Source organism: Papaver somniferum, unplaced genomic scaffold (assembly GCF_003573695.1).
Source record: "Papaver somniferum cultivar HN1 unplaced genomic scaffold, ASM357369v1 unplaced-scaffold_115, whole genome shotgun sequence".
Lineage (NCBI taxonomy): Eukaryota > Viridiplantae > Streptophyta > Magnoliopsida > Ranunculales > Papaveraceae > Papaver > Papaver somniferum.
Genome location: NW_020620492.1, coordinates 1,442,347 through 1,514,435, shown reverse-complemented (window position 1 = coordinate 1,514,435; position 72,089 = coordinate 1,442,347). Strand labels below are relative to the sequence as shown.

The window sequence follows — 72,089 nt, the reverse complement described above, 5'->3', positions numbered from 1 at the left end:
AGAGATTACTTGATAACTTCTGGTATTCATTTATTTGACAAAAAAGTGCCTAGTCATTTATTTTTATGTATATCTACGATAATACTATCGTTTTTGAATTATACTGGATTAACAGTTGTTGGTTGGGTTGCTGTTGGTCTTGGTGTAGTTTCTCTGATGCCATTTATTATCCTGGCTTTTATTGCAATACCTAAAATTAAACCCCATAGATGGGTGAGTCTAGGTATAAACGGCCATGATTTCTGGAAAAATGATTGGAACGTATATTTAAATACCCTGTTTTGGAATTTAAACTTTTGGGATAATGCAAGTACTTTAGCGGGAGAAGTAGACAATCCACAAAAGACTTTCCCAAGAGCTTTGTTTTCTGCTGGATTAATTGCTTGTCTTGGGTACCTGATCCCTTTATTAGCAACAATTGGAGCTTTAGAGTTGAAGCAAGAGGACTGGGAAGATTCGTATTTAACGACCGCTGCAGGAATGATTGGTGGGTCATGGCTGGGGACCTGGGTTGCACTTGGTTCAGTTTTATCAGGTGTTGGATTATTTGAAGCTCAGTTAAGCAGTAGTTCGTTTCAATCTGAAGGAATGGCAAATCTTAGGTTTTTACCGGGCTTTTTTTCATCGCGATCTAAGCATTTTAATACACCATGGGTCGGAATCTTGTTATCAAGTGCAATTACATTGGGTGTTACATTCTTGCATTTCAAAAACATTATAGCGGCAGCCAACTTCTTATATAGCCTGGGTATGCTATTAGAATTTTCTGCTTTTATTTGGTTAAGAATTAAATTGCCAAATTTGAATAGACCTTATAGAGTTCCCGCGAATGTTCCTGTCCTCTGCATTATGTGTTTGATACCTGCAGCATTTGTGGTGGTCGTTATGAGGTTTTCTAAACTTATTCCTATCTGCATCAGCGCTGGTCTTACTTTTCTTGCAATTTGCAATTATTTTCTGATGAATTACTTCAAATCCAAGGGGTGCATCAAGTTCAGTGCTAAAGATAATGACGAAAACGTGGGGGAGGCTGAATCAAGAGAACAACAATGAGGGGTATTTTCATATTCTCTGGCTTAGTTATGAGTTTCTAATGGCTTTTTTCTTAGTGTTTTTTGTTTATCTATGCATTGTTTAAGGTTAATGCATGATTGTAAAGTTTAAGATTTCTAGTTAGCATTATTATGCTTATTGTTTAGATGCTTTATAAATAATTTAATTGAGGATTTGTTTTGGTTGTTCTAAGCATTCTTGTTTATATATAATTCCTCTTGGGTATTTATTCATGTAACCGACTAGTAACTAATAATATGTTATAGATTTCTGTGTGCTCGTGTGCATGCAAGTATTTTTCTGCACAACTACGTTGAAACCAGACGTTGCCTTTTGAATGCTTGAGCTGGTTATCTGAACAGTTTTATGTGAATGATGCCAAGTCTTGTCTCAACTGCTATGGCAATCTGGATTTCAAGACAGTTTTTTTTGTTGTTGTTCATATCTTTCTCGTCTCCGATTGTCTGATCTCACCATTACTATATATATATATATATATATATATCTTGTTCCAATCATCCTTATTTTGTAAACGGATTTCTTGCTTTACAATTTTGTTGGTTGAAAAAAAGCAGCCTAGCCTAGCCTAGCCAGGGGAACCACTTCTCTGGAGATTAACCAACAATTGGAAGAAAAAGTAAAGTTCAGCCTTGTGACCCGACAATTGTATTACTAAGAAACAACCTAGTATATATTCCTGCAAATTCATTGCCGTATTTTCACTAGTTGCAGCTTGTCAGATTAAATTTTGTATAGTCTTCCAGGATTCTCCAAAGTATGTAGGATTTATAGGAACTTATTCCGTTCCGTCATGATTAAGTCGTAGTTGTTAGTGTTGATAGTCAATGTTATTAAGAATGCAGGAAAACTACAGGAGTGATCCACTAGAGAGGTTGGAATAAAAAAACTCTTCGCAATGCCACTAGTGACAGGACAGTGAATTAGAATAATTTGTGCATCATCGCCAAAAAAAATAAAAAATAAATAAACAATTGGTGCATCATTCCATAGAGTTTTTATTTTTTATTTTTTCAAGCTTATGAGGAAAATCAACTGGTTTGATGTTCTTGGATTCCTTATAGTGCAGCATCATTGTGATCCCCAGGTACAGGATCATTGAGCCAAGCTGTTCCTGGCTTTTATTATCTCTGGCCATGGCTCTTTGGGTCTTAGCCACGCCACACTACGTACTAGGCTAGCTACAATATGTAACACACCCCACCACACATGGCTCTTTTGGTCTTGGCTAAGACGAAACCGAAAAATTCAATCTCTAGTTGTTATCCAACCGTCTTTTAGCCCCCACTTGGGTTACAAGCTAACGGTGCTTACCTCGGCGTTAAAATTTGCTTGTATTTGTTAAAAAAGGTTACATTCTTGTTTCTGTTTCATTGATGTGCTACTTATGTTTCGAACATAATCTATAAGGTCGGCTTTGCCTTTCTGGTATGACCGTAAAGACGATTTTTATAAAATAAACTGAGTTTTAGGTTGAAATTTAAAACTTTCTCATCTTTGAATTGCACGAAATAAATTTATCCCGGAGGACATTCATAACATTCTCATCGTCCGTTAGAAATATAAGAAAAGGGGAAGACACTGCATTATTATTTTTTTTATATAAAGATACTGCTTAACCAAATATTTGCCTCTCCATCCATTCCGTTGATTTTTTTAGAGAAATTAGGTCAATTTCCCAAATATTTTTAAAACATGGGACGAGTAAAAGTTAGTATGGGTGAAATGGACACCAAAAAAATAGTCAGAATGAATCTGGATTCATCTTGGCTTAAACTTAAAAAACAGGGAGGGCGAAACTGGATGCATCCTGATGTAAATTAAAAATAAGAAAAAAAGTATTTGAAAATGGGTAGGATGAAACCGTTTACATGTTGGCTATTTTTGCATTCTCGTCCATATAAACAGTATCAAATTTTACATGTCTTTTTCACCCAGGAATTGTCCTTACTGGGTTAATTGACCAATTTTGTGTAAATACAACTTTCAAAAATAAATAAAAGGAGACCGAAATTTAAATCGATCACCTAAAGAAAAGAACAAATAACAAAATACAGAAATCCAAGCAAGAATAATAAGAAAATAACCACCAAATATCTTATATCCAACTCAAAACGATTGATAGAAATACAAGTACCATAAAGCTATCACCATATTAGCCGTCAACCCCAATATTTCATAATAGTGTCCATGTTATAGAACAATAATGGTGTCCATGTTATAGCATAATAATGATACTCTATCTTGTTGTTCCCATTCTACCCCGAATTACTATTATTATCATCTGTCACTCTAAAAAACACGGGAGATTTAAGTTAGCCATTGACTAGCAGTAGTACCCGGCCAGCTGCATTCAATTAAATTTTTAAGGAAATCATTTCTGAAGATTTTCTCCCGATTGTCCTTAATTTTAGGGAAGTTTTAGTTTGTGGAAGTGAGTTATGCATTAATTTTAGAAGCATATGTTTTCCAGGTGTTGGAGGGTGAAAATGGTTTCTGCTGATTTAGGTAAATTCGGGTGTGTGGGTGAGAAACGAATTTAAACCTTAAACAATCTACTGCAAGGGAGAACTTTAGATTCGAGAGATCAATCTGTACAAATCCGTCCTAAACCAAGAAATGGCCGTTCCAGACTTGCTTCGGTCACAAAGTGAAGGAGAATGATTGATTTTGGGGAGGGAAGCGAAGAAAGTGTTGAGACCAAAATAGTTAATTCTGGAAGAGTATTTGTTTCACGACTTGTATCAGAAAGTGGGAAGCAAACAGAGGGAAAGCTAGCAAATTTTTTCTGAGTGTTGTATCCTCTTGACATGAACTTGTTGTTCGGTGGAAATAGGTAATGCCTATTTATACAAGTCGAAGTGAAACGTACTCTGGTCTCATTAAGAAATGGAAAACAGATGAGTAAATGGGAGGAGGTGGTAACCGGTAACGCTTGGAATTGATGTTCCATAAAAAAAAAGCGTTTCACCATTACTCCTTGTATTTACTAACCGCCTCATCCTTATGACACTTGCTTATAACGAGCATAGTGTACGCCGCGCGCTGTAAACCGCCAAACCAATACCCAATGAGCATCCCCCAGTTTGTGACATGTGTTGATATCTCGAGTGTTTTCAAGGAAAACATGTAGCATGTTGTTATTGTCTGGCAAGTTGATATTGGGAGACTTACCGGCTCGGTGGTGACCTTCAACGGGTGAGATTTTGCATCTTATGAGGAAGGTAGCCATTGATTATTGCAACCTTTCGTTTGGTAGCCAGTGACATGAAAGTATGATCAGTATGGCATTAATATGGCCAAGTTTAGGCGCATCCAAAAGTTAGGGTTATGGATTAATTTAGGTGCGACAAAACTAGGGCCAAAGGTTGCCATGTGTTAGCTGGTACCTTGGACGGTTAAGATCTGTATCTTAGATGAAAAAGTGGCTGTTGATTGTTACAGGACTTTATTTTGGTAGCCGCATAGGGAAGGCCGGCATGGTATGGCTCGGCAAGGTGGTTGGCATGCCATTGGCACATGTGGCATGGCATGCCTTGGCGTGGCCAAAACCCAAAGGTTACCATGCATATTTTGGAGACCTTGGACGACTAGGATTTGCATATAGGATGGAAGGGTGGTCGTTGATCATCGCACGCCTTCGTTTTGGTAGCCGCACGGGGAAGGCCGGCATGGTATGGCGCGTCAAGGTGGTTGGCATGCCATTGGAACATGTGGCATGGCATGCCTTGGCGCGGTTTGGCATGGCCAAAACTAGGATTTTGGGCCAAAGGTTACCAAGGCGTTGTTTGGAGACCTTGGACGGCTAGGATGGAACGGTGGCCGTTGATCGTCGCACGCTTTCGTTTTGCTAGCCGCATGGGGAAGGCCGGCATGGTATGGCGCGGCAAGGTGGTTGGCAAGCCATTGGCACATGTGGCATGGCATACCTTGGCGCGGTTTGGCGTGGCCAAAACTAGGGTTTTGGGCCAAAGGTTACCATGCGTTGTTTGGCGACCTTGGACGGCTAGGATTTGCATCTAGGATGGAAAGGTGGCCGTTGATCGTTACACTCCTTCGTTTTGGTAGCCGCATGGGGAAGGCCGGCATGGTATGGCACGGAAAGGTGGTTGGCATGCCATTGGCACATGTGGCATGGCATACCTTGGCGCGGTTTGGCGTGGCCAAAACTAGGGTTTTGGGCCTAAGGTTACCATGCGTTTTTTGGCGACCTTGGACGGCTAGGATTTGCATCTAGGATGGAAGGGTGGCCGTTGATTGTCGCACGCCTTCTTTTTGGTAGCCGCATAGGGAAGGCCGACATGGTGGGGCCAGGGCCAATGGCGTGGATGGCTTGGCATAGTGGGGCCAAGGATTTGGTACAGACGACTTGGCATGGTGGGGCCAAGGCAAGGTGCGGTTGGCTTGGCATGGTGGGTCCAAGGGTTTGGCATCCATTGGCGCATGGTGCGGCTAGCATGGTTGGGGACAAGGCAAGGTGCGGTTTGCTTGGCATGGTGGGGCCAAGGGTTTGGCATGCCATTGGCGCATGGTGCGGCTAGCATGGTTGGCATGCCTTGGCGCGGTAGACGTGGCTGACATAGTTTTTCCATTGGCATAGTGGTGCAGCTGGCATGGTTGGCATGCCTTGGCGCGGAGATGTGGCTGGCATGGTTGGCATGCCTTAGCGCGGTAGCATGAGAATTAAGGTTTGGCATAGATGATGTCGGTCAATGTTAAGGGTGCTGCCGTGGAAAATGACACATAAAAAAAGTACCTTGGTAATTCTTATGTAGGCATGCTGATCGATTCAATAAATGTGCTAATGGTCATAGTGACGTCAAGTCATTTGTACGGTTTTGCGATTTTAACCCTAAGCTAAAAACCACCATCAACATTAAGTCCCCTGCTTAGCTCGGAACAGAAGCATTGTTGCGATGTAAGCATAAGATGGTGACGATCATCGAAACGACAAGTCGTGGAAAGATGGTCAGGAAGGTCTGATTAACCTTTTCGAGAGGTAAGAAGAGTCCATGATCCTCGTGTTTGGCGGCTTTGCGTAGATTCTATTCATGGTGTAGACCGTGAAGTGGTGAGATGAAGATCTTCGGCTTAGTCTGGATATGCATCACCTTGGCTGGTTTAGGGAACATCATGACGCTGGCTTGGCGAGTTGTCGGTGTTGGTGTCGCAAGTCATGGCGCGGACGACTTGGCATGGTGGGGCCAAGGAAATGACGCAGTTTGGTGAGGCAAAGCATGCGCAGACGACTTGGCATGTGGGGCCAAGGCATGGCGCGGTCTTGGCGAGGCAAGCATTGCGGACGGATTGGCGTGGTGGGGCCAAGGAAATGGCGCGGACGGTCTTGGCATGGTGATTGGTCTTCGCGGGCCCGATTGCCTCTTTTCCTTACTTGACTCAAATAGGAAGTCCTTTCCTTATTCAAACTCCCAAGTATCACGCCTATAAAAGGAGGGCCGCCCTCTCCTTTTACTTCACACCTATATTTTTTTTATTCTGGACGTGTGGTAGCAGTAAAGCGGACGAGCGAATCCCAGGTATGTCTTCCAACACTTCCTCTTTAACTTGTTTTTTTTTTTTTTTTTTTTGTGTTAGTGCAAACCCTAGATGTAGGCGTACCTTTTCATGAACTTGTAGAAATGTTGTCCTTCGGCGTTGGTATGAATCCTAGCCGTAGGTATGCTTTGCACGAACTTGTAGTAACATTTAGGCATGAATACCATAGTGGTGTTGGCCGCCTCAATTACCGTGCAAAGTAGGAATGCATGAGCTGGTAATTGTCATTCCCTTCCCACGAAAATCTAGATTCTAGGGTTTAATCCTTTTTCCTGGTGTGACCATGTGTATGGTTCCCGTGGTGGGGCGCGCCTCCTCGGCCGGTCAGGGTATGGTCTTGGCATGAGGTGGTGATGCAAGGTCTGTCAGTCCCCATTTATTTTCCTATGCGCATTATGACTTTGAAACAAATTGGCTTGCGTCCAGGATGGATCTCCTTTATCTGATAAAATAATTTCCATGCACTTTCCGTAATAATTTCTCTTCGTATTGTTCCATTGTAGTTATTTTGAAGGTGGAAGTAGCGTGAGAGAATTTTCGTTAGGATGTCAGTTGAGAAAAGTTCTGTCGTACCGAAAGATGTTGGCAATTCCAAGAAAAACATAGATGATGAGTTCTTTACAACATCCGCCACGATTAGGAGAAATCATCCCAAGTATGTGTCGATTCTTCTGACTGGTCCGGAAAGTGAAGGAGAGGCCCGGTCGGTTCGGCCAGGAGGTGTAATAAGGTTTCGTCTTCAGATGAAAGAGTATCATGCTTCTCCTATTGACTTTAAAATATCTGTGAGTCCGTTGCGTCCCTTTGATAAATGGATGCGATTCATGATGAGCCAGGAATGTGTAAAAGCCAGTTTGACCAAGGCGCAGATCATTGATGCTGTCGCGGCTTCCGTGGTGCTTCAAATTAGGAAAGATATTCCAGGCTTGGTTGATTTTATTTACAGATGGTGTCCAGACACTCACACATCCATATGCAGATGGGGTGAAATGACTATCTCCTTAGAGAGCGTGGCCGTGTTGCTGAACCTTCCTGTAATAGGAAACCTCGATGTTAAATTGTCTGCAGATAAATAAGAAATGCGCGCCGCTCTGGTTGCAAAATCAAAAGGATTCGTTCGGAAAGAAAACGAGACGAGGTGCTTCTATAGCTGGTGGGTGTCTCAGTGGTTTCCCGATGAGTTGGAGCCGAATCAGAAGAATAGTACGCTTCATATTGCGGCGTTCTTGGCTATTTGGTTATCCAGACTCCAGAGATATTTTCGATGACGGCTCGGGTAAGAAAGAGATAAGACAGGAACTTATCAAGTTTGCCATAAAATTGGAAAAAGTTGTTGTTCTCCCTATTGGCGGCTTGTTTTTTGGTTCTTTGTACACACACTTGGATCAGCTGGTCGCGGACATGTGCGCTTCAAATGGTTGCATGAAAGTGGATTCGTATATTCATGCCGCCTTTCCCCAAGCATGGCTGTGGGAGCACTTCGAAAGGTATGCTCCAAAACCGTTGGCCGTACTTACCGAGTCTTAGGGTGGCTCTAGGATACTGCGCTGGTCGAATAGGCGCCCAAAGATTGGTTCGACCCTGGTTGGATTTATTGACAACTCGCACACGGTCAATTTTCGTCCATGGGCTCCGGTGCATGCGTCCGTAACTCATATCAGTACCTTTGCTCCTGCTCCGAGCATGTCTTTGTCTTATGATAAGGAGGATATGAGTGTTGGAGAGATGGTGTTCATGCGAAGCTGCACGCCCGGTTATGTGTCGTCTTTCTTTCGAGGATATTGCAAAGCAGTCAATGGAGAGTACTCCAGTGGCCGCAGGTGCAATTGTCGTTAGGAATCCCTTTCCGGTTGCTGATGTAGATGCGGGCGCCACTTTCAACCCTCCATACATGTTTCCTTATCCGGATCACGTGTTGATCGGGGGATTTAGCGTGCCAGCCAAACATGGCGCTATACACCAAGATATGGGAAAGCTACGGACATATCGCCACGACCAAGAAGGTTACTAGTCGATTTGTGTTGGTTAAGCATGTGGAGGAAGCTTTGTCTTCGATTGACGACATGTGCAACATGACCGGTAATACTGTTTTTCTGAGGATGTAATCTCGAGCTGGAGGTTCCATCGTGACATGTGTGTAAACTTCGAGTTCAATTTTCCTTGGTTCATTGAAGGTTTCTCTGAGGTTGAAAAGTTGCTGGTCGAAACAACTGAAGGTCCTTCTGCGGATATGGTAAAGAAGCAGGAAGCGGAAGTCGAAAAATTGTCCAGGAAGCTGAAGTTAAAGAGGGCGGCTCTCCAAAGCACGAAGGAAGCTCTTTCTAAGAAGAGCAAGGCATTGTTGAAAAACTTTCCTTGAATGTATTTCTGTCTTCTGAACTTCTTATTTTTAAGTTTTTTTTTTGAAAGGAAAATGAAACGCCTAGTTTATGGTTTTGATTTCCTGGATTTTTGGGTTGATAGACAAATGTTACCTTGAGGGTTTTGGATTATTCTTTTGGAATGAATTTTTTTGGGAATGATGTTGTCTTGGTTACGATTACAAGTGACGCAAACATCCCAGGAACGTGAGCGTTGCGTTTCGGTAGATGACATGGGGTGAAACATAACATGGCCATCGGTTTCATCATTCCCGTGAAAATTTGAAATAGCAAACCATGTATTTTGTCTAGGTTAGACTTACTCGGTTTTTCAGGTCTCCTGATGAGTGTAAGACCGAGTTTTACGGGAGGCACCGCCGTGATTGTGGAAAGTCCCCAGTCGTCTCATCTGATAATCGAGTCGTCGATCCCTGGTTGGATCGTTCACTTTTAACCTCTAGGCAGTCCCCAGGCATCCCTCACCGTGTCAAGACTGATAATCAGGTCGTCTGGTAACTGAGTCGTCGATCCCTGAGCGGGTCGCCTTCTTCTACCTCCTTGATGTTTGGGTCGAAACATGAGGTTGATAGTCGAAAATTGCATTGTAATCCAAAGATCAATCTTCCACTGTGATCTCCAATTGTTTGAGGGTGAAAACAGTTTCTGCTGATTTTGGTAATTTCGGGTGTGTGAGTGAGAAACGAATTTAAACCCTAAACAATATACTGCAAGGGAGTACTTTAGATTCGAGAGATCAATATGTACAAATCCGGCCTAAACCAAGAAATGGCTGTTCCAGACTTTCTTCGGTCACAAAGTGAAGGAGAAGGGTTGGTTTTGGGGAGGGAAGCGAAGAAAGTGTTGAGACCAGAATAGTTAATTCTGGAAGAGTAGTTGTTTCACGACTTGTATCAGAAAGTGGGAAGCTAACAGATGGAAAGCTAGCAAATGTTTTCTGAGTGTTGTATCCTCCTGACCTGAACTTGTTGTTCGGTGGAAATAGGTAATGCCTATTTATACAAGTCGAAGTGAAACGTGCTCTGGTCTCATTAAGAAATGGAAAACGGATGAGTAAATGGGAGGAGGTGGTAACCGGTAACGCTTGGAATTGATGTTCCATAAAAAAAAGCGTTTCACCATTACTCCTTGTATTTACTAACCGCCTCATCCTTATGACACTTGCTTATAACGAGCGTAGTGTACGCCGCGCGCTGTAAACCGCCAAACCAATACCCAATGAGCATCCCCCAGTTTGTGACATGTGTTGATGTCTCGAGTGTTTTCTTAGAAAACATGTAGCATGTTGTTGTTGTCTGGCAAGTTGAGCTTGGGACACTTGCCGGCTCGGTGGTGACCTTCAACGGTCGAGATTTTGCATCTTAAGAGGAAGGTAGCCGTTGATTATTGCAACTTTTCGTTTGGTAGCCAGTGGCATGAAAGTATGATCAGTATGGATTTAATATGGCTCAGTTTAGGCACGGTCAAAGTTAGGGTTTTGGCTTTGTTTAGGCGCGACCAAACTAGGGCCAAAGGTTTCCATGTGTTAGCTGGTAACCTTGGACGGCTAAGATCTACATCTTAGATAAAAAAGTGGTCGTTGATTGTTGCAGGCCTTTGTTTTGGTAGCCACATAGGGAAGGCCGACATGGTATGGCACCGCAAGGTGGTTGGCATGCAATTGGCACATGTGGCATGACATGCCTTGGCGCGGTTGGGCCAAAGGTTACCATGCGTTGTTTGGCGACCTTCGACGGCTAGGATTTGCATCTAGGATGGAAGGGTGGTCGTTGATCGTCGCACGCCTTCGTTTTGGTAGCCGCATGGGGAAGGCCGGCATGGTGGTTAGGATGCCATTGGTACATGTGGCATGGCATACCTTGGCGCGGTTTGGCGTGGCCAAAACTAGGGTTTTGGGCCAAAGGTTACCATGCGTTGTTTGGCGACCTTGGACAGCTAGGATTTGCATCTAGGATGGAAGAGTGGTCGTTGATCGCCGCACGCCTTCATTTTGGTAGCCGCATGGGGATAGCAGGCATGGTATGGCGCGACAAGGTGGTTGGCATGCCATTGGCACATGTGGCATGGCATACCTTGGCGCGGTTTGGGCCAAAGGTTACCATGCGTTGTTTGGTGACCTTAGACGGCTAGGATTTGTATCTAGGATGGAAGGGTGGCCGTTGATCGTCGCACGCCTTCGTTTTGGCAGCCGCATGGGGAAGTCCGGCATGGTGGGGCCAAGTCCAATGGCGTGGATGGCTTGGCATAGTGGGGCCAAGGGTTTGGTACAGACGACTTGGCATGGTGGGGCCAAGGCAAGGTGCGGTTGGCTTGGCATGGTGGGGCCAAGGGTTTGGCATGCCATTGGCGCATGGTGCGGCTAGCATGATTGGCATGCCTTGGCACGGTAGACGTGGCTGGCATGGTTTGCTATTGGCACAGTGGTGCGGCTGGCATGGTTGGCATGCCTTGGCACGGAGACGTGGCTGGCATGGTTTTCCATTGTCACAGTGGTGCGGCTGGCATGGTTGGCATGCCTTGTCGCGGAGATGTGGCTAGGCATGGTTTGCTACTGGCACAGTGGTGCGGCTGGCATGGTTGGCATGCCTTGGCGCAGAGATGTGGCTGGCATGGTTTGCCATTTGCACAGTGGTGCGGCTGGCATGCCTTGGCGCGGTAGCATGAGAATTAGGGTTTGGCATAGATGATGTCGGTCAACGTTAAGGGTTCTGCCGTGGAACATGACACATAAAAAAAAGGTACCCTGGTAATTCTTACATAAGCTTGCTGATCGATTCAATAAATGTGCTAATGGTCATAGTGAAGTCATGTCAGTTGTACGGTTTTACGATTTTAACCCTAAGCTAAAAACCACCATCAACACCAGGTTTTGGCGATCTATCTACGTCCAACCATCCGTCCACCGCTGATGGATGTCAACCGAAAGTTGATGAACTCGACGCGGATAAATTTTTTAGCACTCTGAATATAGATAAAAGGGACGTGGGTGGTATCAAATCCAAGGATTTCGGAATATTTAGCACGCTCCCTTTAGATAAAGGGTACGTGGGTGTATCAAATCCAAGGATTTCAAACATTCCCCTCCCCTAATTTTAGGGCGTACAAAAAAAATTGTGTAATGGGTCGTGATAGAGTAACCTTTTCTGGTGACCTTCATGCATATCATTTAATATTTTTCTTTTTCGATAAATCACACAATTTTATTACTAAAGACCAAAAACATTCACTACGGGAAAAATAGTAATCTACAACAGTAAATTGACAACTCGTAATTTTAAAGTTGTAAAAGGTAACATGTTTTACAACTTTTTCCAATGAAAAAGTTGTCAAAGTAAAAACAGTCCAACTCTTAGGACAAAGAGGTCCAAAGAGTATTGACGAAAATTAAAAACCACAACTTTTTATGTGAAAAGGATTGCTGAGAGAAGTGACTACCTTTAGACTTTACAACTCATATCTTAAAGGTAGTGAATAACTGTATAACAACACGAACAAGGGTTGTTATTCGTGTCAACAACCCTATCTGAAAAGGTAGTGAATAACTGTATAACAACACGAATAAGGGTTGTTGAAGATAAAAAAAAAATTATTTTTAAAAATGTTCTTTGAGAGATTCGAACCGTGGCCTACCGGCTTCTCAATATTGGTATATTTGTGCTTTTTTTTCTGATCAATATTCACAACCTTTACAAGGGTTGTAAAATGAAAAATCGACTTTGAAAAGAAAAAGGAGTTTGCGGTGAATCGAACATGAACCTCCTCGGCCTAAGACTAGGATTCCAAACCACCCTTCCATATTTACATGTCTGGATTATATTTTACATTTACTTTTATAAAAAAGTGATAAGGAAAAAAAATGTTAAAGAAAAAAAATAAATGGACGGTTATGATGTAAATGGATGGTTATGATGGGAGATGGAAAGATAAGAAGAAAAGGATAAATAGACCTTCTACAACCCCCTTAAGAGTCGTCGTAGAGTTATAAACACTTCTGCTATATTTTTCTCACTTGTGCTAAATTTATTCACTTATGCAAAAAATTCACTTGTGCTAAATTTTATTCACTTCTGCAAAAAACTTCTCACTTCTGCTAAATTTTTTTGTCATCACTATTAACAACTTTTATAAGAGTTGTCGTAGAGGTATAAACACTTCTGCTAAAATTTTCTCACTTCTGCTAAATTTCATTCACTTCTGCTAAAAAAATTCTCACTTCTGCTAAAAAATTTCTCGTTTCTACTAAAATTTTCTCACTTCTGCAAAAAAAAATTGTCATCACTATTCACAACCTTTATAAGAGTTGTCGTATAGGTATAAACACTTATGCTAAATTTTTCTCACTACTGCTAAATTTTATTCACTTCTGCAAAAAATTCCCCCTTGAAAAGGGTTTGTTTAAGGTTTCAGAGAATATTCTGATGAAATCTTACCCATGAACGGTTGGGTTCATCGTTCTCACGAAGTTTCCAACTTGTAGTAGTCAACTCGCTGCCGGGTTTTAGGCTCGGAGCCACTTTCTTTCTCGAAGTCGTCAGTAAAGGGTTTGTTTAAGGTTTCTGAGAATATTCTAATAGAATCTTACCTATGAATGGTTGGATTCATCGTTTTTACGAAGTTTCTAACTTATAGTAGTCAACTCGCGACCAGGTTTTAAGCTGTGAGGGTTTGTTTAAGGTTTGAGATAATATTCCAAAAGAATCTTACCTGTAAATGGATGAATTCATCGTTCTAACCAAGTTTCCGACTTATAGTCACTAAACCAAAACCAGGATTTTGTAACAGTGCAACCTGTCACAGTTTATTTTTCAGTCACAGATACACCTGTGATAAGTCCTGCAACAGTTATAACTGTTATTAAATTTTGTATTCGTGATAATAATTAGGAATTTTAAATTCTTTTATTAGTCACAATTATATTTGTTGACAATTTTACAGACAATCACAATTATAATTCAAAGTGATGATTCCACCCAAATATTTCACCACATCTAAAATAACCCCAAAATTATAACACTTTGAATTTTACTTGTCACTAATTTTCCAAAATTTGTACAAACTAACAATTATATTTCATTTCTATAAATCAAAATACATTTTTCTTTTTCTTTTTAATTTTCTTAATATTAGAAAACATGATCAAGACCAAGTCAACAAGTCATGACTTTATAGAAATTTGACTTTGACATATCTGCTTCTTCCGAAGACGGTGAAAATTACCAGACTACCCTTATCGGAATAAGTGCGATAAAAATTCCGAAGATTGTGAAAATGACCAAACTACCCTTATCGGAAATACGTAAAGTAAATATTACAGACTGTTAAAATGACCATATTACCCTTAATGGAAAAACGTGCAACAAAATATTATGCAGATTGTGAAAATGACCAGATTACCCTTATCAGAAATAAGTGAAGTAAATATTACAAACTGTGAAAATGACCATATTACACTTAATGGAAATTAGTGCAATAAATATTATAGAAACCGTGAAAATGACCAGACTACCCTTATCGGAAATAAGTAAAATAAATATTACAGACTGTGAAAATAACCATACAACCCTTATCAAAAATAAGTAAAGAAAATATTACAGACTGTGAAAATAACCATTTTACCCTTATTAGAAATAAGTGCAACAAATATTATGGAGACTGTGAGAATGACCAGACTACCCTTATCAGAAATAAGTAAAGGAAATATTACAAATTTTGAAAACGACCATAATACCATTACTGTGAAAATGACCATATTAACCTTACTAGAAACAAGTGCAATAAATATCATGGAGACTATGTGAATGACTATATTACCCTTACTAGAAATAAGTGCAATAAATATCGTGGAGACTATGAAAATGACAAAACTACTCTTATCAGAAATAAGTAAAGTAAATATTACATACTATGAAAATGACTATTTCACCCTTACTGGAAATAAGTATAATAAGTATTCTGGAGACTATGAAAATGACCAGACTATCCTTATCAGAAATAAGTAAAGTAAATATTACAGACTGTCAAAATGACCATGTTACCCTTACTGGAAATAAATGCAAGAAATATCATGGAGACTATGAAAATGACCAAACTACCCTTCTCAAAAATAAGTAAAGTAAATATGACAGACTGAAAATGACCATATTACCCTTACTGGAAATAAGTGCAATAAATATCATGGAAACTATGAAAATTACCAAACTACCCTTATCAAAAATAAGTAAAGTAAATATTATAGACTATGAAAATGACCACTTTACCCTTATCGGAAACATATGAAATAAATATTTTGGAGACTGTGAAAATGACCAGACCACCCTTATTGGAAATAAGTAAAGTAAATATTACAAACTACGAAAATGACCATATTACTCTTAATGGAAATTAGTGCAATAAATATTATGGAGGCTGTGAAAATGACCAGACTATCCTTATCGGAAATAAGTAAACTAAATATTCCAAACTGTGAAGATGACCATATTACCCTTAATGTAAATTAGTGCAATACTGTGAAAATGAACAAACTCCCTTATTGAAAATGACCATATTACCCTTACTAGAAATTATTGCAACAAATATCATGGAGACTATGAAAATGACTGAACTGCCCTTATCAAAAATAAGTAAAGTAAATATTATAGTCTATGAAAATCACCATTTTATCTTAGTGGAAATAAGTACAATAAATGTTATGGAGACCGTGAAAATGACCAGACTACCCTTATCGGAAATAAGTAAAGTAAATATTGCAAACTTTGAAAATGACCATATTACCCTGAATGGAAATTAGTGCAGTAAATATTATGGAGACTGTGAAAATGACTAGACTATCCTTACCGTAAATAAGTAAAGTAAATATTACAGATTGTGAAAATGACCATATTACCCTTTGGAAATAAGTGCAGTAAATATTATGGAGACTGTGAAAACGACCATTTTAACCTTACGGCCGTAAGGGTAAAATGGTCATTTTCCGGTTAGGGTAAAACTGTCATTTTCACAGTATATAATATTTACTTAACTTATTGCATTAATTTCTAGTAAGGGTAATTTGGTCATTTTCACTGTCAGTGATATTTATTTTACTTATTTCCGATAAGTGTAGTCTGGTCAATTTGACATTCTCCATAACATTTATTGCACTTATTTCCCCTAAGGGTAAAATGGTCAATTTAGCAGACTGTAATATTTACTTAACTCATATCCGATAAGGGTGGTCTGGTCATTTTCACAGTCTCCATAATATTTATTGCACTTATTCGCAGTAAGGGTAGTATGGTCATTTTTATTGTCTGTAATATTCACTTTACTTATTTCCGATAAGGATAGTCTGGTCATTTTGACAGTCTCATAATATTTATTGCACTTATTTCCAATAAGGGTAAAATAGTCATTTTCACACTCTGTAATATTTACTTTACTTATTTTTGATAAGGGTAGTCTGGTCATTTTCACAGTTTGTGTGATATTTATTGCACTTATTTTCAATAAGGGTAGTTTGGTCATTTTGAAAGTCTCCATAACATTTGTTGCACTTATTTCCCCTAAGGGTGAAATGGTCATTTTAGCAGACTGTAATATTTACTTTACTCATATCCAATAAGGGTGGTCTGGTCATTTTCACAGTCTCCATCATATTTATTGCACTTATTTCCAGCAAGAGTAGTATGGTCATTTTCAGTGTCTGTAATATTCACATTACTTATTTCCGATAAGGATAGTCTGGTCATTTTAACAGTCTCCATAATATTTATTGCACTTATTTCCAATAAGGGTAAAATAGTCACTTTCACAGTCTGTAATATTTACTTTACTTATTTTTGATAAGGTAGTCTGGTCATTTTCACAGTCTCCATAATATTTATTTCACTAATATCCAGTAAGGGTAATATAGTCATTTTCACAGTCTGTGTGATATTTATTGCACTTATTTCTAATAAGGGTTGTTTGGTCATTTTAACAGTTTCCACAATATTTATTGCACTTACTTCCCGTAAGGGTAAAATAGTCATTTTCACAGTCTATAATATTTACTTTACTTATTTTTGATAAGGGCAGTTTGGTCATTTTCATTGTCTCTGTGATATTTATTGACGTATTTCTAGTAAGGGTAATATGGTCATTTTCACAATCTGTAATATTTACTTTAGTTATTGCCGATAAGGGTAGTATGGTCATTTTAACTGTCTCCATGATATTTATTGCACTAATTCCTAGTAAGGGTAATATGGTCATTTCACTGTCTGTGTGATATTTATTGCACTTATTTCTAGTAAGGGTAATATGGTCATTTTCACAATATGTATTATTTATTTCACTTATTTCCAATAAGGGTAGTGTGGTCATTTTCACCATCTCCAAGATATTTATTGAACTAATTTCTAGTATGGGAAATATGGTCATTTTCACTGTTTGTACTTTTTACTTTATTTATTTCCGATAAGGGTAATATGGTCATTTGCTTAATCTATAATATTTACATTACTTATTTCCGATAAGGGTAGTCTGGTCATTTTCACTCTAACAATCTTTGAACCTATGATGTTCGAATCTGATATATTTCGCCTTCAGTTCATCCGAACGAGAAACTCAGGACTAACTCTACAATCTTTGAACCTGTGATGTTCGAATCTGATAAATTTCGTCGTTAGTTCATCCGAACGATAAACTCAGGTCAAACTCTAGCAATCTTTGAACATGTGATGTTCGAATCTGATATATTTCGTCTTCAGTTCATCCGAACGAGAAACTCAGGTCTAACTCTATCAATCTTTGAACCTGTGATGCTCGAATCTGATATATTTCATCTTCAGTTCATCCGAACGAGAAACTCAGGTCTAACTCTAGCAATCTTTGAACCTGTGATGTTCGAATCTGATATATTTCGTCTTCAGTTCATCCGAACGAGAAACTCAGGTCTAACTCTAGTAATCTTTGAACCTGTGATGTTAAATTCTTATATATTTCGTCTCCAGTTCATCCGAACGAGAAACTCAGGGCTAACTCTAGTAATCTTTGAATCTGTGATGTTCAATTCTGACATAATTCGTCTGCAGTTCATCCGAACGAGAAACTCGGGTCTAACTCTAGTAATCTTTGAATCTGTGATGTTCAATTCTGATATATTTTGTTTCCAGTTCATCCGGACGAGAAACTCGGGTCTAACTCTAGTAATCTTTGAACCGGTGATGTTCAGTTTTGATATATTATGTCTCCAGTTCATCCGAACGAGAAACTCAGGTAAAACTCTAGTAATCTTTGAACCTGTGATGTTCAATTCTGATATATATCGTCTCCAGTTCATCCAAACGAGAAACTCGGGTCTAACTCTAGTAATCTTTGAACCTGTGATGTTCAATTTTGATATATTTCATCTTCAGTTCATCCGAACGAGAAACTCAGGTCTAACTCTAGTAATCTTTGAATCTGTGATGTTCAATTCTGATATATTTCGTCTCCAGTTCATCCGAACGAGAAACTCAGGTATAACTCTAGTAATCTTTGGACCTGTGATGTTAAATTCTGATATATTTTGTATCCAGTTCATCCGAACGAGAAACTCAGGTCTAACTCTAGTAATCTTTGAATCTGGGATATTCAAATCTGATAAATTTCTTCTCCAGTTCATCGAACGAGAGAGTCAGGTCTAACTCTTGTAATCTTTGAACCTGGGATGTTCCATTCTGATAAATTTCATCTTCAGTTCACCAGAATGAGAAACTCATGTCCAACTCTAGTAATCATTGAACCTGGGATGTTCAAATTTGATAAATCTCATCTTCAGTTCACCCGAATGAATCTAATTGTGTTTCAAACTTTGCATTAAGCCACGGTTTGCAAACTTTGCATTCCTTAGATCATAAATGTTTCAGTTCATGAGTATGAGAATCAGTCCATCCGAATGAGAGACTCAGGTCTAACTCTAGTAATATTTGAACCCGAGATGATAACAGCAGATATAATCCATCATCGGTTCATCCAAATGAGAGACTCGGGTCTAACTCTAGTAATATCTGAACCCGAGATGGTATGATCAGATAAAATCCATCTTCAGTTCATTCGAATGAGAGACTCAGGTCTGAGTCTAGTAATATTTGAATCTGGGATATTCAAATCTGATATATTTCCTCTCCAGTTCATCCGAATGAGAGACTCAAGTCTAAGTCTAGTAATCTTTGAACCTGGGATGTTCAAATATGATATATTTTTCTCTTTAGTTCATCCGAATGAGAGACTCGGGTCTAAGTCTAGTAATCTTTGAACCCGGGATGTTCAAATCTGATATATTTCCTCTCCAGTTCATCCGAATGAGAGACTCAGGTCTAAGTCTAGTAATCTTTGAACCTGGGATGTTCAAATCTAAAATATTTTCTCTATAGTTCATCCGAATGAGAGACTCAGGTCTAAGTCTAGTAATCTTTGAACCTGGGATGTTCAAATCTAAAATATTTTCTCTATAGTTCATCCGAATGAGAGACTCAGGTCTAAGTCTAGTAATATTTGAACCTGTGATGTTCAATTTTGATATATTTCATCTTCAGTTCATCCGAACGAGAAACTCAGGTCTAACTCTAGTAATCTTTGAATCTATGATGTTCAATTCTGATATATTTCGTCTCCAGTTCATCCGAACGAGAAACTCAGGTATAACTCTAGTAATCTTTGGACCTGTGATGTTAAATTCTGATATATTTCGTATCCAGTTCATCCTAACGAGAAACTCAGGTCTAACTCTAGTAATCTTTGAATCTGGGATGTTCAAAACTGAAAAATTTCTTCTCCAGTTCATCGAACGAGAGACTCAGGTCTAACTCTTGTAATCTTTGAACCTGGGATGTTCCATTCTGATAAATTTCATCTTCAGTTCACCAGAATGAGAAACTCATGTCCAACTCTAGTAATCATTGAACCTGGGATGTTCAAATTTGATAAATCTCATCTTCAGTTCACCCGAATGAGAAACTCGGGTCCAACTCTAGTAATATTTGAACCTGGGATGTTCAAGTCTGATAAATTTCATCCTTAGTTCACCCGAATGAGAAACTCGGTTCCAACTCCAGTAATCTTTGAACCTGGGATGTTCCAACCCCATACCTTAAACAAACCCTTTTTTCGTCAACTTCGAGGCATGAACCTGGCTCCAAATTCGAAACCTGGCGGTAAGTGGACTACTATAAGTCGGAAACTTCGTAAGAACGATGAATCCAATCATATAAAGGAAAGATTCCTTTGGAATATTCCCCCAAACCTTAAACAGACCCCTTTTCGTCAACTTCGAGGCATGAACCTGGCTCCGAGATCAAAACCTAGCGGTAAGTGGACTACTATAAGTCAGAAACTTCGTAAGAATGATGAATCCAACCATATAATTAACCGAATTTAGCCACATGAATATTTTTAAATTAACCATATTTATCTAACACTTCTAGATCAAATATGATGATCAGTCAATCATGAAAGATAATCAAATGAATCTAATTGTGTTTCAAACTTTGCATTAAGCCACGGTTTGCAAACTTTGCATTCCTTAGATCTTAAATGTTTCAGTTCATGAGTATGAGAATCAGTCCATCCGAATGAGAGATTCAGGTCTAACTCTAGTAATATTTGAACCCGAGATGATAACAGCAGATATAATCCATCATCAGTTCATCCAAATGAGAGACTCGGGTCTAACTCTAGTAATATCTGAACCCGAGATGGTATGATCGGATAAAATCCATCTTCAGTTCATTCGAATGAGAGACTCAGGTCTGAGTCTAGTAATATTTGAATCTGGGATATTCAAATCTGATATATTTCCTCTCCAGTTCATCCGAATGAGAGACTCAAGTCTAAGTCTAGTAATCTTTGAACCTGGGATGTTCAAATCTGATATATTTTTCTCTTTAGTTCATCTGAATGAGAGACTCGGGTCTAAGTCTAGTAATCTTTGAACCCGGGATGTTCAAATCTGATATATTTCCTCTCTAGTTCATCCGAATGAGAGACTCAGGTCTAAGTCTAGTAATCTTTGAACCTGGGATGTTCAAATCTAAAATATTTTCTCTATAGTTCATCCGAATGAGAGACTCAGGTCTAAGTCTAGTAATCTTTGAACCTGAGATGTTCAAACCTGATATATTTCCTCTATTGTTCTTTCGAATAAGAGACTTAGGTCTAATTCTAGTAACCTTTGAACCTGAGATGTTCAAATCTGATATATTTCCTTTCCAGTTCATCCGAAAGAGAGACTCAGGTCTAAGTATAGTAATCTTTGAGCCAGGGATTTTCAAATCTGATATCTTTCCTCTCCAGTTCATCCGAATGAGGAACTCAGGTCTAATTCTAGAAACTCGGGCATATCTATATGTTGATGGTGGTTTTTAGCTTAGGGTTAAAATCGTAAAACCTTAGTCAGACAGTGACGTCACACTTGAGTAATAATGTCGCCACTAGCACATTTATTAAGGCATGCCAACCATGGCAGCCGCACCACCGTGCCAATGGCATGCCATGCCAGCCGCACCACCGTGCCAATGGCATGCCATGCCAGCCACATCTCTACACCAAAGGCATGCCAACAATGCCGGCCGCATCACCATGCCAATGGCATGCCATGCCAGCCACATCTCCGCGCCAAAGGCATGCCAACCATGCCGGGCGCACCACCATGTCAATGGCATGCCATACCAGCCACATCTCCGCGTCAAAGGAATGCCAACTATGCCAGCCGCACCACCATGCCAATGGCATGCCATGCCAGCCAAATCTTCGCGCCAAAGGCATGCCAACCATGCCGGCCGCACCACGGTGCCAATGGCATGACATGCCAGCCACATCTCCGTGCCAAAGGCATGCCAACCATGCCCGCCGCACCACCGTGCCAATGGCATGCCATGCCAGCCACATCTCCGCGCCAAAGGCATGCCAACCATGTCGGCCGCACCACGGTGCCAATGGCATGCCATGCCAGCCACATCTCCGCGCCAAAGGCATTCCAACCATGCCGGCCGCACCATCGTGCCAATGGCATGCCATGCCAGCCACATCTCCGTGCCAAAGTCATTCCAACCATGTCGGCGGCACCACCGTGCCAATGGCATGCCATGCCAGCCACATCTTCGCGCCAAAGGAAAGCCAACCATGCCGGCCGCACCACCGTGCCAATGGCATGCCATGCCAGCCACATCTCCGTGCCAAAGGCATGCCAACCATGCCCGCCGCACCACCGTGCCAATGGCATGCCATTTTATCCACATCTCCGTGCCAAAGGAATTCCAACCATGTCGGCCGCACCACCGTGACAATGGCATGTCATGCCAGCCACATCTCCGCGCCAACGACATGCCGACCATGCCAGCCGCACCAATGTGCCAATGTCATGCCATGCCAGCCACATCCCCGCGCCAAAGGCATACCAACCATGCCAGCCGCACCATAGTGCCAATGACATGCCATGCCAGCCACACCGACGCACCAAAGACATGCCGGTCATGCCTCCATTCCGCTGGCTACCAAGCGAAGGGTTGCAACAATCAACGACCACCCTTCCTTCTGAGATGCAAATCTCAGCCGTCCAAGTTCGCCACCAAACGCGTGGCAAATTTTGGCACAATGCCAAGACCTACTTTTGGCCGCGCCTAAACTATGCCAAAACCATAAATGTTGGTCGCGCCTAAAACTGTGCCAAAATCCTAGCTTGGACGGGCCTAAACCATGCGAAAGCCATGCCGTCCATGTCTCCATGCCACTGGCTACCAAACGAAGGGTTGCAACAATCAACGTCCACCCTTCCTTCTGAGATGCAAATCTCAGCCGTACAAGTTCGCCACCAAGCACGTGGCAACTTTTGTCCCAATGCCAAGCCCTAATTTTGGCCGCGCCTAAACTATGCCAAAACCCTAAATTTTGGTCGCGCCTAAAACTATGCCAAAATCCTAGCTTAGACGCGCCTAAACCATGCCAAAGCCATGCCGACCATGTCTCCATGTCGCTGGCTGCCAAACGAAGGGTTGCAATAATCAATGACCAACTTTCCTTCTGAGAGGAAAATCTCAGCCGTCCAAGTTCGCCACCAAACGCGTGGCAAATTTCAGCCCAATGCCAAGCCCTAATTTTGGCCGCGCCTAAACTATGCCAAAACCCTAATTTTGGCCGCCTAAAACTATGCCAAAATCCTAGCTTGGACGCACCTAAAACATGCCAAAGCCATACCGGCCATGCAACCATGCCGTTGGCTGCCTAACGGAAGGTCGCAACAATCGACGACTATCCTTCCTCCTGAGATGTAGATCTCAACCGTACAAACTTTCCACCAAACGAATTGTGGCAATCTCTTGGCTACGGTGCCAAAACCCTAATTTTTCCACGGTGCCAAAGCCCTAATTTTGCCACGCCAAAGCCATGCAATCCATGCCTCCATGCCGTTGGCTGCCAAACGGAAGGTTGCAACAATCAACGGCTATCCTTCCCCCTGAGATACATATCTCAGCCGTACAAACTTGCCACCAATCGACTTGTGGCAACCTTTGGCTGCACTGCCAACTCTTTGGCAATGACACACGCTTAGCCATGCCAATTATTTGGTCATGACACCAAACCCTAATTATCCACGCCAAGAGCATGCACAATCCATGCCAGCACCGTGGACACGCCACTGGCTACCAACGGAAGGTAACCACAATCAACGGCTAACCTTCCTCTCAAGATGCAAAATCTCGGCCGTCGAAAGTCACCACCGAACCGGCAAGCCTCTCAATCTTAACTTGCCAAACAATATCAACATGCTACACGTTTTCCACGAAAACACTCGAAACATCAAAACATGTCACAAACTGGGGGATGCTCATCAGGGTATTGGTCTGGCGGTTTACAGCGTGCGGCGTAACTACGCCCGTTACAAGAAAGTGTCATAAGAGTGAGGCGATTAGTAAATACAAGGAGTAATGGTGAAACGTTTCCTTCATTATGGAAACATCAATTCCAGGCGTTACCCATTTCCGCTTTCTTCCATTTACTCAACCGTTTCCACTTTTTACGAGACCATGGTACGTTTCTTGCGACATTTATAAATAGGTCTCACCTATTTCCACCAAACACAAGTTTTGGTCAGGAGCATATGGTGGACCCGGGAAAGCGTATAAAATTGAAGTGAAATGAAACGGGCCTACAGTAATACCGCAAGTGCACGGTCGTCAGTTGTAGCTCGTGCAAGTACGGGTCGATCCACAGAGACTGGGGGTGTTTTGTAGTGTTTAGCTATTTTGGGCTCTAATTTGCTATTGGGCTTTGGTAACTTCTAGGCACAGTGGGCTTGGCTTTGGTTTTGAAGTGCACTGGGCTCTTGATTGAGTTTGTGCTTTGGCCTTATTCTATAAGAATGAACTGGGCTTTGGGCCTTTGGACTACAGATGGACTGAACTGAGCCTTGGGCACCTTAACAGTGATATGGGATTTTGCTTCACCCTAGCAATGAGCTGGGATTTTGGCCTTAACCTAACAGTCTACAATGACAAAAAAAACAGAGAACAAACCAGGAAGGACAAAAAAAAAACAATGGCAAAGAAAGAACAGTGAAGGTAAAGAAACAGTAGTGAAGAGTAACAAAGATATAGTGTATCAAAGAGTGACAGTGAAATGAAAACAGAAAAGAAACAGAGAAAGAAAACAGATGAAGTGAATAAGAAAACAGTGAGACAAAAAAACTAAAGTGGCAGTGGTAAAGACAATGAAACAATGGAATCATATACAATGGAAGTGAAATGGTGATTGTTAACAGTGGCAAAGTGCCAACGAAGCAAAGTAAGTTACAAAAGAAAGTGGTAAAAGAAAGGTGGCAGTGAAGATGATGTGAAGCAATGGTATTGAAGTAAACCAAGGCTATGAGCCAAGGGCAGTGGAGATGGTGAAGGTGAGCAAGAACAAAAAAAATGAAAGGCAAAGTTGGGAGCCTAGGCATACAACTAGAGTGGGAAGAGAACCAGTTTGCTCACAGTCACTAGTGTGCACTAGTTTCTCCCCACTGCTCAATCAATCCAATGCTTCAAAGGCTTTAGCCTAACATTCACACAAAACAGTAAACATCACAGAGATAACATAGTAACATACACAAATCAGGAGCATTTACAGTGAAATTAAACAGTGCAACATTCTAATTAAACTATCCTAACATAGATTAAACAATGAAACATTAACAAAATTTACAAAATAAAATTAACAGTAACACAGACAATTAACAGCAAACACTAAGAATAAAATTGAAAATTGAAATTAACTGAATTTGAATTAAAACTAACCTAAACATGGAATTAAACAATAAAGTATGGAATTGAAATTTGGACAGTGGCAGCAAATGAAGAACCCTAAATTAACAGAACCCTAACTGTTTATGAAATTGAAATTAGAATTTTACAAACTAAAATTAAACCTAATTGGTAACTTGGCTAGTCCAAGAACACCCTTCTCTCTACACATCAGTTGCCTTTTATAGTTTTACAAAAAAATACAAACCCTAATTCGAAACCCTAAAATTTTGGGGAAAATCAAATTCTCTCACCAATTTTCTGAATTGAGCTCGACCCATGCTTTGGGTATGTCCCCTCTGCTCTTCTGAAGCTTTTCCTGCCCTCAATTTTGTACTGCAACCCTAGCTCGAGTTGTTTCATCAACTCCACACCAAGGTCAGAGAGATGTGGGTTTGAAAAAGCAACTAGGCTAGAGGGTTGGAGAAAGTGATGTTGTCGGGTGGTTGTGGTGGTGGTGTGGTTCGAGAAGAAGGTGTAGCTGGTGGAGGTGATGGAGTTGCAGAGCAGCTCTCTGTTGTTTGGGAAGAAGAGAGGAAGAACCCGATGGAGAAGAAGGGTCCGTTTGGTTGGGTAATAAGGTTCGGTGACTAGGGTGTGAAGCAGGGATAGCGAACTTTGATGACATCGAGTAAAGAGCGTTGGATGATCCCATATAGATTGAATCGAACGGATACGATGGAGAGGTATGTGGCGACCGTTGGATTATGAGATACAACAAAATTGACGACACCAGATGGAGTTAGGTGTTGTAGTGTTAAGCGGAAATATCGAGGTTTGATGCGCAGGCAAAGAAGCGACCGTAGGATCTAAATGTGATCTAATCTGAAGGCTTGGAATTTAGGTACTATGGTGTTTTGCAGGGACTTCAGATTTTGATGAACGATGAAGAAGCGACCATTGGATGATGAGATGGATCCGATCTAACGGCTGAGAATGGAGGCGGGTATGGATATAGAAAATGGGTTTGGGTAAGGGTTTTGGGCCTCGGGTATGCCAAGCCCATATCTTCTTTAAGAACAATTCTTCCTTCTTGAGCCCATTTCTAGCCTTTAGGTCTTGTGCACAACATTCTTCGCGGCTTCCTTGTGTAATTCCTCCCGGCTTTTCACTACTTTTCTGCTCTTTTCCGCTCTGCTATTCATCCAAACTTTATTTATTACCTAAAAATGCAAAATTAAGTAAGAAAAATATTTATTCTTGAAAACAATGAAAATACAGAATATGGGATAAAATGTAGAATTAATGCACAAAAGATGAGTTAAATGCCAACAAAAAGGGATAAATATATACAATATTTGGCACTCATCAAATACCCCCAAACCTGAATTTTACTTGTCCTCAAGTAAAACAAAACTAAGGAAATCCTACCTATACCACTGTCGCTGGTCTCTCGAATGCATTTAGCGTATGCACTAAGCCTTTTAAACCACTAAGTGTCCCTAGTGGACGAGTTGAAGTCTCGTGAAGGTTTGCTTAGAACGTACCTACAAATTTCTAGGTCAAAATATAAGCTCAGATTCCATCAAATGTGACATGTGCAAGTCAGTTAAGCTCACAGCAAAATGGAGATGTCAATCTAGCTATCGAAGGCACAATCCTAGCACTGATAACAAATAAAGACATGTGATAAGAGTGTAAAGTGTATCTACACATGTGTAAAGAAAGATCGGATGTTATGACTACTAATCACCAAGAGATAGTTTCTCAGGCTAAGAACCAAGGTCGAAATCTAGCTAGCTGTCCGGACTTTACGAGAATTGTGAATGAGTTGGAGGTATTTCACAATTACTCGCGTTGTACATCAATGGCATACACCCTTCCTTGCTTATTACAATAAAACATAAAAGATGACTCTTTACATGACTCTTATTTACATTGACTACTCTCTTTTATTTTTGGAACAAGAGAGAATGGAATTGATAAATACTTGATTTTTTTGTATTTTTCTGAATATATACATCGTTTTTTTTTTGTTTTTTTTTTGCACAAGAACTTGAAATTGATTTTTACATATGGTAGCTCTTTTGATATATAACAAAAAGAAACAAAAAAATTACATGACACTTTGCAAGAGGTAGCCCTTTTTGATGCACCCAGTTAAATTCGATGGTTGTCTTTCTTAATGTAACCTCCACCTTCTATCCCAACCAACCAAAGAACAAGCTAGTCAAGTTTCGTTCAGTATTCTAAAGTGATTGGCAATCGTGACTTCCTATCAAACACCTTGAAGATCGAGGCCATACATGTATTGGTAGATCGTGCGCGTGCAAATTTCTTATCACTATGTGAATTGTGCTAGAATCAGGGTGCCTAAATATCTAGACTAAGACTCCTAATAATTACATATTTGCACAAGAGTCAACATTTCAAGGTAAATGAGCTCCATTTTTATTTTTTTTTTTTCAATTTTTTTTAATTTTTTTTTAATTTTTTTTTCATTTTTTTTTTTTTTGGAATTTTTCAATTTTTTCAAAAAGATGGAGTTTTGTTTTCAATTATGGCATATTATCAAAGTATCTACTTTTCACCCCCAAACCTAAACTAAACATTGTCCTCAATGTTTCAAAATATGAACAAAATTATAATACAACATATGAAGAGGATCATGTTGAGTAGAGAAAAAGGAAAGAGAATACCCGATTTCGGCGAAAGCAATATTAGAACTCCGTTATTCAAGGCAAAATCCAACATATGTCAGCCGAGATCATATTGGATTAGCAAAATATATACAAAAGGAAAAAAGGGTTTTTAAGAAATTTTATCTACTGGATTATATACAAAAAATTCACCATACACTAACAATCTAAAGAGTTGAGGATCAACCCAAAAGACAAAGTGTAGAGGTTTCAACAGCTTCACAAATATAACAGAAATGAACGCAAGTGAACTGTGAAACAAAATGAGCTACCCCCAAACCTGGATTTTCAACGGATAAATTTTGAAACAAAATCTCGCAGTTTGGGGGTTCATCATGCACAAGGTCTAGCTCGAAATGAACTGTGCTAGGGACGGGCAAACATGCTAATTCCAACTGTGGTTCCTCAAATGTATTATACTTAGAAGCAAAATAGTCCAAGAGGACTTGGGAAGCACACAGTTCCAAACCTAGATTGGGATTCTCAGAAAATTGGTTTGACAATATGGGTACAAACCAAATCTAGGTTGGGTGGAAGGCCATCAGATTGTGACTATGTAGGAATAGGCACATCATTATTAATCACATCAACATCTCCTAAGTCTTCTACACGTGTCACAACATGCTCACAATCATAAACAAATGGCAAGATCACAATCAGAGTCATCAACATCATCAACAGATTCATTCTCATGCATCGGCAAATCAGGAGAAATATCACAATGTGACCTAGGTAGAGAATCAGACACATCAAATATATTTTCATGCATATTAGTGTCTACAGAAGATTCAACTATTCCTATGTCATGCTCATCTTCACAGAATAATTGTACGAATCCCATGTCAATATCAAAATCATATGAATTACAATGAGTATTAGAAAGAACAACATGCATGAAGGTCGAGGGCGAGAAGCCATATGTTTTTGAACCAACAGGTTCCACAATATTTTCATGTTCTTCTAACATATCATCATAATCATCATAATCATCATCATGGTAGCATGCATATTGGTCCTCATTAACAGTGGTGGTGTCATTAGTCGATTCATGTTCCTCTAAATTAGGTTCATATTCAACATTATTTACATGAATGGGACTAGACACTTCATTAGGGACAACATACATTTCCTCATGAATTTCCTCCTTTTGTAGGTGAAGCAAAATCTGATCTAAATATGCATGAATTCGTGATGTAGATCTATCATAGTCTTGCTTGCAGAGTCTTAAAGCTTCTGTGGTGGAGTCTAAATTCATGGGAGTACCAAATTCTTCATGTTCAAATTGTGGTGAATGGTACATGTGTGCATGGTCATTAGGGTTTACAAAATATTGATCGCAACCCTCAAAGGATTGATTATGGTCCCAATGACTACCATTCTCACAATTTATGGGCATTTCATACCTTGGATTTTCTCTAGATTGCCTAAAATTATGCAAAATATGACAATTCTCAACAGGGTGGTCTAAACTACCACATGCGGGACATGCATAGATTTCAGGTTGCCTAAGAAAATTAGATGTGACAGATTCCTCATGTGATTGCATTTCTAAAGCTGTGATTCGAGCTTCTATTTGATCCATAAGTGATGATTGTGTGAGTGAGGCTCTAGCAGAATGTTCATTTTCACGTTGCGATGAATGATGCATGTATGAATAGTCATTAGGGTTCATGTATTGCGGCTCGGGACTTTGAAAATGTCCATAATAATTCCTATAACTATTGACATCATGGAATGGGGGAGGATCACAATGTGAATTTGGCCCGTAAGCAAGTTCTCTAAGTGTTTTGTTTCCACTCCCCGAAGCAGGCCAAAATCTAGACATGATTGGCTCAAAAGCTAAGTAACTATGTACAAAGCTCAAAATTTGGTTTTTAAGGGTTTGGATTTTTGGGAAAATTTGGTTTTTGGGAACATTTGGTTTGGTTTTTATGGGAGCATTTGGTTTTAATGGGATGGAGAAAGAAGAAAAAATTTGGTTGTTAATGGGAGCAAAATAAAATTTGGTTTTGAATGGGAGCAAGTAAATTTTTTTTTTTTTTTTTTAAAAAAGAAAATAAAATTTGGTTTTTGAATGGGAGCAAGCCCACTGTTGGTTTTGTGTTTGCTTTGGCTCAGCTGGTTTGAAAACGTTTGGTGAAACTGAGTCCAAAATCTCGGCCTAGAATTTGGGTACTCGGCCCACTAACGAGTTAACCTAGCGTGATCGGTTACAAGCTCAGCTGGGTTTAAAAACCCAGAATACAAAATACAAGTCCAAATTAAACAAGCTCACAAAAATTAAATACAAGCCCAAATTAAACAAACAAGCCCACAGAAATTAATTACAAACCCAACAGAAAATAAAAAGCCCAAAAATTGGCTTTAATATTACAAGCCCACAATTAAAAATTGGAAGCCCACAATTCGGGTTCTCTTAAATGGGTTACCTTTTAAGCACAGCCCAGCTGCTCTGATATTGTTGCAAAAACCCAGTTGGGCTTTGGTTCTTTTCCTTGGTGGCGTCCCAGCAGAGGAAAAACTGGTTCAGAACAGCAGGTCCAACAGCAAATGAAGTGAAGCAGATGCAGATGCAAATGCTATGCAGTGAAATGCAAAAATAGCTAATAAAACTACAAGAAAAACACAGCACCAATCCCCGGCAGCGGCGCCAAAAACTTGGTGGACCCGGGAAAGCGTATAAAATTGAAGTGAAATGAAAACGGGCCTACAGTAATACCGCAAGTGCACGGTCGTCAGTTGTAGCTCGTGCAAGTACGGGTCGATCCACAGAGACTGGGGTGTTTTGTAGTGTTTAGCTATTTTGGGCTCTAATTTGCTATTGGGCTTTGGTAACTTCTAGGCACAGTGGGCTTGGCTTTGGTTTTGAAGTGCACTGGGCTCTTGATTGAGTTTGTGCTTTGGCCTTATTCTATAAGAATGAACTGGGCTTTGGGCCTTTGGACTACAGATGGACTGAACTGAGCCTTGGGCACCTAACAGTGATATGGGGCTTTTGCTTCACCCTAGCAATGAGCTGGGCTTTTGGCCTTAACCTAACAGTCTACAATGACAAAAAAAACAGAGAACAAACCAGGAAGGACAAAAAAAAAACAATGGCAAAGAAAGAACAGTGAAGGTAAAGAAACAGTAGTGAAGAGTAACAAAGATATAGTGTATCAAAGAGTGACAGTGAAATGAAAACAGAAAAGAAACAGAGAAAGAAAACAGATGAAGTGAATAAGAAAACAGTGAGACAAAAACACTAAAGTGACAGTGGTAAAGACAATGAAACAATGGAAGCATATACAATGGCAGTGAAATGGTGATTGTTAACAGTGGCAAAGTGCCAACGAAGCAAAGTAAGTTACAAAAGAAAGTGGTAAAAGAAAGGTGGCAGTGAAGATGATGTGAAGCAATGGTATTGAAGTAAACCAAGGCTATGAGCCAAGGGCAGTGGAGATGGTGAAGGTGAGCAAGAACAAAAAAAATGAAAGGCAAAGTTGGGAGCCTAGGCATACAACTAGAGTGGGAAGAGAACCAGTTTGCTCACAGTCACTAGTGTGCACTAGTTTCTCCCCACTGCTCAATCAATCCAATGCTTCAAAGGCTTTAGCCTAACATTCACACAAAACAGTAAACATCACAGAGATAACATAGTACATACACAAATCAGGAGCATTTACAGTGAAATTAAACAGTGCAACATTCTAATTAAACTATCCTAACATAGATTAAACAATGAAACATTAACAAAATTTACAAAATAAAATTAACAGTAACACAGACAATTAACAGCAAACACTAAGAATAAAATTGAAAATTGAAATTAACTGAATTTGAAATTAAAACTAACCTAAACATGGAATTAAACAATAAACAGTATGTTGAAATTGTGAGCAGTGGCAGCAAATGAAACCCTAAATTAACAGAACCCTAACTGTTTATGAAATTGAAATTAGAATTTTACAAACTAAAATTAAACCTAATTGGTAACTTGGCTAGTCCAAGAACACCCTTCTCTCTACACATCAGTTGCCTTTTATAGTTTCAACAAAAATACAAACCCTAATTCGAAACCCTAAAATTTTGGGGAAAATCAAATTCTCTCACCAATTTTCTGAATTGAGCTCGACCCATGCTTTGGGTATGTCCCCTCTACTCTTCTGAAGTTTTTCCTGCCCTCAATTTTGTACTGCAAACCCTAGCTCGAGTTGTTTCATCAATCACTCCACAACCTAGGTCAGAGAGATGGGTTTGAAAAAGCAACTAGGCTAGAGGGTTGGAAAGTGATGTTGTCGGGTGGTTTGTGGTGTTGGTGGTGTGGTTCGAGAAGAAGGTGTAGCTGGTGGAGTGTGATGGAGTTGCAGAGAAGCTCTCTGTTGTTTGGGAAGAGAGGAAGAACCCGATGGAGAAGAAGGGTCCGTTTGGTTGGGTAATAGGGTTCGGTGACTAGGGTGTGAAGCAGGGATAGCGAACTTTGATGCATCGAGTAAAGAGCGTTGGATGATCCCATATAGATTGAATCGAACGGATACGATGGAGAGGTATGTGGCGACCGTTGGATTATGAGATACAACAAAATTGACGACACCAGATGGAGTTAGGTGTTGTAGTTTTAAGGTGGAAATATCGAGTTTTGATGCGCAGGCAAAGAAGCGACCGTAGGATCTAAATGTGATCTAATCTGAAGGCTTGGAATTTAGGTACTATGGTGTTTTTGCAGGGGACTTCAGATTTTGATGAACGATGAAGAAGCGACCATTAGATGATGAGATGGATCCGATCTAACGGCTGAGAATGGAGGCGGGTATGGATATAGAAAATGGGTTTTGGTAAGGGTTTTGGGCCTCGGGTATGCCAAGCCCATATCTTCTTTAAGAACAATTCTTCCCTTCTTGAGCCCATTTCTAGCCTTTAGGTCTTGTGCACAACATTCTTCGCGGCTTCCTTGTGTAATTCCTCCCGGCTTTTCACTACTTTTCTGCTCTTTTCCGCTCTGCTATTCATCCAAACTTTATTTATTACCTAAAAATGCAAAATTAAGTAAGAAAAATATTTATTCTTGAAAACAATGAAATACAGAATATGGGATAAAATGTAGAATTAATGCACAAAAGATGAGTTAAATGCCAACAAAAAGGGATAAATATATACTATTTGGCACTCATCAAATACCCCCAAACCTGAATTTTACTTGTCCTCAAGTAAAACAAAACTAAGGAAATCCTACCTATACCACTGTCGCTGGTCTCTCGAATGCATTTAGCGTATGCACTAAGCCTTTTAAACCACTAAGTGTCCCTAGTGGACGAGTTGAAGTCTCGTGAAGGTTTGCTTAGAACGTACCTACAAAGTTCTAGGTCAAAATATAAGCTCAGATTCCATCAAATGTGACATGTGCAAGTCAGTTAAGCTCACAGCAAAATGGAGATGTCAATCTAGCTATCGAAGGCACAATCCTAGCACTGATAACAAATAAAGACATGTGATAAGAGTGTAAAGTGTATCTACACATGTGTAAAGAAAGATCGGATGTATGACTACTAATCACCAAGAGATAGTTTCTCAGGCTAAGAACCAAGGTCGAAATCTAGCTAGCTGTCCGGACTTTACGAGAATTGTGAATGAGTTGGAGGTATTTCACAATTACTCGCGTTGTACATCAATGGCATACACCCTTCCTTGCTTATTACAAGAAACAACAAAATGACTATTTACATGACTCTTATTTACATTGACTACTCTCTTTTATTTTTGGAACAAGAGAGAATGGAATTGATAAATACTTGATTTTTTTTTTTTTTTTTTTTTTCTGATATATTTTTTTTTTATTTTTTTTTTTTTTTGAATAGGAAACACTTTTGATACATAACAAAGGAAACAAAAGATTACATGACACTTTGCAAGAGGTAGCCCTTTTTGATGCACCCAGTTAAATTCGATGGTTGTCTTTCTTAATGTAACCTCCACCTTCTATCCCAACCAACCAAAGAACAAGCTAGTCAAGTTTCGTTCAGTATTCTAAAGTGATTGGCAATCGTGACTTCCTATCAAACACCTTGAAGATCGAGGCCATACATGTATTGGTAGATCGTGCGCGTGCAAATTTCTTATCACTATGTGAATTGTGCTAGAATCAGGGTGCCTAAATATCTAGACTAAGACTCCTAATAATTACATATTTGCACAAGAGTCAACATTTCAAGGTAAATGAGCTCCATTTTATGTTGTTTTTTTTTTCAATTTTTTTTTCAATTTTTTTTTTATTTTTTTTTTCATTTTTAATTTTTTTTGGAATTTTTTTTTTTCAAAAAGATGGAGTTTTGTTTTCAATTATGGCATATTATCAAAGTATCTACTTTTCACCCCCAAACCTAAACTAAACATTGTCCTCAATGTTTCAAAATATGAACAAAATTATAATACAACATATGAAGAGGATCATGTTGAGTAGAGAAAAAGGAAAGAGAATACCCGATTTCGGCGAAAGCAATATTAGAACTCCGTTATTCAAGGCAAAATCCAACATATGTCAGCCGAGATCATATTGGATTAGCAAAATATATACAAAAGGAACAAAAGGGTTTTTAAGAAATTTTATCTACTGGATTATATACAAAAATTCACCATACACTAACAATCTAAAGAGTTGAGGATCAACCCAAAAGACAAAGTGTAGAGGTTTCAACAGCTTCACACAATATAAAGAAGCGCAAGTGAACGTGTGAAACAAAATGAGCTACCCCCAAACCTGGATTTTCAACGGATAAATTTTGGAAACAAAATCGCGCAGTTTGGGGGTTCATCATGCACAAGGTCTAGCTCGAAATGAACTGTGCTAGGGACGGGCAAACATGCTAATTCCAACTGTGGTTCCTCAAATGTATTATACTTAGAAGCAAAATAGTCCAAGAGGACTTGGGAAGCACACAGTTCCAAACCTAGATTGGGATTCTCAGAAAATTGGTTTGACAATATGGGTACAAACCAAATCTAGGTTGGTGGAAGGCCATCAGATTGTGACATGTAGGAATAGGCACATCATTATTAATCACATCAACATCTCCTAAGTCTTCTACACGTGTCACAACATGCTCACAATCATAAACAAATGGCAAGATCACAATCAGAGTCATCAACATCATCAACAGATTCATTCTCATGCATCGGCAAATCAGGAGAAATATCACAATGTGACCTAGGTAGAGAATCAGACACATCAAATATATTTTCATGCATATTAGTGTCTACAGAAGATTCAACTATTCCTATGTCATGCTCATCTTCACAGAATAATTGTACGAATCCCATGTCAATATCAAAATCATATGAATTACAATGAGTTAGAAAGAACAACATGCATGAAGGTCGAGGGCGAGAAGCCATATGTTTTTGAACCAACAGGTTCCACAATATTTCATGTTCTTCTAACATATCATCATAATCATCATAATCATCATCATGGTAGCATGCATATTGGTCCTCATTAACAGTGGTGGTGTCATTAGTCGATTCATGTTCCTCTAAATTAGGTTCATATTCAACATTATTTACATGAATGGGACTAGACACTTCATTAGGGACAACATACATTTCCTCATGAATTTCCTCCTTTTGTAGGTGAAGCAAAATCTGATCTAAATATGCATGAATTCGTGATGTAGATCTATCATAGTCTTGCTTGCAGAGTCTTAAAGCTTCTGTGGTGGAGTCTAAATTCATGGGAGTACCAAATTCTTCATGTTCAAATTGTGGTGAATGGTACATGTGTGCATGGTCATTAGGGTTTACAAAATATTGATCGCAACCCTCAAAGGATTGATTATGGTCCCAATGACTACCATTCTCACAATTTATGGGCATTTCATACCTTGGATTTTCTCTAGATTGCCTAAAATTATGCAAAATATGACAATTCTCAACAGGGTGGTCTAAACTACCACATGCGGGACATGCATAGATTTCAGGTTGCCTAAGAAAATTAGATGTGACAGATTCCTCATGTGATTGCATTTCTAAAGCTGTGATTCGAGCTTCTATTTGATCCATAAGTGATGATTGTGTGAGTGAGGCTCTAGCAGAATGTTCATTTTCACGTTGCGATGAATGATGCATGTATGAATAGTCATTAGGGTTCATGTATTGCGGCTCGGGACTTTGAAAATGTCCATAATAATTCCTATAACTATTGACATCATGGAATGGGGGAGGATCACAATGTGAATTTGGCCCGTAAGCAAGTTCTCTAAGTGTTTGTTTCCACTCCCCGAAGCAGGCCAAAATCTAGACATGATTGGCTCAAAAGCTAAGTAACTATGTACAAAGCTCAAATTTGGTTTTTAAGGGTTTGGATTTTTGGGAAAATTTGGTTTTTGGGAGACATTTGTTTGGTTTTTAAAATTGGGAAATTTGGTTTTAATGGGATAAAGAAGAAAAAATTTGGTTGTTAAAATGGGAGCAATAAAATTTGGTTTTGAATGGGAGCAAGTAAATTTTTTTTTTTTTTTTTTAAAAGAAAATAAAATTTGGTTTTTGAATGGGAGCAAGCCCACTGTTGGTTTTGTGTTTGCTTTGGCTCAGCTGGTTTGAAAACGTTTGGTGAAACTGAGTCCAAAATCTCGGCCTAGAATTTGGGTACTCGGCCCACTAACGAGTTAACCTAGCGTGATCGGTTACAAGCTCAGCTGGGTTTAAAAACCCAGAATACAAAATACAAGTCCAAATTAAACAAGCTCACAAAAATTAAATACAAGCCCACAAATTAAACAAACAAGCCCACAGAAATTAATTACAAACCCAACAGAAAATAAAAAGCCCAAAAATTGGCTTTAATATTACAAGCCCACAATTAAAAATTGGAAGCCCACAATTCGGGTTCTCTTAAATGGGTTACCTTTTAAGCACAGCCCAGCTGCTCTGATATTGTTGCAAAAACCCAGTTGGGCTTTGGTTCTTTTCCTTGGTGGCGTCCCAGCAGAGGAAAAACTGGTTCAGAACAGCAGGTCCAACAGCAAATGAAGTGAAGCAGATGCAGATGCAAATGCTATGCAGTGAAATGCAAAAATAGCTAATAAAACTACAAGAAAAACACAGCACCAATCCCCGGCAGCGGCGCCAAAAACTTGGTGGACCCGGGAAAGCGTATAAAATTGAAGTGAAATGAAACGGGCCTACAGTAATACCGCAAGTGCACGGTCGTCAGTTGTAGCTCGTGCAAGTACGGGTCGATCCACAGAGACTGGGGGTGTTTTGTAGTGTTTAGCTATTTTGGTCTCTAATTTGCTATTGGGCTTTGGTAACTTCTAGGCACAGTGGGCTTGGCTTTGGTTTTGAAGTGCACTGGGCTCTTGATTGAGTTTGTGCTTTGGCCTTATTCTATAAGAATGAACTGGGCTTTGGGCCTTTGGACTACAGATGGACTGAACTGAGCCTTGGGCACCTTAACAGTGATATGGGATTTTGCTTCACCCTAGCAATGAGCTGGGCTTTTGGCCTTAACCTAACAGTCTACAATGACAAAAAAACAGAGAACAAACCAGGAAGGACAAAAAAAAACAATGGCAAAGAAAGAACAGTGAAGGTAAAGAAACAGTAGTGAAGAGTAACAAAGATATAGTGTATCAAAGAGTGACAGTGAAATGAAAACAGAAAAGAAACAGAGAAAGAAAACAGATGAAGTGAATAAGAAAACAGTGAGACAAAAACACTAAAGTGACAGTGGTAAAGACAATGAAACAATGGAAGCATATACAATGGCAGTGAAATGGTGATTGTTAACAGTGGCAAAGTGCCAACGAAGCAAAGTAAGTTACAAAGAAAGTGGTAAAAGAAAGGTGGCAGTGAAGATGATGTGAAGCAATGGTATTGAAGTAAACCAAGGCTATGAGCCAAGGGCAGTGGAGATGGTGAAGGTGAGCAAGAACAAAAAAATGAAAGGCAAAGTTGGGAGCCTAGGCATACAACTAGAGTGGGAAGAGAACTAGTTTGCTCACAGTCACTAGTGAGCACTAGTTTCTCCCCACTGCTCAATCAATCCAATGCTTCAAAGGCTTTAGCCTAACATTCACACAAAACAGTAAACATCACAGAGATAACATAGTAACATACACAAATCAGGAGCATTTACAGTGAAATTAAACAGTGCAACATTCTAATTAAACTATCCTAACATAGATTAAACAATGAAACATTAACAAAATTTACAAAATAAAATTAACAGTAACACAGACAATTAACAGCAAACACTAAGAATAAAATTGAAAATTGAAATTAACTGAATTTGAAATTAAAACAAACCTAAACATGGAATTAAACAATAAAGTATGGAATTGAAATTTGGACAGTGGCAGCAAATGAAGAACCCTAAATTAACAGAACCCTAACTGTTTATGAAATTGAAATTAGAATTTTACAAACTAAAATTAAACCTAATTGGTAACTTGGCTAGTCCAAGAACACCCTTCTCTCTACACATCAGTTGCCTTTTATAGTTTTACAAAAAAATACAAACCCTAATTCGAAACCCTAAAATTTTGGGGAAAATCAAATTCTCTCACCAATTTTCTGAATTGAGCTCGACCCATGCTTTGGGTATGTCCCCTCTACTCTTCTGAAGTTTTTCCTGCCCTCAATTTTGTACTGCAACCCTAGCTCGAGTTGTTTCATCAACTCCACACCTAGGTCAGAGAGATGTGGGTTTGAAAAAGCAACTAGGCTAGAGGGTTGGAGAAAGTGATGTTGTCGGGTGGTTGTGGTGGTGGTGTGGTTCGAGAAGAAGGTGTAGCTGGTGGAGGTGATGGAGTTGCAGAGCAGCTCTCTGTTGTTTGGGAAGAAGAGAGGAAGAACCCGATGGAGAAGAAGGGTCCGTTTGGTTGGGTAATAGGGTTCGGTGACTAGGGTGTGAAGCAGGGATAGCGAACTTTGATGACATCGAGTAAAGAGCGTTGGATGATCCTATATAGATTGAATCGAACGGATACGATGGAGAGGTATGTGGCGACCGTTGGATTATGAGATACAACAAAATTGACGACACCAGATGGAGTTAGGTGTTGTAGTGTTAAGCGGAAATATCGAGGTTTGATGCGCAGGCAAAGAAGCGACCGTAGGATCTAAATGTGATCTAATCTGAAGGCTTGGAATTTAGGTACTATGGTGTTTTGCAGGGACTTCAGATTTTGATGAACGATGAAGAAGCGACCATTGGATGATGAGATGGATCCGATCTAACGGCTGAGAATGGAGGCGGGTATGGATATAGAAAATGGGTTTGGGTAAGGGTTTTTGGCCTCGGGTATGCCAAGCCCATATCTTCTTTAAGAACAATTCTTCCTTCTTGAGCCCATTTCTAGCCTTTAGGTCTTGTGCACAACATTCTTCGCGGCTTCCTTGTGTAATTCCTCCCGGATTTTCACTACTTTTCTGCTCTTTTCCGCTCTGCTATTCATCCAAACTTTATTTATTACCTAAAAATGCAAAATTAAGTAAGAAAAATATTTATTCTTGAAAACAATGAAAATACAGAATATGGGATAAAATGTAGAATTAATGCACAAAAGATGAGTTAAATGCCAACAAAAAGGGATAAATATATACAATATTTGGCACTCATCAGCATACAACACTCAGAAATCACTTATTAGCTTTCGCATCTGTTAGCTTTCCACTTTCTGATACAAGTCGTTAAACAACTACTCTACCCGAATCAACTATTCTGGTCTCCACACTCTCTTCGCTTCCCTCCCTAGACCAACCCTTCTCCTTCACTTTGTGACCGAATCAAGTCTGGAACAGTCATTTCTTGGTTTAGGCCGGATTTGTACAGATTGATCTCTCGAATCAAAGTACTCCCTTGCAGTACATTGTTTAGGGTTTAGACTCGTTTATCACCCACACACTCAAAATTACAAAAATCAGCAGAAACTGTTTTCACCCTCAAACAATTGGCGACCACAGTGGGAGATCGATCTCTCGGTTGCAATATCGATTTACAATTTTCAGTTTCACCTTTCAATTCCGATCTCAAGATGGTAAAATCAAACAATCCGCTCGGGAATCAATGTCTCAGTTATCAGTTATCACAGGACGAGGAGTGACTGGGGACTTATCGCGGTCAGGACGGCGTCACCCATAAAACTACGGCGGACATGCCTATGGCTAGGGTGTGCACCAAGATGGAAGAACAAGCTAAAGGAGGAATGTTGGATTACATACCTAGAGTATGCTCGTTGTGTTGCTACTAGATCCAAGACGAGGGAATAAAACTGATGATACAGGATAAAGAAGATGGGTAGAGCCTTTTATAGGCATGATGTTTTTGGATCTCGAATGGAGGAAGGTTTCCTATTTTTGGTTACACATGGGAAGAGGCAACCGGGACCGCTAGCAACGCTCTATGGCGCCAACAGGCCGTGGACAAGCTAGCGCCAAGAGACCGCCGGCACCATCTCCATGATTCAGCCGACACCATCTCCGCATCCTAGACGGCGGCATCTCCGCGTCTCCTCCACTCCTATCCAGCGCCAGCAGCTTGCATCCTTTCCAGCACCAGCAGCTTGCATCCTTTCCAGCGCTAACAGCTTGCATCCTTCCAGCGCTAACAGCTTGCATCTTTCCAGCGCCAGCAGCTTGCATCCTTCCAGCGCTAACAACTTGCATCTTTCCAGCGCCAGCAGCTTGCATCCTTTCCAGCGCTAACAGCTTGCACCCTTCCAGCGCCATCTTTTCGCTCCACAGCCATCTAAAGTCCAGCGCCATCTTCTCCGCCCCACAAACAGCCAAAGCAGCGCCATCCTCACCCATCAAAACATCGCCATGGCTCCATCACTCCGTGATCAAAACCGCGCCATCTCTGCAGGATATACCTACGATCACCAGAACCAGAGCCGCTTCCGCCACCCCAACGTTTCTTCAAGTATGAAAGCTCCAACCGTTAACAAAGCCGCTGCTACTCCACCATCAGAGCAAGCGACTGGAGGAGCCGGAAGAAGCTGACCTCCTTTTACCACGGATGATTTGATGGAAATAAAAATGGTTCTCGTAAAGCTCAGACAGACGTGTCTATAACTCAGAAAGAGATACCTATTTCCTCAAGACACTGACGGAGCGGCCACCATAAGAGTCGCGTCAACCCAAAAGGGAGCTGACAAGGAATACTTTTAACATCCGTCGCAGGCACTTCAGCAGGACGTGTATTAATAGATGAAGAGGCTCGCTTTGTTCTTGAGTGCCTAGTATAAGGGAATCAACAATCCAATTTCATCACACGTAAAGATCAGGAACGACTTCTCCAAAATCGAGTCAAAGGAAATCAGGAACCCTCCTGAGTTCACACATAGACCCTCTTCCCGTCAGGAGCTGCATGATTTCTGGGGACTTCGCCCACAAAATCGTGTAGTCTATGATGAAACATTTATGTAAGATTCTATGTTTCTCCAAGGTGTATAGCGTCAAGGCATATTTGCATCCCTCAACCGCACTGCACCAGGAAAGCAGCTGTTTCTATCCAGGAAAGCGGTTCCCAAACCCCAACCTCTCCTGGAAAGCGTGATTGATAGATGAAACTGGGGACTCCTAACCACTGTTCGCTTGAAGGGTGTCCAGTTTGACAGCACGCTGATTGACGCAGCCGCTCCGCTTCAACGTCCTTCAACAACGGCTCCGCTTCAACGTTCGCTCTAGCAGCCACTCCGCTTCAACGTCCTCCAGCAGCGGCTCCGCTTCAACGTCGTCCAGCAGCCGCTCCGCTTCAACGTTCTCTCCAGCAGCGGATCCGCTTCAACGTCCTCCAGCAACGGCTCCATTTCAATGTCCTCCAGCAGTGGCTCCGCTCCAACGATCGCTCCGGCAGCCGCTCCGCTTCAACGTTCGTTCCAGTAGCCGCTCAGCTTCAACGTTCGTTCCAGCAGCCGCTCCTCTTCAGCGTTCTCTCCATAATCTACTCCAGGATTCGAAGCCAAAGCTTCAGCTTTTGGCTCCTTCAGTTTCAACATTCTCTCCAAGAGCCGAAGCCGCTTCAACGACGCTCCCTCCTGCCAAAGATCGTACCGCGGCCGTCACTCCTTCCTGCAAAGGGTCGTGCCACCACACTCCCCATGTCAAGGATCATGATAGCATCCAGCCAATCTTCGTAGTCATGGACACATTTTGATCAATCCCGCAAAAACTCGTGATCATGGAAAGTTTGCTCGCTTACGCATCCAGCCAATCCTTTTACTTCCATGGATGCCCATACAATTCCAGCCAACCTACTTTGTTCCCACGACAATGCAGTCTCTTCTGATTACATCTGCTACCAAGAACTGTTGCTTCTTATTTGCCGATACCAGCTAGAGCTCCACCTCAGCAGCAATCACTACAAAGATCTACACGGAGTCCCTTCACTATCAAAGCTCAGAAGACACATTCAACCAAAATTCCATATCCACAACAAGGTCATCTACCCTTCAAGGGTGTAGCACAAGAATATCATCACCTCTCTGTCTATAAGACGCCTTCAACACTTTACGAGGACGCGGTGGATCCCAAGCCGGCTCAGAGGAAAACAACTTCAGAAACTAAAGAAAAATGCGACTAGGGACTTCTCATCGCAGTCCATTCCGACGATCATTAAAGACTCATGAGATAACTCCAGAGACACGGTTGAAACATTTTCTTGAAGAAATAGAGGGAGCCATGATAAACAACATAACTCTCTCATATCTACCTCTTCTCTATCCATAATATTTCGTCCATGTTGATATCTTGAGCATCCCAGCGTCACATCCAGAAGAGTACAATAAGCTTGATTCAAATCCCGTGGACATGGATTCAAGGCGATGCAATGGAAGTATGCTACATACGGGTACTACCAGCATGAGACGCTTTCACCCCCCTCAACCTAGTTATTTCTGATTTCAACATCATCACTTCCGAAGTTTTACGAGCCGCAGGAATTTCTCAACATGAAGCCGTACATGTGCATCGAAGACTCCAAAAGCATGCCACAAAGATACATTCACATATTCGGCCATGCCATCGTATCTAACAGAAATATAACTTGGGACTTCTCACCGCATCCCATTCCATACGATAGTCCAAGATTCAGAAGCTGGTTCAAAGGATGTCTATTGGAACAAAGTCCTTGAAGATTTGATAGCAGCACGTCGGCAACAGAATGTCTCCCAACTCATCTATTTCATCCAGTGGCTTCAGAACATTTCTACCATACAATCATCCACAACATATCGTCATTGCGATCAGAAGGTCCAGACACTGAACAACCTAAAGTCAAGGATGGACCGACAACGCAACCACAATCTCCAAGGTTAGCCCTGACATGATCGTTTCCGAGCATATATTTCATCCATCCATCCCAAGAATGCAATGGAGTATGGTAAATTTTGGAATCCACTGGAGAGACACTGCAGAGGAAATCACGAATCCAGACGAGCAACAGAAAATAGAAGAGGGTCGATACCTCTTTTCATGCGGACGGAGTTTCTAGAGTTTGAACAGAATAAATATTCCTTATTGCTCCATGAACGGGAATAGATGACTGGGCGTGACTATGCCACCTCGGGCCCGCAACATCCCTCCTGAATTCTTCTTGAGTTTTACTGTCGGGCTGTTTTCACCTCCTAAATGAGCTCAAAACCTAAATATTCCCGCGTGGGGAGATATGATATTCTTTTCCGATCGAAATAGAGGGGAGGACCGTCAAATTCTATTCTAGTAAGGGGTGCTAATTAGGGTTTTGACATGACAAACCCTAATTTGGATAAAGTTGATATCATTCCACGGAACTGAAGCCAGTCGTCACCCTTCCACAGAACTGAAGCCAGTCGTCATCCTTCCACGGAACTGAAGCCAGTCTCCACCATTCCACGGAACTGAAGCCAGTCGTCACCCTTCCAAGGAACTGAAGCCAGTCGTCATCCTTCCATGGAACTGAAGCCAGTTTCCATCGTTCCACGGGCCTTCAACATCCCTCCTGAATTCTCCCCGAGTTTTACTGTCGGACTGTTTTCACCTCTTAAACGGGATCGAAACCTAAATATTCCCGAGATGGGAGGTAGGAAATTCCTTTCCAATCGAAATGGAGGGCGGACCGTCAAAATACGAGTTCGTACGAGAATTCTATAACGATTTTAGTAAGAGGCACTAATTAGGGTTTCGGCATGCCAAACCCTAATTTAGACAAACTTTCCAGGCGCCGTCACCACCGTTTGGTAGCCTAAGTTCCAGCGCCATCACCACCGTTTGATATCCGAATTTTCGAAACCAGTTTCCACCATTCCGCGGACCGAAGACAGTATCCATTGTCAGCGGATCCATTCCAAGACTCACACTGCCAGCGACTCCATTCCAAGCCGCACCATGTCAGCGGCTCCATTCCAAGTCGCACGATACCAGCGGCTCAAAGCCAAGATGACGCCAACTGTTTACATCCCGGACAACAACCACCACTACCACTCCGCGGCCTAGCTAGCAGCACCACGAGCAGAATCTACGCAAAGCCACCAACGCAAGAATCACGAATTCTCCTTACCTCTCGAAAAGATTAGACGGATCTTCCTGACCATATTTTCATGACTTGCCATTTCGATGTTGTCCCTGTCTGTCACCATCTTATGCTTACCTCGCAGCAATGCCCCTATTCCGAGCTAAGAAGGGATTTAATGTTGATGGTGGTTTTTAACTTAGGGTTAAAATCGTAAAACCTTAGTCAGACAGTGACGTCACACTTGAGTAATAATGTCACCACTAGCACATTTATTAAATCATTCAATATGTCTGCGTAAAATTACCATGGTACCTTTTTTTATGTAAATGCCATGCTCCACAACAAAGCCCTCGGTACTGACTGGCATCATCTCTACACATGCCAGCCACGCATGCTAGCCAAACGTGCCAATCACGCGTGCCACATATTTTAAACTACGTTTTCGACACACTAAACCCTAATAGACATATCTCCGCTCCAAAGGCATGCCAACCATGCCAGCCGCACCACCGTGCCAATGGCAAGCCATGCCAGCCACATTTCCGCGCCAAAGGCATGCCAACCATTCCATCCGCACCACAGTGCCAATGGTATGCCATGCCAGCCACATCTCCGCGCCAATGGCATGCCAACCATGCCGGTCGCACCACCGTGCCAATGGCATGCCATGCAAGCCACATCTCTGCGCCAAAGGCATGCCAACCATGCCTGCCGCACCACCGTGCCAATGGCATGCCATGCCAGCCAAATCTCCGCACCAAAAGCATGCCAACCATTCCAGCCGCACCACCGTTCCAATGGCATGCCATGCCAGCCATATCTCCACGCCAAAGGCATGCCAACCATGCCGGCCGCACCGCCGTTCCAATGGCATGCCATGCCAGCCACATCTTTGCCGCAAAGGCATGCCAACCATGCCGGCCGCACCACCGTGCCAATGACATGCCATTCCAGCCGCATCTCCGTGCCAAAGGCATGCCAACCATGCCAGTCGCACCACCTGCCAATGGCATGCCATGCCAGTCACATCTCCACGCCAAAGGCATGCCAACCATGCTAGCTTCACCACCGTTCCAATGGCATGCCATGCCAGCCACATCTCCATGCCAAAGGCATGACAACCATGCTAGTCGCACCACTGTACCAATGGTGTGCCATGCCAGCCACATCTCCGCGCCAAAGGCATACCAACCATGCCAGCCGCACCATAGTGCCAATGGCATGCCATGCCAACCACATCTCTGCGCCAAAAGCATGCCAACCATCCCAGCCGCAACACTGTGCCAATGGCATGCCATGCCAGCCACTTCCCCGCGCCAAAGGCATACCAACCATGCCAGCCGCACCATAGTGCCAATGGCATGCCATGTCAGCCACACCTCCGCACTAAAGCCATGCCGGCCATGCCTCCATGCCGCTGGCTACCAAACGAAGGGTTGTAACAATCAAAGACCACCCTTCATTCTGAGATCCAAATCTCAACCGTCCAAGTTTGCCACCAAACGCGTGGCAACTTTTGGCCCAATGCCAATCCCTAATTTTGGCCGCGCCTAAACTATTCCAAAACCCTAGATTTTGGTAGCGCCTAAAACTATGCCAAAATCCTAGCTTGGCCACGCCTAAACCATGCCAAAGCCATGCCGGCCATGTCTCTATGCTACTGGGTTCCAAACGAAGGGTTGAAACAATCAACGGCCACCCTTCCTTCTGAGATGCAAATCTCACCCTTCGTTCGAGTCATCTAGTTCAGAGGGTAGCTTACTAATATTAAAAATGTTCAGCTCAATAGTCATATTACTAAAAGACAAATTCAAGATACCATTTCGATAGTTAATGATCGCATTGGATGTAGCTAAAAATGGGCGACCTAAAATCACTGGTATTTGGTTCTCTGGGTCGGGTACAGGTTGGGTATCTAGGATAAAAAAATCCATTGGATATATAAACTTGTTGACCTCTAATAAGAATTTCCTCGATTACACCACGAGGAATTTTAACGGACCTATCAACTAACTGAAGTGTTATATGGGTAGGTTTCATCTCACCAAGTCCTAGCTTAAGGTACACATGGTATGGAAGTAAGTTCACACCGGCTCCTACGTCAAGCAAAGCTTTCTCAACACGGTATTTACCTATTGTGCAAGAAATGGTAGGGGACCCTGGGTCTTTATACTTAATAAAACCGGTTTTGTAACATTTATGTTTGTTACAAACCAGCTGTTACAAAGAACGATAAATGAAAACTGTCACTGCCACTGTAGCTATACGACCCACTGGTGTTTGTCGTTGTCACTGTTGATGAATGACTGTTCTGTTGCGTCTTATGTTCATCATGCACCAGCATAAAAAGAATTTTCCTGCAAGTGGTCGTCCCGACTCTGTGATGCTCTGAACTTCTCCCAATTCTCCCCATCCCCTTCTCTGCTACCCTAGGATGATATTTATACTCAACAGTCGAATAAAATACTCCGTAATAACTCACAGTAATCTCTCTTTATTCGGCAGTGAAGGGTAATATTCTCGGAATATTTTATTTCCAAAAATCCTTCTCCTACACGTCTGCTGCCTCTGAAATTTCCTTAATTGACTTCTCCACGCTTCTTCAGAGACCAAGTGGTATCCAAACACGAGAAGCACACGTAAAACTTGTTGTAATCACGTGAATAAAAATGTGTACTAACACAAAAAATACCATAATAAGTACAAAATCGAGTACCAACAATACAGAAAGTTGAGGACAACTTGGACACAAAAATGTGTCTATCACGGTGCCAAAACCCTAATTTGTCCACGGTTCCAAAGCCCTAATTTGGCCACGCCAAAGCCATGCCAGCCATGCATCCATGCCGCTGGCTGCCAAATGGAAGGTTGCAACAATCAACGACTATCCTTCCCCCCTGAGATGCAGATCTTAGCCGTACAAACTTGCCACCAAACGACTTGTGGCAGCCTTTGGCTGCACTGCCAACTCTTTGGCCACGTCACACACTTATCCATGCCAATTCTTTGGTCACGGCACCAAACCCTAATTAGCCACGCCTAGAGCATGCACAAGCCATGCCAGCACCGTGGCCACGCTACTGGATACCAACAGAAGGTAACCACAATCAATGGCTAGCCTTCCTCTCAAGATGTAAAATCTCGACCGTCGAAGGTCACTACCGAACCGTCAAGCCTATCAATCTTAATTTTCCAAACAATAGAAACATGCTACACTTTTTCCACGAAAACACTCGAGACATCAAAACATGTCACAAACTGGGGGATGCTCATCAGGGTATTGGTCTGCCAATTTACATCGTGCGGCGTACACTATGCCTGTTACAAGAAAGTGTCATAAGAGTGAGGCGGTTAGTAAATACAAGGATTAATGGTGAAACGTTTCCTTAATTATGGAAACATCAATTCCAAGCGTTACCCGTTACCGCTTTCTTCTATTTACTCAACCGTTTCCACTTTTTACGAGACTAGGATACGTTTCTTGGGACTTGTATAAATAGGTCTCACCTATTTCCACCAAACACAAGTTTTGGTCAAGAGTTGTTGATGGTGGTTTTTAGCTTAGGGTCAAAAACGTAAAATTGTACATATGGCATGACATCACTATGACCATTAACACATTTATTGGATCAATCAGCATGCCTATCTAAGAATTACCGAGGTACCCTTTTTTTTTTACATGGGTCATGTTCCACGACATAACCCTTAACACTAACTGAAATCATCTATGCCAAACCCTAATTCTCATGCTACCGCGCCAAGGCATGCCAACCATGCCAGCCGAACCACTTCGCCAATGGAAGACCATGCCAGCCACGTCACCGCACCAAGGCATGCCAACCATGCCAGCCATACCATTGTGCCAATGACATACCATGCCAGCCACATCTCCGCACCAAGGCATGCCAACCATGCCAGCCGCACCACTGCGCCAATGGCATGCCATGCCAGTCGCACCTCCAAGCCAAGGCATGCCAACAATGCCAGCCGCAGTTCCGCGCCAAGGCATGCCAACCATGCCATCCGTACCACTGCGCCAATGACATGCCATGCTAGCCGCACCACCGCGCCAAGGCATGCCAACCATGCCAGTCGCACCACATGTACCAATGGCATGCCAACCACCTTGCTACGCCGTACCATGTCGGCCTTCCCTGTGCGGCTACCAAAACGAAGGCGTGCGATGATCAACAACCACCCTTCCATCTTAGATGCAAATCTTAGACGTCCAAGGTCGCCAAACAACGCATGGTAACCTTTTGCTCAAACCCTAGTTTTGGCCACGCCAAACCGCGGCAAGGCATGCCATCCCACATGTGCCAATGGCCTACCAACCACCTTGCCGCGCCATACCATGCCGGCCTTCCCTATGAGGCTACCAAAACGAAGTCGTGCGATGATCAACGACCACCCTTCCATATTAGATGCAAATCTCATCCGTCCAAGGTCACCAACCAACGCATGGTAACCTTTGGCCCAACGCCAAAACCCTAGTTTGGTCGCGCCTAAACACGCCAAGGCATGCCTACCATGCCACATGTACCAATGGCATGCCGCGCCATCGACCTTGCCGCGCCTAAGCCATGCCATGCCGGCCTTCCCTTCACGGCTGCCAAAACAAAGGCATGCGACAATCAACGACCACCCTTGTATCTTATATGCAAATCTCAGCCGTCCAAGGTCACCAACCAACACATGGTAACCATTGGCCCAACGCCAAAACCCTAGTTTTGGTCACACCCAAATCGCTCCAAGGTATGCCGGCCATGCCACATGTGCCAATGGCATGCCAGCCACCTTTCCGCACCATACCATGCCGACCTCCCCTATGCGGTAACCAAAACAAAGGCTTGCGACGATCAACGGCCATCCTTCCATTTAGGATGCAAATCTTAGCCGTCCAAGGTCGCCAACCAATGCATGGTAACCTTTGTCCCAAAACCCTAGTTTTGGTTACGCCCAAACCGCGCCAAGGCATGCCGGCCATGCCACATGTGCCAATGACATGCCAGCCACCTTCACTACACCATTTCCAGGATTTTGTCACAGGCTATACCTGTTACTTATTGAATTTGTAATGGTTATAACTGTACTAAATAGGCCGTTATTAATAATTGTGATCGTGTTTTGTAACGGTTATATCTGTGACAAGATCCAGATACAGTCACATATAAAAAGCGTTACAATAATTATTAGCCACAATTGACCTAATTTTAAGAAAGCGACACGTGGCTCATTTGTCACGAAAACTGTCACAGTTTAGGTGTGAGTATATTATTGCAACGATCCCTTTAAGAACACCTGTGTTCTTGTAGTAACGGTTACAGTAACACTTATAAGTGTTACCTATTGCTTGTAACAAATATTTTTTAACACGTGTCATCGTCCTATATCAGCACCCAGATGATGACATGTGTTCTTTTTTACTAACACTTTGTGTAACAATTATTTCCGTGACAATTCTTTAAATTATAATTAAAAAAAATGGATAGTCCAGATCCGTTATAACGGACCTGGGCTTCCAGTTTACAGGCCTGCGACACAATTTATCCTGAAACACAGGCTGCCACACACATTTCAACACTCATACATACATTGGGGAAATACAAGCACAAAGGTCTATTCATTATGATACTTGCAACCAAAAAATTGTTTTATTTAACCAAGCACAATTCAGAGCCAACACTTTGTGAGCTGCAACCAAGAAAAAACAAGCTTAACTTAATTAATACATAATGAGATAAGAAGTTGCAAGAGAATAAAAATATACAAATGAATCAACAAGATTTGTTATCATACCATTTAACGCGAGCATAGACAAATTTATCATTTCAAGTAATTCCAGCATTGGCATCAAACACGCATGAGCTACAAATAATAAAAATTGAACATGTTAATGACAAGTTTTGATAAAAACAGAATAAAGAAATGTAAAGAACTACATTATTATTGATCTCTCTTCATGAAGTTTGATACTTGGATAGAATTCATATTCCTAAGTTTGAGGGAATATAACATATGTTTAGAAACTTAAATGGATAGCATATAAGTAGGCTAAAAGACAGAACTCACATAACAGTCTTTGCCTTGTCTTGCGTGCCGATTGTTTTTCAAATCTGCAACACTTATGAGTTATGCACCTGAACAAGGTCCTGGTAGTGAGCACCTTCTGTAAGGCAAGCATCCACCATCGTCCGATCTGCAAGGAAATGAATTGCACCAATCAGTAGTAAATTAGACACTTCCGACTTATACTTGAGAAATTTGTTTAAAAATTCAATACCCAGCAATAAATTAGATGATCGGTAGTAAAATAGGCGATATGCCAGGCAATGAATTGACCTTCTCTTTTGTTAAATAAATATGATTCTCCTCTTCCAGCAGTTGCAGGTCCAACAAGCATTCCAAGTAATATGTAACCGAACTATATAAATCGTCCTCCAACTTTGTCGTTTTCCTGGAAAAGCAAATGCAATTGGGTCAGGTCCTGCTAAGAAATAATGAACTGTATCGTTCTTATAGCATTACAGAGACATAATAAATGTAATACATATACGAAACTCGACATACATACCAAGGTTTTTATCTAAGGTCTTTGTGAACTGGTTCAAAGCAGGTGGAACCTTCGAACTTTGCTTAAAATCCTCCTTTGGCGTTGAATGCGGACAACTTTTGGCCATTTCACGAACCTATGCAAATCCTTTTTGGAGGCAATGCACCACCAATACCAAATTTTTTTGGACGCTTTTCAAATAAAGGGTTCACAACCTTATCCTGCAAGATGAAAATTCCATCTTCAGCAGGGAAAGCTACATATATAGTAAAATATCTTCTTTGGTGAACATGTTCACAAGAAACTAAAACTTACGGTCTTCTTCTTTGCCGCCACTGGTGCCTTCACCCCTCTTTTGGGAGCCTGCCAAAATAGTAAATTACACAAAACAAGGTCAAACTAGCGTAAGAACCTTCACAACTAACTCATACTAACAGAAAAACATTGTTCCTTATATATCTAAGATGATATTACGTTTTGTAACACCCATAGTCATAGAAACTTCACATACTGTGGGATCAACGGAGCATAAGGTGTTAAAGTTGTCTGTTTGTCATAGTACTTAACCATTGACATGTTCGCAAAATTTCTAAACACCGGAATCAATTTTAGACCAAAGTATATATTGTTCCAATCTCATGCAACCATTAACTTCCGTCATTCACTATCATAAATCAAGCAATGTTAATATTACTAAGTTTAAAACACACCATCCACTAATAATAAATTTGCGTAAAAATAGAAGTATATTCACCTGATTGGTAAAGAATTAAAAGTAGTCCTACCAACGCCTTCCAAATGGCCTAAAATTAGACAGGTTGATTCCTTGGAGGTGTTACTGATTCCTTGTAATGAGAGATAACTGACCCCATCAACTCTGAAAAAAAAATACAATACAAAATATTATTGTAAGATGTCTCTAACAGGCTAAGATAAAACAAGATTTAGTGTTAGAAGAGCAAGATGACACATAGTTCAGAGTAAAAGGTATATCTTGGTTCTTCAATATACATACCCATGTAAGCAACGAACAAGCAATATAAGCCATCCAAAATAATGTTGTTGGCATAGAAGCAAAGATAGCTCCTTCCTGTGAAAGCCCATCAATGGTTAATCTTATGACCATTATCAAACACCAGTAGACACATTATCTAAACTGAAAAATGCTTTCCTCATAGCATCCAATATAATCTGGGAGGTCATTACCATTACCTGCAATACATTTAAAGGGAAATTATAAAATACTGGCGAAAGGAATTACATATTTAAAGACAGAGCTAAGTTATAAACAGAACCAAGCTACGAGATAAAGAACTACCGAGTTACGTCATTCTTTGTCTTTCGTTCTCCCAATGTTCTGCTGTCAGTCCACACATGCCCCCCACCTTAGCTCCATAGTTTTCCTCCATTTTAAAGTTTGTTGATCCTTAAAACTTCTGCTTGCTGCAAAGTAAAACCAACATTAAAACTGCAAAAATCACATATTCACAGCCCTAAATGATTCTTTCCCCTGGAAAACTTTACCTAGATCCCTCATTCAGTTCCAATAGCCAACCGAAATCATAAAAATAAAAACTATCCTTATAACGACTATCGAAACTCAAAAAATCCCAGATTCAGTCCCATTATCAACCACATACATACAAATAAACCCATACAATAATAATCAAAATCATTTTAAATTGGTTACTAAACATAAATAAAGATCAAAACAACACAAAATTTATGAGTTCAGACCCGTAGTTATTTAGATCTATGAGTCCAACATTCTATAGCTTCATCTTAATGATTCGGCAAACCCCCAAAAAAAATACTACTCAGAAGATCTATACTCCTCCTTCAGATTTATATATAACCTTCACAACAACCTTCAAAAATAAAAACCCCATCAGAAAACACTTTATTACTAATAACACAAAATCAAATCAATAAGCCAAATCAAATTGTTAAAAAAGAAATTGGTTTTTGAGAAAACATTACCTGAGTTGAAAGATTGACTTCACCAAGAAAACCGAAGAAGAACTCACTTTGGTTCCAAAATAGAGGCTAGGATTTCTTCTCTTCTTGCTGATAAATTTAGGGTTTCTCCTCTACTCGTTCTCCTTCGAAAAAACCTAATAAATCACACAGAAAAACAAGATTAGAAATATGTCATCAAAAGTAACTCATAATCGATCAAACAAAAAACAATTGAAACTGAAATCAGTTCATAGATTCACTTAGCTGTTGTTCCGAGTAAGTATAAACAGAAATAGAAAAACAAAATTTCTTCTTCTTCGATCAGATCGTGTTTCGATTTATTGCAGAAACATTAGAAGATGTAAGATAGACACAAAACACATATAATAGGTTAGAGTTACATGTTCACAGAGAAAATGGAGAGAGTAAGAGGCGGAGGAGAATGAAAAAGAGATAAGGTTGACTGATATTCTCTCTCTTCTATAACTTCACTTCATAAAATAAAACCTAATAGATATAGGGATACGATTTTTTGTTTGCGTATTTCGCACATGTACATGCACTGTAACTCGATTAAAGTGGGGTAGTGGTAGAGATGCACGCCACTGGATTTTTATACTCAAAAAAAATTAATGAAGGGAAGGGGTCGAACTTGAGAGGTCAGGATATCCATACGGGAATCTAACCAAAGTGCCACAAGCTGATTTTCGGTTAGGAGCTCATATATTTTTTATATTACCATAAAACATAGAATTCTTATACCCACTCAAAGGCTCCTCATAAAATGCTATTTTTTCTCGGTAAAGTCTAAAGATACATATTAATTTAATTTTTTATATAGGCCGAATTTTCTCTCATGTATTCAAATACATAAAACGACTTATACACGTATGTCGGTAAAGTCTGAAAATACTTATTAATTTAATTTTATATATAGGCCGAATTTTCTCTCATGATGGTTAGGTTCTTGCTATGTGTCAAAGAGAAATTATTGAATGGTTCAAATGGTTTTAATAATAGGTACAAAATCCATTATACCTAAAACTTATTGCAAAGTCCACTATACCTACTAAGCTCATATTTAAGATCAGTTCTTCAAAGCTCCAAAACCCTAAAAATCGACAAAAAAAAGAAAAAGATGATGAAACCCTAAATCGAAAACATACAAATGATGATGATTGAAGACTTACCCCTGTTATGATTGACATACGATCTCATTTGGAAGAACTAGAGAAGAAATATATCAGATTCGAACATCTCAGGTTCAAAGATTACTAGAGTTAGACCTGAGTTTCTCATTCGGAATAACTGGAGAAGAAATATATCATATTCGAAAACATCACAGGTTAAGATTACTAAAGTTAGACCTGAGTTTGTCATTCGGGTGAACTCGAGAAGAAATATGTTATATTTGAACATCCCAGGTACAAAGATTACTGGAGTTAGACCCAAGCTTCTCACTTAGATGAATTGGACACAAAATATATCAGATTCAAACATCCTAGGTTCGAAGATTACTAAAGTTAGACTTGAGTTTCTCATTCGGGTGAACTGGAGAAGAAATATATCAGATTCGAAAACATCCCAGGTTAAGATAACTAAAGTTAGACCTGAGTTTCTCATTCAGGTGAACTAGAGAAGAAATATACTATATTTGAACATCCCAGGTTCAAAGATTACTGGAGTTAGACCCAAGTTTCTCATTTGGATGAACTGGAGCAAAATATATCAGATTCGAACATCCCAGGTTCGAAGATTACTAAATATAGACCTGAGTTTCTCATTCGGGTGAACCGAAGAAGAAATATATCATATTCGAAAACATCCCAGGTTAACATTACTAAATTTAGATCTGAGTTTCTAATTCAGGTGAACTGGAGAAGGAATATATCAGGTTCGAAAATATCACAAGTTCAAAAATTATTAGATTTTGACCTGAGTTTCTCGTTTGGATGAACTGAAGATGAAATATATCAGAATTCAACATCACAGGTTCAAAAATTACTAGAGTTAGACCTGAGTTTCTTGTTAGAATGAACTAAAGATGAAATATATCAGAATTGAACATCTCGAGTTCAAAGATTAGTAGAGTTAGACCTGAGTTTCTGATTCGGATGACCTGAAGACGAAATATATCAGAATTGAACATCCCAGGTCCAAAGATTACTAGAGTTAGACTTGAGTTTCTCGTTCGGATGAACTGGAGACGAAATATATCATAATTGAACATAACATGTCCAAAGATTACTAGAGTTAGACCTGAGTTTCTCGTTCGGGTGATCTGAAGACGAAATATATCAGAATTGAACGTCACAGGTTCAAACATTACTAGAGTTAGACTTGAGTTTCTCGTTCGGATGAACTGAATAATAAATATATCAGAATTGAACAACACAGGTTCAAAGACTACTAAATTTAGACTTGAGTTTCTCGTTCGGATGAATTGAAGACGAAATATATCAGAATTGAATAACACGGGTTCAAAGAGTACTAGAGTTAGACTTAAGTTTCTCGTTCGGATGAACTGAAGACGAAATATATCAGAATTGAACATCACAGGTTCAAAGACTACTAGAGTTAGAATTGAGTTTCTCGTTCGGATGAACTGAAGATGAAATATATCAGAATTGAAAAACACAGGTTCAAAGACTACTAGAGTTAGACTTGAGTTTCTCGTTCGATTGAACTGAAGACGAAATATATCAGAATTCAACAACACAGGTTCAGAGACTAGAGTTAGACTTGAGTTTCTCGTTCGGATGAACTGAAGACGAAATATATCAGTATTGAACAACACGAGTTCAAAGACTACTAGATTTAGACTTGAGTTTCTCGTTCGGATGAACTGAAGACGAAATATATATCAGAATTAAACATTACAGGTTCAAATATTACTAGAGTTAGACATGAGTTTCTTGTTCGGATGAACTGAAGACGAAATATATCAGAAATGAACATCACAGGTTCAAAAATTAGTAGAGTTAGACCTGAGTTTCTCGTTCGGATGAACTGAAGACGAAATATATGAGAATTGAACATCACAGGTTCAGAGATTACTAGCGTTAGACTTGAGTTTGTCGTTCGGATGAACAGGAAACAAAATATATCATATTTGAACATCACAGGTTCAAAGATTACTAGAGTTAGACTTGAGTTTCTCATTTGGATGAACTGAAGACGAAATATATCAGAATTGAAAAATCACAGGTTCAAAGATTACTAGTGTTAGACTTGAGTTTCTCATTTGGATGAACTGAAGAAGAAATATATCAGAATTGAAAAATCACAGGTTCAAAGATTACTAGTGTTAGACATGAGTTTCTCGTTCGGATGAACTGGAAACAAAATATATCATATTTGAACATCACAGGTTCAAAGATTACTAGAGTTAGACTTGAGTTTCTCGTTTGGATAATCTGCAGACGAAATATATCGGATTCGAACATCACAGGTTCAAAGATTACTAGAGTGAAAATGACCAGACTACCCTTATCGAAAATAAGTAAAGTAAATATTACAGTTTAAGAAAATGACCATATTACCCTTATCGGAAATAAGTAAAGTAAATAATACAAACAGTGAAAATGACCATATTACCCTTATTAGAAATTAGTGCAATAAATATCATGGAGATAGTGAAAATGACCATACTACTCTTATCGGAAATAAGTGAAATAAATATTACAGATTGTGAAAATGACCATATTACCCTTACTGGAAATAAGTACAATAAATATCACACAGACAGTAAAAATGACCATATTACCCTTACTAGGAATTAGTGCAATAAATATCATGGATACAGTTAAAATGACCATACTACTATCGGAAATAAGTTAACAAATAAGTTACACAGATTGTGAAAATGACCATATTACCCTTACTAGAAATAAGTTAACAAATATCACAGAGACAGTGAAAATGACCAAACTACCCTTATCAAAAATAAGTAAAGTAAATATTATAGACTGTGAAAATGACTATTTTACCCTTACTGGAAGTAAATGCAATAAATATTATGAAGACTGTCAAAATGACCAAACTACCCTTATTAGAAATAAGTGTAGTAAATATCACGTAGACGGTGAAAATGACTATACTGCCCTTATTGGAAATTAGTGAAATAAATATTATGGAGACTGTGAAAATAACCAGACTACCCTTATCAAAATAATTAAAGTAAATATTACAGAATGTGAAAATGACAATTTTACCCTTATTGAAAATAATTACAATAAATATTATGGAGACTGTCAAAATGACCAAAGTATCCTTACTGGAAACAAGTGCAATAAATATCACACAGACGGTGAAAATGACCATACTACCCTTACTGAAAATTAGTGAAATAAATATTATGGAGACTGTGAAAATGACCAGACTACCCTTATCAAAATAAGTAAAGTAAATATTACAGAATGTGAAAATGACTATTTTACCCTTACTGGAAATAAGTGCAATAAATATTATGGAGACTGTCAAAATGACCAGACTATCCTTATCGGAAATAAGTAAAGTGAATATGACAGACAGTGAAAATGACCATACTACCCTTACTGGAAATAAGTGCAATAAATATTATGGAGACTGTGCATTAAGGGTAATATGGTGATATGGTAGTTTGGTCATTAAGGGTAACAATCTCCATAATATTTATTGCACTAATTTCCATTAAGGGTAATATGGTAATTTTCATAGTTTGTAATATTTACTTTACTTATTTCCGACAAGGGTAGTTTGGTCATTTTCGCAGTCTCCATAACATTTATCAACCTTATTTCCAGTAAGGGTACAATGGGCATTTTCACACACTGTAATATTTACTTGACTTATTGTTGATAAGGTCAGTTTGGTCATTTTATAGTCTCCATGATGTTTATTGCATTAATTTATAGTAAGGGTAATATGGTCATTTTCACAGTCTGAAATATTAACTTTACTTATTTTTAATAAGGGTAGTCTGGTCATTTTCACATTCTCAATAATATTTATTGCACTAATTTCCAGTAACTGTAATATGGTCATTTTTACAGTCTGTAATATATACTTTACTTATTTCCGATAAGGGTAGTCTGGTCATTTTCACAGTCTCCATAATATTTATTGCATATGTTTCCAATAAGGGTAAAGTGGTCATTTTCATTGTATGTAATATTTACTTTACTTATTTCTTATAAGGGTTGTATGGTTACTTTCACAGTCTGTAATATTTACTTTACTTATTTCCGATAAGGGTAGTCCGGTCATATTCACATTTTCCATAATATTTATTGCACTAATTTCCATTAAGGGTAATATGGTCATTTTCATAGTCTGTAATATTTACTTCACTTATTTCTGATAAGGGTAGCCTGGTTATTTTCACATTCTGCATAATATTTTGTTGCACTTTTTTCCATTAAGGGTAATATTTTGTAATATTTACTTTACTTATTTCCGATAAGGTAGTCTGGTCATTTTCATATTTTTCGGAATTTTCATTGCACTTATTCCGATAAGGGTAGTCTGGTAATTTTCTCCGTCTTCGGAAGAAGCAGATATGTCAAGTCAAATTTCTATAAAGTCATGAGTCTCATGACTTGTTGACTTGGTCTTGATCCTGTTTTCTAATATTAAGAAAATTAAAAAGAAAAAGAAAATTGTATTTTGATTTATAGAAATGAAATATAATTGTTAGTTTGTATAAATGTGGGAAAATTAGTGACAAGTAAAATTCAAAGTGTTACAATTTTGGGGTTGTTTTAGATGTAGTGAAATATTTGGGTGGAATCATCACTTTGAATTATAATTGTGATTGTCTGTAAAATTGTCAACAAATATTATTGTGACTAATAAAAGAATTTAATATTCCTAATTATTATCACGAATACAAAATTTAATAACAGTTATAACTGTTGCAGGACTTATCACAGGTATATCTGTGACTGAAAAATAAACTGTGACAGGTTGCACTGTTACAAAATCCTGGTTTTGGTGTAGTGCTTGCCGCCCCATACCATGCCGGCCTTCCCTATGCGGTTACCAAAACAAAGTCTTGCGACGATCAACGACCATCCTTCCATCTAAGATGCAAATCTTAGTCGCCCAAGGTCGCCAACCAACGCATGGTAACCTTTGGCCCAAAACCATAATTTTGGTCACGCCCAAACCGTGCCAAGGCATGCCAACCATGCCACATGTGCCAATGGCATGCCAACCACCTTGTCGCGTGATAGCTAAGGAATTAAACCTAAAACTATGGTTATATTTACACCTGCAAGTATACAGGGTCAGATAGTAGATAGTGAATAAGCAGGGGAAGTCCACAGGGACAAGGAGGGAGCTGGTGTTGTTTCTACTTTTCTAGTGACAGTGGGAATGAATTTTGTGTTGTGTTGAAACACAACTGAGCTGTTTTGGTATGTGACTGAAATAGTGACAGAAAGTAAAGCAATGCAACAGGGTACTAAGGCTTCGAATCCACCATTTTACCTAAGCTAAGGCAATCTCAGTTCAATACTGCTCTTGTCCCTTGTTAGTTATCAGTCAGCTTCTAGGCTTTCTGACAAACTAGATGGCAGTGGAGGTTCTATGCCTGCTGCTCATCAAAGGGTTGGGTTAGAAAGGAAGCTAAAGGCACTAAGATAATTCTAAACCTTGTGATAGTTGGGGCTCTCACACTGCAACTACCCGCAGAGAAGCCACTTAGGTGTTTTAACAACCTAAATGATGTTCTTTGATTAAGACTATCCTAAACATTTCAGCACAACAAGCACAATATCTAGCTTGGATTGAATTAGCAGAAGCATCATGATTTCATCTCCCCCTTAGCAATTAAACTAAAACATGATGAATTGACAACTGAAATTTAAAATGAACTGATATTGAAAACAAAATTAACAGCTGAGGTCCTGGCTATTCCAGGCCTCTTGGTGGTGCTCTGGCTAGTCCAGGCATATCCTCTAACACACACCCATCATCCCTATTTATACACAAACTAACTTTCCCCAAAACAGGACCACATCAGTCCAATTAGGGTTTGGTGAAAATACAAATTAAATAAAAAAAATCCTACCTAACTCTGATAACAATCCTAATAGACAATCCCATACTTCAATTTAACATTCAATTGATTTCCCCCAAAAATTTCCCAAATCAGAAAAATTAGGGTTTTAGAAATTAAAATTAGAAATTTACATGATATCTGACTCCAATCAAACTTCAACCCATGCTTAGAATTAGTCTTCTCTTGCTTCCCATACCTCCAATTGCTCTCCTAACTCACCTAATTTACCAATTTTTCACACGTTAGGGTTTTGAGAAAAACGTGTATAAAAATGGGAAATTAGGTGGCTAGATAGGTTGTAATGATGGTAGTGGAGATGGGTTATGGTGTTTGGTTGATTTGAGAGGAGATGGTGGTGGTTGAGGTGGTGGTTGAGCGGGGCAGGGTAAGGTGGTGGTTGCAGCGGGTGAGGGAGAAGATGGAGTCGATGGGGTTTGAGGAAGGGGTTGTTTGTTTTGCGGGTATAGGTATTTGGTTGTTTGGGTGTTGAGCAGACCCATCAAATCTCGATGTTTTGTGAGGGGAATCCGTAGGATGATAGGATGAGGGAAAGATCCAACGATGTGATGTAAATGGATGTGGAGCGACCGTTGGATATGTAATATATCAAAACTGACGGTCCAAGATGGAGTTAGGTGTTGTAGTGTTTGACAGGAGCTTCAGACTTCGATGCACGACGATGAAGCGACCGTAGGATGCTGAGATGATCCAATCTGACGGCTGAAGATGAATGCGGGTATGGATATTGGTAATGGGTTTGGGTGAGGGTTCTGGGCCTTGGGTATGCCAAGCCCATATCTTGTTTAAGAACAATTCTTCCTCTTCAAGCCCACTTCTAGCCTTTTGGTCTTGTGCACAACATTCTTCGCGGCTTCCTTGTGTAATTCCTCCCGGCTTTTCACTACTTTTCTGCTCTTTTCGCTCCGCTATTCATCCAAACTTTATTTATTACCTAAAAATGCAAAATTAGTTAATAAAAATATTTATTCTTGAAAACAAAGAAAATACAGAATATGGGATAAAATGTAGAATTAATGCACAAAAGATGAGTTAAATGCCAACAAAAAGATATAGAAATATGCACTTTTTAGGACTCATCAAATACCCCCAAACCTGAATTTTACTTGTCCTCAAGTAAAACAAAACTAAGGAAATCCTACCTATACCACTGTGGATGGTCTCTCGAATGCATTTAGCGTATGCACTAAGCCTTTTAAACCACTAAGTGTCCCTAGTGGACGAGTGAAGTCTCGTGAAGGTTTGCTTAGAACGTACCTACAAAGTTCTAGGTCAAAATATAAGCTCAGATTCCATCAAATGTGACATGTGCAAGTCAGTTTAAGCTCACAGCAAAATGGAGATGTCAATCTAGCTATCAAAGGCACAATCCTAGCACTGATAACAAATAAAGACATGTGATAAGAGTGTAAAGTGTATCTACACATGTGTAAAGAAAGATCTGAAGTTATGACTACTAATCACCAAGAGATAGTTTTTAGGCTAAGAACCGAATTCTAAGCCAAGCTAGCTGTCCGGCTTTACGAGAATTGTGAATGTTCACCCAATGAGTTGGTGATATTTCAGTGTACCCGCGTTATACATCGATGGCTGCACCCTCCTTGCTTATTACAATACTATTTACAACAAAAAGATGACTCTTTACATGACTCTTATTTACATTGATTACTCTTTTTTATTTTTGGAACAAGAGAGAACTATTGTCTTTAACATGACAAAACATGGAATAAATAAATACTTGAATGAATATTTTTTTTTTTGATTTTTTTTTTTTTTTTTTTTAATGAAGAAATAACTTTGATCTTTACAACATAGTGACACTTTTGATACATGAACAAAAAGAAAAACATAATTACATGACTCTTAGCAAGAGGTGGTCCTTATCGAATGCATCCGGTCAAATTCTATGGTTGCTTTTCTTAACGTATCCTCCAACTTCTATCCCAGCCAACCAAAGAACAAGCTAGTCAAGTCTCATTCAGTATTCTAAAGTGATTGGCAATCTAACTTCCTATCAAACACCTTGAAGATCGAGGCTATACATGTATTGGTAGATCGTGCGCGTGCAAGTTTCTTATCACTATGTGAATTGTGCTAGAATCAGGGTGCCTAAATATCTAGACTAAGACTCCTAAAAATTACATATTTGCACAAGAGTCAACATTTCAAGGTAAATGAGCTCCATTTTTTTGATTTTTTAATTAATTAATTTTTTTTATTTTGATTTTTTCATTTTTTTTCAAAAAGGAAGAGTTCTTGTTTTCAATTATGGCATATTATCAAAGTATCTACTTTTCACCCCCAAACCTAAACTAAACATTGTCCTCAATGTTTCAAAAGATAACAAAATTATAATGCAACATATGAAGAGGATCATGCTGAGTAGAGTAAAAGGAGAGAGAATACCCGATTTCGGTGAAAGCAAGATTAAAACTCCGTTATTCAAGGTAAAAATCCAACGTATGTCAGCCGAGATCATAGTGGATTAGCAAAAATATGTACAAAAGAAACAAAAGAGTTTTAAAATTTTTTATCTACTGGATTATATACAAAAAATTCACCATACACTAACAATCTAAAGAGTTGAGGATCAACCCAAAAGACAAAGTGTTGAAACATAGACAGTTTCAAAACACTAAAATTGGACTGAAATGAGAGCGAGAGTGAAAAACCGGATGAATCACCCCTAAACCTAAAATTTTCAACAGGTTTACTTTTAAGCACAAAATCTAACAATTTTAGGGGTGCAGGATTCACAAGGTCTAACTGAAAATGGACTTTGTTTGGGATGGACAAACATGCATATTCCAACTGTGGCTCCTTAAAAGTATTGTATTTAGATGCAAAATAGTCCAAGAGGACTTGAGAGGCACACAGTTCCAATCCTAGGTTGGGAATCTTCAGAAAAGTTGGTTTAAAATTTTTTGTTACAAACCAAATCTAGGTTGGGTGGAATAATCTCAATCTGTGACTTAGGCAAGAAGGTGACATCTAAGTTTCTCACATGCATGAGATCAAAAGTACCAATATTATCAGTCACATCAGCATTTTCTAAATCATAATCAAGTTGTGTAGCATGCTCATCATCACAACACAATTTCACAAGTCCAAATTCAGAATCATGGTTATCCGAAATATCCAAATTAACATCAAAAGAAGCAATATATTGTGGCTTAAGTATGGAATCAGACACATCAACTATATTTTCATGCATAGGATCATTAGTGTCAACAGAAGATTCAACATTACCTAAGTCATGCTCTTCACAGGATAACTGCACAATATCTAAATCAGTAGCCTCATCACATGTATATGGAATACTAGAAGAAACATCATTCTTGAAGGTCGGGGCAGAAAAGCCTAATGTATTTGAACCCAAAGGTTCCATAACATTTTCAGCATAGACATGTTCTTCTAATATAACATCATCATAATCATCATCATCACAAATACATGAAAATCCTACTTTGTCAAAACCATTAGTGTTTTTCGTCCATACATCTGCCTCTAAAATAGGTGAATATGGATTGACATTTTCAGCAATAGGGTATGAAACACTATATCCAGAATTAAGCTCATTGGGAAAATCAACATCTGACTCATGGTGATTACCCATATCATGTGGCATGGTCCTAGTTTCCCTATAGGTTTCCCACTGATGGGTTTTCTCTGCAACTTCAGCTAGAAATAACCATGCATCGTCCACAGTTTTATCAATGAATTCACCATTACACATAGATTCAACCAAGGCTCGAGACTTAAAGTCTAGTCCCTCATAAAGAATGGCGACCAGTCTCCACTTCTCGAGGCCATGATGAGGACACTCAAACAACAAATCATTAAATCGTTCAAAATAATGGAAAAGTGTTTCTCCATCTAACTGGACAAAACAATTAATACTTCGACGAATAGAGATGGTCCTATGATGTGGAAAGAACTTTCCGACAAATTGATTTGTGAGTTGGTCCCAAGTGGTGATTGACTGCGGTCTCAAACCGTAAAACCATGTTTTGGCCTTTTCCTTTAAAGAAAAAGTAAACAAACGCAATTTCAAAGAGTCTTCGGATATATGGTCAGGTTGTAATGCCCGGACAATTTGTTCAAACTCTCTTACATGGTTATAGGGATTCTCAGAATCGAACCCTCGAAATATAGGAAGTATTTGTATCATTCTTGCGTTTAGTTCAAATGGGCCATCAGTCTGGGGTAAGACGATACATGATAACTGACTTATTATGTTAGGGTACATGTATTCATGGAGACTACGGAGTTTATTCACACACTCGCCCATTTTTTCAAAAAAATTTGGTTTTAATGGGTTTTGAAAATTTGGTTTGAAAGGGTTTTGAAAAGAAAATTTGGTTTTGCTTGGGATAAAATTTTGGTTTTTAAAGAGGGAGAAAAATTTTGGTTTTTGAAATAAGGAGCAATTTTTTTTTTTTTTTTTTTTTTTTTTTTTTTTGTGTGTTGGGTTTTGAAGCCCAACTTTTAGTTTAAAAGAAACTACAAGCCTAACAAACAACTAAATTACAAGCCTAAATAAAGAAAGAAATAAAAATAAAACTAATTATTACAAACCCACAAAAAAAAAGAAAATAAAAATAAAACTAAAATTATTACAATCCCAAATAAAGAAAGAAATAAAATTAAAATTAAAAAAAATATTACAAGCCCACAGATTAAAAATGGAAGCCCACAGGTTGGGTTCTCTTAATGGGTTTAGGCTTACCTTTGAAGCACAGCCCAGCTGCTCAGTTTGGTTGCAAAAGCCCAGTTGGGCTTTGGATCATCCTAAGCTTTGGCTTCAACACTCAAGGCCCAGTTGGGCTTGGTTCAATTTCCTCTCCTTCTGCAGATTACAGCCCAACAACAAGGTTCTTCTAGCCCAGCATCTAGGTAAGCAAAGTGTACCTACAGCCCACCAGCAGCTCTGGCAAGCAAGGCAACAACCAACATCAGCACCAATTACCTGCACACTTAAATGTGTGTGATCAATACACAAAGAACATGGGCAAAGTAAGCAAAGTTGAAGAACTGCAATGCAGTTGTGCAATTGCTGATGGAGAAAATGCTTACAGAATGCAGAATATAAAGTTGCTGAGAACATGCAGTTTAAGAAGTTGCTGAAAATGACAATGCATAGCTATCATTACAAGAGCTAAGTTACAGGAAGAGACGAAGGCTAAGGCTACAAAGCAAGATGCTAAAGTGAATGAAATGCAGAATTAGTTTAAGATGACGATGGTATGCAGCTAGACTAAAAATTCAAGTTTAAGATATAGTGGTATGCAGTTATGAATTATGCTACAGGAATGGAATGCAATGCAAAAGAATGGCAACAGTGAAGATTGAGCTAAAAATGCATATGTACAGGAGAGACTACACAGCAAGCTAGAAGAGCAAGTGAGCAGCAAATGAGCAAAGGGAAATAACTTGTAAGAGTGACAGCAAGAGTGACAGATGAAGATGCAAGAATGAGGTTATGTGCAAGATATGCAATGAAAGTTCAAATATGCAGTGACAATGAAAAGTATGCAGTAAAATGCAGAAAATAAGAGCAAAGATAAAGAGCAAACAGCAACAGCACCGCTACCGAGTCCCCGGCAGCGGCGCCAAAAACTTGATAGCTAAGGAATTAAACCTAAAACTATGGTTATATTTACACCTGCAAGTATACATGGTCAGATAGTAGATAGTGAATAAGCAGGGGAAGTCCACAGGGACAAGGAGGGAGCTGGTGTTGTTTCTACTTTTCTAGTGACAGTGGGAATGAATTTTGTGTTGTGTTGAAACACAACTGAGCTGTTTTGGTATGTGACTGAAATAGTGACAGAAAGTAAAGCAATGCAACAGGGTACTAAGGCTTCGAATCCACCATTTTACCTAAGCTAAGGCAATCTCAGTTCAATACTGCTCTTGTCCCTTGTTAGTTATCAGTCAGCTTTTAGGCTTTCTGACTAACTAGATGGCAGTGGAGGTTCTATGCCTGCTGCTCATCAAAGGGTTGGGTTAGAAAGGAAGCTAAAGGCACTAAGATAATTCTAAACCTTGTGATAGTTGGGGCTCTCACACTGCAACTACCCGCAGAGAAGCCACTTAGGTGTTTTAACAACCTAAAGGATGTTCTTTGATTAAGACTATCCTAAACATTTCAGCACAACAAGCACAATATCTAGCTTGGATTGAATTAGCAGAAGCATCATGATTTCATCTCCCCCTTAGCAATTAAACTAAAACATGATGAATTGACAACTGAAATTTAAAATGAACTGATATTGAAAACAAAATTAACAGCTGAGGTCCTGGCTATTCCAGGCCTCTTGGTGGTGCTCTGGCTAGTCCAGGCATATCCTCTAACACACACCCATCATCCCTATTTATACACAAACTAACTTTCCCCAAAACAGGACCACATCAGTCCAATTAGGGTTTGGTGAAAATACAAATTAAATAAAAAAAAATCCTACCTAACTCTGATAACAATCCTAATAGACTATCCCATACTTCAATTTAACATTCAATTGATTTCCCCCAAAAATTTCCCAAATCAGAAAAATTAGGGTTTTAGAAATTAAAATTAGAAATTTACCTAATCTCTGACTCCAATCAAACTTCAACCCATGCTTAGAATTAGTCTTCTTTTGCTTCCCATACCTCCAATTTCTCTCCTAACTCACCTAATTTACCAATTTTTCACACGTTAGGGTTTTGAGAAAAACGTGTATAAAAATGGGAAATTAGGTGGCTAGATAGGTTGTAATGATGGTAGTGGAGATGGGTTATGGTGTTTGGTTGATTTGAGATGGGATGGTGGTGGTTGAGGTGGTGGTTGAGCGGGGCAGGGTAAGGTGGTGGTTGCAGCGGGTGAGGGAGAAGATGGAGTCGATGGGGTTTGAGGAAGGGGTTGTTTGTTTTGCGGGTATAGGTATTTGGTTGTTTGGGTGTTGAGCAGACCCATCAAATCTCGATGTTTTGTGAGGGGAATCCGTAGGATGATAGGATGAGGGAAAGATCCAACGATGTGATGTAAATGGATGTGGAGCGACCGTTGGATATGTAATACATCAAAACTGACGGTCCAAGATGGAGTTAGGTGTTGTAGTGTTTGACAGGAGCTTCAGACTTCGATGCACGACGATGAAGCGACCGTAGGATGCTGAGATGATCCAATCTGACGGCTGAAGATGAATGCGGGTATGGATATTGGTAATGGGTTTGGGTGAGGGTTTTGGGCCTTGGGTATGCCAAGCCCATATCTTGTTTAAGAACAATTCTTCCTCTTCAAGCCCACTTCTATCCTTTTGGTCTTGTGCACAACATTCTTCGCGGCTTCCTTGTGTAATTCCTCCCGGCTTTTCACTACTTTTCTGCTCTTTTCGCTCCGCTATTCATCCAAACTTTATTTATTACCTAAAAATGCAAAATTAGTTAATAAAAATATTTATTCTTGAAAACAAAGAAAATACAGAATATGGGATAAAATGTAGAATTAATGCACAAAAGATGAGTTAAATGCCAACAAAAAGATATAGAAATATGCACTTTTTAGGACTCATCATCGCGCCATACCGTGCCGGCCTTCCCTATGCGGTTACCAAAACAAAGACTTGCGATGATCAACGGCCATCCTTCCATCTAAGATGCAAATCTTAGCTGTCCAAGGTCGCCAACCAACGCATGGTAACCTTTGGCCCAACGCCAAAACCTTTGTTTTGGCCACGCCCAAACCGCGCCAAGGCATTCCAGCCATGCCACATGTGCCAATGTTATGCCAACCACCTTGTCGCGCCATACCATGCTGGCCTTCCCTATGCGGCTACCAAAACAAAGGCTTGCGAAGATCAACAGCCACTCTTCCATCTAAGATGCAGATCTTAGCCGTCCAAGGTTCCAGCTAACACATGGAAACCTTTGGCACGACGCCAAGCCCTAGCTTGGTCGCGCCCAAACAAAGCCAAAACCCTAACTTTGGCCGCGCCTAAACTAGGACATATTAAAGCCGTACCGGCCATGCTTTCATGCCACTGGATACCAAATGAAGGGTTGCAATAATCAACGGCTACCCTTCCTCTCAAGATGCAAAATCTCGACCGTCGAAGGTCACCACCGAGATGGCAAGTCTCCCAAGCTCAACTTGTCGAACAACAACATGCTACATGTTTTCCACGAAAACACCCGAGTCATCAAGACATGTCACAAATTGGGGGATGCTCATTGGGTATTGGTTTGGCGGTTTACAGCGTGCGGCGTACACTACGCCCATTATAAGACAGTGTCATAAGGATGAGGCGGTTAGTAAATACAAGGAGTAATGGTGAAACGTTTTCTTTTATGGAACATCAATTCCACGCATTACCGGTTACCACCTCCTCCCATTTACTCATCCGTTTTCCATTTCTTACGAGACCAGAGTACGTTTCACTTCGACTTGTATAAATATGTCTTACCTATTTCCACCAAACAACAAGTTCAGGTCAGCATGATACAACACTCAGAAAATATTTGTTAGCTTTCCATCTGTTAGCTTCCCACTTTCTGATACAAGTCGTGAAATAACTACTCTTCCAGAATCAACTATTCTGGTCTCAACACTTCTCTTCGCTTCCCTCCCCAAAACCAACCCTTCTCCTTCACTTTGTGAACGAAGCAAGTCTGGAACGACCATTTTTTGGTTTAGGAAGGATTTTTATAGATTGATCTCTCGAATCTAAAGTACTCCCTTGCATTACATTGTTTAGGGTTTAAACTCGTTTCTCACCCACACACCCGAAATTACCAGAAATCAGCAGAAATCGTTTTCACCCTCAAACAATTGGCGACCATAGTGGGAGGTTGATCTTTCGGTTACGATGTCACTTTCAATCATCGATCTCATACCTCGACCCAGACGTCAGGACTGTAAAATCAAACGATCCATTCAGGAATCGACGATTCAGCTACTAGGCGGCTCGATTACCAGTCGTGACACGACAAGGGACGATTGGGGACTTCTGAGGGGTTAGAAGCAAATGATCCGCCTAGGGATCGACAAGACGACAAGGAATGACTGGGGACTTTCCACAGTCATGGCGATGTTTCCCACAAAACTCGGTCTTACATCCGGGAGATTCCTTTTTCACCAGAAGATCCAAAAACCGAGTAAGTCTTGCCTAGACAAAATACATGGTTTACTACTTCAGGTTTTCACGGGAATGATGAAACCAATAGCCATGTTATGTTTCATCTCATGCTCTCTGTCAAAAAGCAATGCTCACGATTGAATGGATTTCCTGGGATGTTTGCACCATTCTCAATCGTAACCAAAAAGCATTGTTATTCTAATAACAGTTCGTTCCAAATAATAATCCAAAACCCTCAAGGTAACATTTGTATGTCAAACCAAAAATCCAGGAAATCAAAACCGTAAACTAGGCGCTTCATTTGCCTTTCAAAAAAATAAAAATGAAATAAGAAGTTCATAAGACAAAAATGTGTTCAAGGAAAGTTTTTCAACAATGGATTGCTCTTCTTGACAAAAGCCTCTTTCGTGATTTGGAGAGCCGCCCTCTTCAACTTCAGCTTCCTGGAAAACTTTTCGACTTCCGCTTCCTGCTTCTTCACCATATCCGCAGAAGGACCTTCGACTGTTTCGGACAACAACTTTTCAACCCCTGAGAAACCTTCAACGAACCAAGGAACATTGAACTCGAAGATTAGACATGTGTCACGATGAAACCTCCAGCTCGAGACTACAACCTCATACATAGTATTACCAGTCACATTGCACATGTCGTCAATCAAAGACAAAGCTTCATCTACACGCTTAACCAACGCTAATCGACTAGTAATTTTCTTGGTATGAGCGATATGTCCGTAGCTTTCCCATATCCCGGTGTATAGCGCCGCGTGTTTGGCTGACATGCTAAATCCCCAGATCAACACATGATCCGGATGAGGAACCAGATATGGAGGGTTGAAAGTGGCGCCCGAGACTGCATCATCAACCGGCAAGGGATTCCTAACGACAATTGCACCTGCGGCCACTGGAGTACTCTCCATTTTCTGAGTCACAACGATGTTTTCATCTCGATCAACATCCATTTCAAGGTCGCCCAGTGCGGCTGTCACAGTTGGAGACAAAGCTGTATCTCCGCCAGTCTCCGTCTCAGGTCCATCTTCAGAAACGGCTTCCCCCTATGATATCACGGATTAGATATTTTCCAAAGAGAAAGGAAGAGAGGAAAGTAGAAAAAACATGCGGGAGACTCACTGATTCGCTTTCAGACCGACTAGAGAAAGATTCAACATTTCTATCGGAAGAACTACTCTCGCCATCACCGGACTCTGAACTTTCATCCTTCTCGGGTTCCCCATCACCATGGATAGGCTCAGCACAACCACCCTCCGTCTCGAGAAATGATGTTTTCTGACTACTTGCAAGTTTGGTAAAGGTGTTCACGCTACTGAGACCCTGGGCAAGATACTAATACGGATACTCAGAAAAGAAACAAGGATATAAACGATCCAACTAAAATCAAGAGGAAAAGCATACATACCCGCATATTAGACGAACTCAAATTCGGTAGGGTTTTCGAATCTTATTGGGAACCGTCTGCATGGATTTTAGACCTCTACTCCTTCACTTGGGGACTATCTGCATTCGGGCTAACGGATTTTCCCTTGGTCGAAGAAGGATCCCTCAGCAGTGGGTGCTTCGCTAAAACCGCAGGAGAAGGCTTACCGCGACGGTTTTCTACCACATCATTCACGAATCCATGGATAGAGAGAAACTCATCCTGCCAAAATATGTTATATTTGGAGGTTGTTGATGGATTTCGTTTCGCGAGCGGAAAAGGGAGACTTTTACCCGACACAAGAACACTAGCATCGAGAACAATTGGCAACGAGTCTTTTGGAACAACCGGCTAACAAATGAGTGGGACCCCTTGGGCAAAACCCATATGTCGAGCCGCCCTATCGATATTGTAAGAAAATGCTTTGCAAGATCCTCGAAATAAAGACAGCGCATGACCGGGCGTGCAGCTTCGCATGAACACCATCTCTCCAACACTCATATCCTCTTTACCAGAAGACAAAGACATGCTCGGAGCAGGAGCAAAGGTATTGATCTGAGTTATGGACGGATGCACCGGATCCCATGGAAGAAAATTGACCGTGTGCGAGTTCTCAAGGAATCCAAACAGTTTCGAACCAATCTTTGGGCGCCTATTCGACCAGCGCAGTATCCTAGAACCACCCCAAAACTCGGGAAGTACGGCCAACGTCTTTAGAGCATACCTTTCGCAGTTCTCCCATAGCCGCGCTTGGAGAAAGACGACATGAATAGACGAATCCACTTTCATGTAGCCATTTGAACCGCACATATCCGCGACCAGATGATCCAAGTGTGTGTACAGAGAACCAAGAAACAAGCCGCCAATAGGGAGAACGACACCTTTTGCCAATTTTATGGCAAACTTGATAAGTTCATGTCTTATATCCTTCTTACCACAGCCGTCATCGAAAATATGTCTGGATAACCAAAGAGCCAAGAACGCTGTGACATGAAGTGTACTATTTTTCTGATTTGGCTCCAACTCATCAGGAAACCATTGAGACACCCACCAGCCATAGAAGCGCCTCGTCTCGTTTTCTTTCCGAACGAATCCTTTTGATTTCTCAACCAGAGCGACGCGCATTTCTTCTTCATCTGCAGAAAACTTGACATCGAGGTTTTCTATTATGATAAGGTTCAGCAAGACGGCCACGCTCTCTAAAGAGATAGTCATTTCAATCCACCTGCATATGGCCGTGTGAGTGTCCGGATACCATATGGAAATAAAAGCAACCAAGCCTGGAATATCTTTTCTAATTTGAAGCACTGCGGAAGCCGTGACAGCATCAATAATCTGCACCTTGGTCAATGAGAGAAGCAGAATACTCTTTCCTCTGAAGACAAAACCTTATTACACCTCCAGGCCGAACTGAACGGGCCTCTCCTTCACTTTCCGGACCAGTCAGAAGAATCGACACATACTTGGGATGACTTTTCCTAATTGTGGCGGATGTTGTAAAGAACTCATCTCTATGTTTGGCTTGGAATTGGCAACATCTTTCGGTACGGCAGAACTTTTCTAAAATTACAT

General features: G+C 40.2%; 1 protein-coding gene and 2 long non-coding RNA genes across 5 annotated transcripts in view; 1 reads left to right on the top strand and 2 right to left on the bottom strand.

Annotated features, from left to right (window-relative positions):
* LOC113328998 (probable polyamine transporter At3g13620) overlaps positions 1-1,103 on the top strand; it is a 1,581-nt gene extending 478 nt beyond the window's left edge. Inside the window, exon 1 of the mRNA XM_026575976.1 lies at positions 1-1,103. This exon is cut by the window's left edge and continues 478 nt beyond it. Coding sequence (XP_026431761.1) covers positions 1-1,053 — 1,053 coding nt within the window. The 3' untranslated portion in view covers positions 1,054-1,103.
* Positions 1,104-49,866: 48,763 nt separating this feature from the next.
* LOC113329116 lies at positions 49,867-52,303 on the bottom strand. Of its 3 annotated transcripts, none has more exons than XR_003349721.1 (10): positions 52,261-52,303; positions 52,149-52,154; positions 51,958-52,032; positions 51,697-51,819; positions 51,258-51,305; positions 50,964-51,163; positions 50,673-50,846; positions 50,462-50,588; positions 50,189-50,257; positions 49,867-50,083 (listed from the first exon to the last, which is right to left on the bottom strand). It is a non-coding gene; the product is annotated as an uncharacterized LOC113329116 (long non-coding RNA). The 3 variants fall into 3 exon arrangements; XR_003349719.1 differs by having other exon boundaries at positions 50,732-50,846; XR_003349720.1 differs by lacking the exon at positions 52,149-52,154 and having other exon boundaries at positions 50,732-50,846.
* A 3-nt stretch (positions 52,304-52,306) lies between these two features.
* Positions 52,307-53,370, bottom strand: LOC113329115. The gene is made up of 3 exons (XR_003349718.1): positions 52,923-53,370; positions 52,680-52,810; positions 52,307-52,385 (listed from the first exon to the last, which is right to left on the bottom strand). It is a non-coding gene; the product is annotated as an uncharacterized LOC113329115 (long non-coding RNA).
* Positions 53,371-72,089: the final 18,719 nt, after the last annotated feature.